Source organism: Lycium ferocissimum, unplaced genomic scaffold (assembly GCF_029784015.1).
Source record: "Lycium ferocissimum isolate CSIRO_LF1 unplaced genomic scaffold, AGI_CSIRO_Lferr_CH_V1 ctg97, whole genome shotgun sequence".
NCBI classification, from domain to species: Eukaryota; Viridiplantae; Streptophyta; class Magnoliopsida; order Solanales; family Solanaceae; genus Lycium; species Lycium ferocissimum.
Window position 1 is genome coordinate 26,876 of NW_026727848.1, and position 62,062 is coordinate 88,937.

Sequence of the window (62,062 nt, forward strand, 5' to 3'; positions counted from 1 at the left end):
TTGCTTGTTATTGTTGTGGTTGGAACGATTACACTAAGATTCTATTTCTATTCATTAAGATTAATACACGTCTGATATCATCTGAATATACAAAAAATATTTTTATTTTAAACCTATAAATATTATTAATGACAAATTAAATGAAATACTAATTAATCTAATATTATCTCAACAAAATATTTTAAAATTAGATGTTGGTTGATGGTGGTGATGGCTAATGTTGGTGGTTGTAGGTGCAACCAAGGTAATAGTTGGTGATGGTTTTGGCTGGTAGTGGTGGTTGTGACTTGTAAGTAGTAGCTAGTTGATGGTGCCTAATAGTAATGGTTAATTAATGGTGGTAGTTGGTGGCGGCGGACTATAATTGTGATGGATGATAGTGATAGTTAATGGTAGTGGTGATTGATTGTTGTTGCAGTAATGGTGGTTGGTAGTGATGATTGTAAATGGTGCTTAGCAGCGGTGATGGTTGTGGTTGAAGATGGTGATCGTGGGTGATGGTGATGGTGATGTGGTGGCAGTTGATTAAGATTAAGACGTCTGAATTTGAATACATAAATGGATATTAAGATTTGAACACTGAATTATAGTATAGGCTATTTGTTTTCTAAACATCTGAATATATTGGATTTGTCTTTATTGATAATTAAAAATATAAAAGTCAAACAAACTAAAATATAATTGCTCTGATATTTATAAAATATTAAAAATATAAACGTTGTGTGGTGATCTGTAGTAGTTATGACTAATGGTGGTGGTTGTGGTGCTAAAATGCAGTAATAGTTGGTGGTGATAGCTACTAATTGTGGTGGATGATGGTGATAGAGACAATGGTAGTGACGACTGATAATTATAGTGGATGATTGTGATAATTTAATTAATAGTATGGTGACCGTTAACAGTGGTTGACGACATATCACAGTTACTGATGATGGTGATTGTCAGTAACAAATAATAGTGATGATTGTAAGTGATTGCTAGTAGCAGTGATGGCTAACTTGGTAATGACGACGGTAGTAATTGAGATTGTGATTGTGGATGGTATAAATGGTGATTAGTGGCAATTGATAGTGATGGTTGGTGATAATGATAACTGTAGGTACCAATGCAAGTAGATCTAGTAGAGGTGACATGTATTTACTGTCGAAATCTTTGAATGGATGGCATATTGGACATAAAGTGCTCTTTATTAAAGGCAATTTCATATTCAGAACTCGAATTTCGATGAACCTTTAGTTAAGAATGATTGAAAATTTATTACCCCACCACAACCTTTATTTTATGACTCTAGTCGGTACGTAACACATGGATTTCTTCAATCTTAGTTAGATTAGTAGTGCCAAGTGGGAAACGAATAAATACAATAAGTATATATTTAGATACAATCACACAAGATATATGTAAATTGGCATACAGGAACGCCACATGCATTAACATTAAAAAGGGAAAAGATCATGACTTCCACTTCTTTATTACTTTTAATAATTTCATAATCCGAAACTAATGAGTTACATCTCAATCACATCAAGATGTATCAGTATTTATAACAACAACGTGTTCATTCAAAATTTCAAATTACAAAATGCTCGAGTCAATTTAGCATATATCTAAAAGAGCTTCACGATGGCTGGAGGCCGCATCACTCTCAATCCTCCTTATTCCTTTCGATTCGAATTATATTTATTTTACAAAATAATCTAAAGACAAAACTATAATAAAATGGCATCTAAATGAGTTCATGAACTCTTAGTAGTAGGTCCTAGAGGACTTAACCGCTTCACATCATACTTGATTGCATGTCTCAATCTTACATTTGCCTGCACATCCTTTGCAATTAGAATTTATAAAATTGCCCTAGTGATGTTTAGGGTTAGGTCCTCGAGGACTTAACCGTTTCACATCGTACTTTATTGCATGCTTCAATCTCTCCTTTATAATTTCTCGGGCATTTTTCATCATCGTTGTCTCCCTTCTCCTCTGCGAAGATGCCTTGAGCGGACGGCTTTCGTAGAGAGGACATGAAAGCAAGATAAGAATAAAGCATAACCAAAACCTAATTGTACTAGCCATTTTTGGAGATGGGGTTAGGAGAAAATTAACCTTGTTAAGAGCTCTAAGGTAATTGCCTGAAATGTAAACGATGTTTGGGTTTATATAGACCCGTTCCTAAATTTTAATATATTTAATTAAGGAGAGGCATCAAGTAGGACAGGTATTTATGCGGCGTGAAGAATACCACTTAATTAGGTAATGAACTTTAAGAAGAAATAACAACTCAAATTAGTTATTTTATTACTTCTATAGTTCTGTTTAAGACATTTGATTCCACACACAAAAAAAAAGTGAATATTCATGCACCTTTTTTTTTTTGTTTTTTGTGTGACATACTTTGGTTCCGCCTATTGAGTTTCTTGAAGCAAGGTCACATGTCCATTAATCGTACGATGAACCAATGCATCTTTATATTTGTGATTATATTGCCAAAGGACATATTACATAGAATTGCCCACAGTACCCCTCAGTTAAAGGTTGTTGTGCAGTGGCGGAGCCAGAATTCTTATCAAGGGGTGTCAAAATATGGAAAAGTAGACATGACTAAAATTAAGGCATTCAACAAATAGTATATCTACATAAAAAAAAAAACTATCTACTACTCAAGGCCAATTGACACACCTTGGATACACGTGGCTCTTCCGTCCTTTAGGGAATAGGTGAAATTTCTCCATTTTTAATCAGACGTCTTTGGTTCGAGACTTTCCTGTTATGAGTCCTATACGGCACGATTCTAAACTGATCAGGTTGAGTATCAGATGGTTACAAAAAATAAAAATAAAAATAAACACAGTTAATTCAAGTCATTATTAAGACTCCTTGGAGTTTAGCAGCTGCATCGTGGATATTGGCTAGCTTGACAATATAATGGAACTACATAAATTAGTACATCTATGACATTCATGAAAGGTTCTGAAAGGTCAATCTTCGTAACTTAGCTCCCTTTCTTCATGACCAATTTAATTTATTTGGTATCGAGTTATAAATTGCTTTGCTAAGCCTAAATTCCTTTAGAAATATTTGGCGGTTCTGTTTTGTTTCTGTTACATAAAATGATAAAGGTATGCTTCCCAGCCAATTGCTTAACATTAAGAGCATCCAATCTAAAACCTTAAGATAATAGGTGGAGTGACTCAGAACATTGCACAACGGATGAAGGATAAGTATATTTCTCTAACATCCTCCTACACGTATAATAACTCGGTTATCGGATTTACATGTGAAGTAGAGGGAGACTGATTAGACTCAACAAGGCTAATGAGTATCCTCATGAAGCAATGTAGCTCAGTGGGCTACTTAATTGTAGAGAAGCTCTATATGCGTAGTTGAGAGAGAATGATATAAGGAGACAAAGTAGTTGTGCAAGTAGACTCGCCAAAGTCTGGCTCAAATACTTTTAAATGAGATGGACATACTTCAATATTCTAATATTAGATCAGAGAAATGTCTTGAATTCTAGTTTCACCGCTCACGACTCACATGCTATGACATGATGACAAGGTGAAAAGAGGTATCTATCTCACTTCTACTAAAACAAACTCATTGTAAATTCAAAAGCAAAAATGAGCCACATCAGTTTAATTTGGCCTTTAATTTTTTCATGTCATTCGTTTTGAAACAGACTACTTGCCTCGGACTCTTTAAAGTCCTTTGAAGAGAGGAGTTATTCTCAGGGCTGTTTTGTGCTCTAGTGAATCAAAATACTAATGTCCAATATTAAGTTTCCTCAGTGGAAACTCACATACTACTTTTATTTTTCGTAACAAAACGTCCTTTTTCTTCCCATTATTTTGTTTTTATTCTTATGATGCCCCTTCGTCTGGTTGCTGACTGGTATATTGAAGAATCAGAATATAATCTCGTCAACTTTATGAGTCAGCATTCTCCTAATATATAATATTATTCTGCAAAGCTTAGAGTACATACTTTTCTTGGATTAAGTTGATGACATCCGTTATTGCATATATATATATATATATATATATATATATATATATATATATTAAAATTGTATATGTATCATTCAAATCCAAAGAATTTTAATTTGTTCCATAAGAGCGTATAAGTATAATATTTTCAACCAATAAAATATCTTTAACTCGTGATATTAGTTGAATTATGTGACCATCTCATTTAAAAGCTAGATTATTAGAGAAAGTATATTTTTGTTAACTTAATTATTTTTTCAACACACTCCTCACGAGTTGCTGTGAATCTCTTTATGAGTCGAGCACATGATTTTTTTTATTTTTTTTTAAAAGAATGGATAGCGGCAACACTCGAGTGCATGACTTCTACTCTGATTATGTTATGTTAAATTACGTGATTATCTCATCTAAAAATTTAAGTATATTAAAAAGTGCATTTTTATTTACTTAATTATATCATTTCGATATAAAAGTGCATTAATTGTGGCCTTTGGGACTACTGGATTGTCTCGGCGAATTTTTGTAAGAAAAGAAAACTGGAAAACAACCTCTTCCTTCTGGACTCCACAAAATTAGTTCCACTATGTTTAATAAACAATTGTTTACTATTTTCTAAAGGGAAAATGATCCAACAACAAATCGAAAAAGTGTTAATTTGGTATCAATATATTTTAGTCAACCTTAGTGCCTACCATAGGTCCACACAGTCCCCCACGACGATGAATGTTATATGGAATAATTTAGAAGAATTTTTTTAAATAAAAAATGAATATTTGTGTCTGACAAGTCAGTAAACTATTAGCTTCTTCCTGTATACTTTGGATTGACACTATCTTATCCACTGAACTAGCTAAAAGCTATTGGTTCATATCAAAGCACTAAAAAAAAAAATCAGGAAACGAACAATGTGGATATCATTTGTTAGTTCAGATATAATTGAACTTTTGATAGATTCGAACAATGAGATCAATGCAGTCAATTATGATTCTCTTAAAATTTGATTAGCTTCCTTCCGTTTGTGTCGTTTATTTTCGTAGGTCATTTGTGGCATACGGAAAGGGCTCGTGCATAGACAAGTATATACTATATCATGAATTTTGTCACAGCCTTACTAAGTAGACCGAACCATCGATCAGTCAATCTAATTAAACTGCAAATAAATTAAGAAAACACTTTCAATGGGATCCAGTTTTATATATTAAATCCCCACTCCCCTTCAGCAAAAAAGAAATATAACACACTTTTTGTTACTTTTTTGCCTAGGTAATTAATGGATAGGATTTGACTTTATAATGTGGTACTAGATGATATCCTTAATATATGTGTGTGTTGACAATTCTGGATTAGGGAAAAGATAAAGTGCAACAACGTGGGAGTACCGAGCAAAGAAATGATGAGACTTGGGTTTTTTGGGGCATTATTTAGTGAAGGACAAAGCTAAGTTCATTCCCTAATTTCTTCATAATGTGCAACTAATGATTTCTTTTACATGTGTTTATGATTATCTAAACATAAATTAGTATAAACAGTAACCAACACGTGTTACCTAATGCGACATTTGTGAAGGAAATTAAAGGTCGAAAATTTAGCAATACTGTTTCTTGTTAAGAACTCGAGATAAACTACAAGAATAACATTGTACTAGTAGAATTTTATATTTCGAATACTTCCATCAACTATTATGCCCATGGAGCGAACCGTGATCTAGTTAATCTTTTAGAGGTTTGGCCTTGTGAACTTAGAATGAGAGCAATCCGAAAAGAAATGACTTTAAATCCTACTCGAATTGTTTGGCATTTATAAATGGAATAAATCGTTTTATCTGCTATTGGTAGCTTTGAGCATAGGGTACGCTATAAGGAATGAAGTAAATTACGTATTAAAATTATACTAGAGAAATAAGGTAGCTCGACTGAGAATAAAGTCAAGAAACGAAATTATTTCTCTAATAAACCCTTATAATAACAGGGCCAAGGCTAGCTATTTTAAAGTGATATGATCATGTTGCCTTGCAAATAAACCTTTTCTAGTTAAAGTGATACTCAGGAAAAAAAAGTCAAGAACAAATCTACTTTTGGTACAAAACTTTAAGATGAACATTATCATCTTTCAGAATATATGGTGTTAAATCATCAATAGTAGAATAGATTAGATGCGAAAGTATGCCTGCATTCATGGGAATGACTGAAATCCTTTTGTCTTGCGATTTTTTCCCTTAATTTCAAACCAAAACATAAGCCGTAATAAGCGGCTATCTTTTTATCAGCACTCTACGTCTTTTTTGCGAATCATAACAATATTTATAATTGTATATATTTTTTTAATTTTTAATTTAGTTAATCGTTAAAATAGTAGCTCTTTAATAGTTTCGTGATTATGGAAAACTCCACTTAAATAAGGGTTAAGGGTAAAATTGAAGGGAAAAAAAATACGACTTATTTATAAGGGTTAAGGGTAAAATTGAAGGAAAAAAATACTACTTATTTTGAAACGGATGGTATAACGTTTAGAATTTTCATGGATATCAATGCATGAGTCTATTTGAAGCTCATCTCCTAACTCCTAAGTTGTCAAATCCAACATGCCAATTCCCAAATCCTTAATTTATTTTTCTTCCTTTGAAGATTATTGGGCATATATAGCCAATTTGTCTATTGTGCATATATAGCCAATTGTCTTTCTACATTATATAGACTTCCACTAGTAGTTTTCAGTAAAGTAAGATTCAGTTGACATTATAATCAATTACTACTCTATTATGATGATGACAATGCATAAGAAAATGGATCAACTTCATGATGTGGTTGCCTATCTACTTAATTCCGTCATATGGTAATTTATGCGCAATTACGTAGTAAAACTAAGATTTTGGTAGCACTAATAGCTAACATTTTTTAATTAATTATCATTTTGACTTCTAAAAGGTTTTTTTTAATCCATGTATATCCAATTTTCGTCACTTGGAAATCCTACAAAGGAAACCTAGTCATCCACCTGCCCACGCCCAAAAAGAAATAAAGTAAATCCAAGTTGGTAACTATTATAGTGCAGAGAGGATTTGCAAGTTTGGTAAGCCTTTAATTAAAGTCAGTCAAAAGTTATAAATTTATCACCCTCGACTTATAGTTTTCCATCTTATAAACATTTTAAGTTTGGTCATTCTTTTCACTAGAATGTATACATATGTGACCCCTTAAATATGCTTATTCTATTTAGATATCTGAACTAAAAATTGTACATATTGAATACTTGAACTCAAGTATTGCGTCTATTGAAGACACACGGTTGTACATGACACAATAATAAAAGTATATCCAGTGTAATTCCATTAATGGAATCTGGGGAGTGTATGCAGTCTTACCCCTACTTTGTGAAGGTAGAGAAATTATTTCTGATAGACCTTTGGCTCAAGTAAAGCATATCAAAATAAAAATAAAAAATGAAGGAGATAAAGTAGTGAAGAAACCGTATAGAAAATAATAAGGAAAAAACAGTCGCAACAACCAATAGTACGATAACCGAAGCAAAGAAAACTACATTCTCTAGTAAAATCGAAGAATAAAATAATAGGAGAGCACTGTAATAATACTGATCAAGGAAACTAGACCACACTCGACTAACTGCTAACTTTCTACCCTAGTCTCAACTTTCACATCCTCCTGTCTAGGGTCATATCCTCGGTAAGTCTCATGTGTGTCATGTCCTTTCTAATCACCTCTCCACCCCCTTACTGGGGCATCTCTGCATCTCCTCTTCACATGCCCAAATATCTCAGTCTCGCCTCTGTCATCTTGTCCACCACGGAGACCACTCCCACCTTATCCCAAATATCTTCATTCCTAATCATATCTCTCTTAGTATGATCCACGTAGCTACATGCACATAAAAATTTGTGTAGAATTCCCCTAGTCTGAGGCTATGAGGGGCGTACATTAGGGGTGCTCAAATGAGATCGAAAAACCGATCCGAACCGGTAAATCAAGTCAAACCGACTTAATAAACCGAAAACCAGCTTGGTTTGACTTGATTGGTTTTAAATTTTAAAAAATTGATAACATTTGGTTTGGTTTGGTGTTAAACCAAAAATACCCGAACCAAAATCGAACCAAACCGATAGATACATATATATATATATATATATAATTTGGCTCATTCCAAGTCCAATACAAATTCAAATAATTAGAAAGAAAAGTGTAGCCCATTTAAGTTTAAGATAAAATAAACAGAAATTTGATAAAGGTAAAATAGAATTTATGCCTTATTCAGTTTTACGGTTCCTTCATTTACATGTCATCTGAATCACTACTGATAAGCTAGCATTTTATCCGTAACAAATTAAAGGGAAGAAAATGACAATTGAAATTTAAAAAGATTTGATAGTTGACTTTGTCTTTCTGTTTATCATTTTCCGTTTTAACTTCTGTGCTTTCTTCTTAAAGCTTCATAAACACGATGAGTCTAGATAACAAAATTCCCGAGGGCGCATAATATCAAAAGGCTATATGTAGGAGGAACTAGAATCATTAAACGTAGATATTATGTTTCTGTAATTCCTATACCCAAGTCATAGGCCTATACCTAAATAAAGTTAATGAATTAATTAAGAAGATTCTTAGATTTGAATGGATCACGGTCAAAGCCGTATTTAGTTACCATTTGATTCAAAGGTTCTTTGTATTAATACATTCTTAAAATCTGGAAAAAAAATCGCAAAAACCGAACCAAACCGACAAAACCGAAACCGATAGAATTTATATTATGATGGTTTGGTTTATTTGAATATTAGAAAAAACCGACTTAATTGATTTGATTTAGTTTTAACCAAAAATCGAGTCAAACCGGACCATGAACACCCCTAGCGTACATGATTAATTTTAAAATACCTGAAATGTATATTATGCAATTAAAAAATACGCGGCGTTTAATGTAATCTAAATAAAGAGAAAAATGATGAAGTGCACGATAACACAAACGCGTAGAGTAAATCTAGCAAAAATGTAATAATTTGCCACGTCATCCAACATCAACCAACGGCTTGTCAGTATGCCACGTGTCAAACAAACACCTATGTTCATCGATGTCATACATTTGACTGGCGCGTGTACCTACAATTTTGTTATCTAAAAAATATATCTCTATATATATATATATATAAAATCAAATGTTAATATTATTATTATATCATAAATTTATCACCCTCGACTTATAGTTTTCCATCTTATAACCATTTTATGTTTGGTCATTCTTTTCACTAGGATGTATACATATGTGACCCCCTTAAATTTGCTTATTCTATTTAGATATTTGAATTAAAAATTATACAAATTGAATATTTGAACTCAAGTATTGCGGCTATTGAAGACACACGGTTGTACATGACACATGCGTCTATTGAAGACACACGGTTATACATGATACAACAATAAAAACATATCCAGTGGAATTTGGGGAGTGTATGCAGTCTTATCCCTACCCACGTGAAGGTAGATAAGTTGTTTCTGATAGACTTTTGGCTCAAGTAAAGCATATCAAAATAAAAAGTGAAGGAGATAAAGTAGTGAAGAAAGCGTATAGAAAATAATAAGGAAAAAGACAGTAGCAACAACTAATACTACGATAATCCAAGCAAAGAAAAATACATGTACAAGTAAAATCAAAGAATAAAATAATAGGAGAGCACTGTAATAATACTGATAAGGGGAACTAGACCACACACGACTACCTGCTAACTTTCTACCCTAATCTCAACTTCCATATCCTCCTATTTAGGGTCATATCCTCGGTAAGCTGCATGTGTGTCATCTCAATCTCTCCTCCGTCATCTTATCCGCTACGGAGGCCACTCCCACTTTATCCCGAATATCTTCGTTCATAATCATATCTGTCCTAGTGTGATCCATGTAGCTACATGCATATAAAAGTTCGTGTAGAATTCCCCTAGCCTAAGGCTATGAGGGGAGTACATGATTTTAATTTTAAAATACATGAAATGTATATATTCAATTAAAAAAAAAGGGGGTGTTTAATGTAATTTAAAAAAAAAAATGGTGAAGCACGCGATGTCACAAACGCGTAGAGTAAATCTAGCAAAAATGTAATACATTTGCCACGTCATCCAACATCCAACCAACACCTTGTCAGTATGTCACGTGTCAAACAAACACCTATGTTCATCGATGTCATACATTTGACTGGCGCGTGTACCTACAATTTTGTTGTCCAAAAAATATATCTCTATATATATATAAAATCAAATGTTAATATTATTATTATATCATTTTGAAAAATAAAAATTTCAGATCCAAAAAAAAAAATTACTCTCTCTTCTCTCTGTCAATGGCTTCTTTGCTAAAATCCCAATTTCCAAAACCCTAATTTTTCCCCCAATTTTACTTCTCTTCAACTTTTTTTTAATTTTCCTTTTCTTTTTTCTTGAATTTTTCTCTTTCACTATTTCAAATCACAAAAAAAAAAAAAAAAAAATGGGTTTCAATTTTTCATTTCTGTTTCTAAAAACCCTAATTCCCAAATTCACAACCCTAATTTGATTCGGTTTTTTCGGGTTTGTGTTTAGATCCTTCAACTTTTTTTTTTTTGAGGATAAAAAAAAGTTGGTTTCTTTACGGTGTTCGATTTGCCTAAAAATTGAAAATTTTGGGTTTCCAATTTTACTTTCTTTCTGTTTTTGGAAACCCTAGTTCTCAATTACTTTCTTTCTTTTTTTTTCCCAATTGATCCTTCAATTTTTCTTTTGTAATTAAATTTTCTCTTTCAGTATTTTGGGGGAAAATTTGGGTTTTAATCGAGCTAGGGTTTCCAATTTTTTCTGTTTTTAGAAACCCTAGTTCCTAATTTGGTTGGGTTCGGGTTTCGGGTTTTGTTTGGGGTTAGGGTTTTTTCATTTCCTTGATTAAGGTGTGAATTCTTGATTACATGTATGGCTTCAGATATTAACAATTTGAATTCTAAGGAGAAGCTTCGTTGGGGTAAAGTTTATACCCGAAGAACCCGTAAAATTCAAAAGAAGGATGGTAACGACGACGTTTCGAATCCGATTTCACAAACCCTAGGGGCAGAAAAGGCGGTACAACCCGAAGAGCGAAGGGTACAACACCAGCAGGATGAGGCAGCACCTCAAAAACAGGATCTTTTGACCTCGGGAAATGTGCCCGGTGGCGAGGGGTATACCGGAGAGGTGGTCCCGGAAGGCGGTAGCGGGACGCGGCCTAATAGTGGAGGAGGATCACCTAGAGGTAATGCTGAGGTGGCTAATAATAGGTTTGTTAGACCTGTTATTTCTAGAGTTGATGAAGATAGGGTTAGGATTAGTTTAACTGGGACGAGGCCCGGAGATGAGATTAGAAATTTTAGAAGGACGCTTGAGATCGAGCTCCATCACGTTAGGAGTTTCGTGAAGAAGCTCGAAGCGAAGGAGCTTGAGCTGACGTCGCTTAATAGTGGTGATAATGATGGTGTCATTATGTCTCGTAGGTATCCGCAATATATAGATAGCGACAACGTGATTAATAGTAGGTCTTTAACGCGAGGGAATTCAGAGATAGGCTCAGTATTCCGACCACCTAGTCTTGCAATTAGCGACAATGTGATTAATAGTAGGTCTTTAATGCGAGTGAATTCAGAGATAGGCTCAGTGGGGATGCATATTCAACCAAGACCATTCCGTCCACCTAGTCTTGCAGGTAGCGACAATGTGATTAGTAGCAGGTCTTTAATGCGAGTGAATTCAGAGGTAGGCTCAGGAGGGCCGCATATTCAACCAAGACCATTCTGTCCACCTAGTCTTGCAGTTAGCGACAATGTGATGAATAGTAGGTTGTTAATGCGAGTGAATTCGGACGTAGGCTCAGTGGGGCGGCATATTCAAATTCAACCAAGACAGTTTCGTCCACCGGGTCTTTCAGTTGTTGTGAACAACCATGCGGTTGGTGACTTTGTGGAGAGGGAGAAAAGGACACCAAAGGCAAATCCGTATTACAAGAACTCCGAGTTCCTTCTTGGGAAAGACAGATTACCTTCTGAAAGCAATAAAAAATTGAAGACCCACGGAAGTGGGAAGAAGCACGTTGAGAAGTATAGAAAACAATTGTTTAGAAGTTGTGGTGACTTGCTTCAAAGGTTAATGAAACATAAGCATGGTTGGGTGTTTAATGAGCCGGTAAATGTTAAAGCTCTTGGTCTGCATGATTATCATGATATCATTAAGCATCCTATGGATTTGGGCACTATTAAGACTAGGCTATCTCAGAATTGGTACAAGTCTCTGGAGGAATTCGCGGAGGATATAAGACTTGTTTTTAGCAATGCCATGACTTATAACCCTAAAGGGCAAGATGTTCATGTAATGGCTGAGGAGTTATCACAGATTTTCGAAGAGAGGTGGGCTGTTATAGAGGCCAAGTATAATCCGGGGCCCACTTCTAGAAAGTTCCATCATCATCTTCCCTTTGTCCATGAGCCTTATCATGCACTTACTCATGCTTCTCAAGCAAGGACTTTAGAAAGGTCTGAGTCAACTAAGAAACCCTCAAAATATTCACATGTTGGTAGGCCACCAAAATATTCACGTGTTGGTAGGCCACCAGTTCCGAAGAAACCTAAAGCAAAGGATCCGAATAAGAGGGAGATGACGTTTGAAGAAAAGCAGAAACTTAGTGCGAATCTTGAGAATTTACCTCCAGAAAAGCTTGAGGCAATTGTTCAGATCATTAAGAAGAGGAGCTCAGCAGTTAATCAGATTAACGAGGAGATTGAAGTAGACATAGACAGTGTTGATGTAGAAACTCTGTGGGAGCTGGATAGGTTTGCGACAAATTACAAAAAGAGTTTGAGCAAGTACAAGAGGAAAGCTGAACTTGATCTTCAAGCCACAGCAAGTGCTACTCGGAGTGCCCCCATTACAGTGAGTTTCTATGCCCATATTTCTCGCTTCGTTTCTCTACCCTTTCCAAATACTCCCTCTCAAAATACTTGTCGTGTTTTTCATTTACGCATCCCTTAAGCATTAATAAGGGTAGCATTTTGACTATTTTACCCTCTTAAAATATTTCACCATGTGATCTCCCCCCAATTAATATTTGCTCTATATATGCGCCGACTCCATCAATAATGTACCACCTCTTAAATGCTGCTAATCTCAACCCCAATGGGGTTAGGTGTTAAAGATTTGAAGAATTAATTGCACTAGTTATTTGCATTTTTCAAGCATCATCATTAAATGTTTAAAAGCACAAGGCAGAACTACTGTTTTTTTATATGTGAACTCATAAAGCCCATTGATGTATAATTAATACAAAGGATAAAATGGAAAAAAAAACTACTTAATATTATCTTGGTTTCTTAAAATGACAAGTGCTTTGAGACAGATATTTTTTAATAAAGAGTATTTTGAGACGGAGGGAGTACCTGGTTATCTAGTGTGGATCAGGGTTTCTTAGTTTTTACATTTTATTGTAGAGTTCTGGCCCAATGGTTGCTGATGGACTGAAAGAAAGTAGAACTGGTAAGTCCTTTTCTATGAGGAATCATTGTCTTGAGATATAGACATTACATGGAAAATATTTATCATACCTCGTGTTTCCTTTGTTTTATGAGTAGGTGAAATGCATACTAGTGATCCTTCTACCAATGTAGAAGGTGGGAGGCAGGCGGATAATGCAAGCAGTTCCAGCAGCTCAACCAGTTCTACTAGTGATTCAGGATCTTCCTCTAGTGGTAATAACCATTCAGTCAGCTAATAAAAAAGAATTACGATTCATTTTGTTTAACTGTAGTTTTATTTGCTTATGTTTGCAGATTCTGATAGCGACAGTTCCTCTACAAATGGATCTGATGCAGGGCATTGACCTTGGATGTGAAAGGGTATTTGACGTAACTCAAGCTAGTGTTCGGATTACATGCAATATGCTTTCGAGAATGTTTCCAGTTTTTAACTATTTTCAGAAAGATGGTTGAGGACTAAGAAATAGTAAAAAGAATGGATTATCCAAAGACTTTGAAATGGATTACCTAAAGAGATTATGGATGTTGTGCTATCATGCTTTTATAGTATTTTGCCATGACTTTTATACTACTTTGAATTGATTGTCCTTGTGCCGAGGGTCTATCGGAAACAGCCTCTTTACCTCCCAAGGTAGAGGTAAGGTCTGCGTACATTCTACCCTCCCCAGGCCCCACTTTGTGAGATTTTACTGGGTATTATGGATATTGTGCTGATAGTAGTGTAGAGTTGCGTCTAGCATGGATCATCTGGCTAAGGATGAACACTTGTGGCCTTTGAATTTGGTTAAGTAGAAGTTTTCAAAAAATAGTTCATGGATTACAATTTTTGGCATGGGACAGTATTTGTAAAATTTGGAAGGAAATGGTGTCTTGAATTAGGCATTTTCCAGATGCATGAATCTGTCACTATAACGTCTGGAGCAACAATTCATCTTTACTTGATCCCAAAAAATAATCCATCTTTATCAAGTAAATATTATTCTCCCTCCGTCCCAATTTATGTGAAGAAGTTTGCTTGGGCACGAAAATGGAAGACTTTTGAAATTTGTGATCTAGAATTAGCCATAGAAATTTTTGTGGCTATAAATCCTCTCATTAAGGGTAAAACGAGAAGTTTAAAGTTAAGGTGTTACTAAATATAGAAACATGTCATTCTTTTTAGGACTGAATATGTTTAGTCTGTTGGGGATGGGTCTGCGCCCAGGGGCTCTTTTTAGCTAAGTTGCTGTAATGCTGTCCGATTCAACCAACTTCAGCTGTTACTGGGTGTCCTAGAATACGGTGCGGATCTCAGAGGTCTGATCCTTAGTCCCGATCTAAGTTTTAAGATTCGAATATGTTTAGGCTTGGGATGGGGTCTGCCTCTGTGCCTCTTCGCATCTGTGCATGCATACGGGTGCTGGGATTCGGCTCAAAATAATTCAAATATCTAAAATAGAGTTATAAAAATATGCCCAGCTATGTTGCTCGGACTCTCCAAAAATTATGCCGTACCCGTGTCGGATTCTCCAAAAGTGCACTAATAATTTTGAAGAGTCCGAGCAACATAGATGCCCAGAATATAGTGGACTATTAAGGAAAAGAACGCACAAATTTTTGAGAGCAAAGTTTGAACCTATAATTATTATTAAGTACAGATGCATCTCCTTACTATTTTTTGGTGTAACATGGCTATTGCAAATGATATAGAGGTGTAACATGGCAATTGCAATAGCCCTAGCTTTTGTTTTGGTTTTAGAAATCATTGTCCATCTCAAATTCTCTATCGATTTTGGTCTACCCAAAATCGTTTGACCAAATCGGGTACGGTTCCCACACCCACGTCGTGTCGACACGGATGCAGCACCGAAAGTGAAGAGTCCGAGTAATTAGCTTTTCAGCACTTGACAAAAAAGATGTATAAAATCTATTTTTTTCATTTTAATTGCCAAATCCTAAACTTAATTACACTTTGTATAACGAAGGAAAATCCTTAATGATGGAAATATATATCATATAATATTCTTTGTCATAAATAGTGTGTTAAAGTATCAAAATATTTGGTCAAAATCTCTAGACCCATTATTGGTGATCTTAGATATTCTATTTTTATAAAGATGATTAGTCATTATATTACCAAAAAATGAAGATATAGTAGTTATAGAGGGGTAATTTTACAAAGATCATACTGTTATAAAGATTGTTGTTTCTGTTATAGGTAAAAAGTTGTTATAGAGGTAAAATATAACATAAAAAATCGGTTTCGAGAAAAATTGGTTGTTATAGCTTTGTGTTGTTATATGAGGATGTTTTTATAGAGAGGTCTGCTTGAATATTTTTCACTGTAGCAATATAGAAAAAGAAAGAAGTGTAAAGTTAGTAATAGTTATCTTTTTCGGTAAGTTGTGTTATATTAGAAGAATCATTTTTTTTGGGGGAAGATTGTTCTTTAATGATTCTTCTAATATAACTCAACTTACTGAAAAAGATATTAGAAGAATTAAAGAACAATATAGAAGAATCATTAAAGAACAATCTTCCAAAAAAAAAAAAAATGATTCTTCTAATATAACACAACTTACTGAAAAAGATATTAGAAGAACTAAAGAACAATCTTCCGGAAAAAAAATGCGAAAATAAAGGTGACAAGGAAAATAAAGAGTTGAAGTCAGAACATTAAAAATAGAGCTTTCAGAGTGGAATTTCTTGTTAGAATTTCTAATTTTATTAGTTTTAGCAAAACATAGTCTTGTTAGTTTTTGGAGATATTTTCATTTTGATTTCGAAACCACCTCTGTTTTCGAAATGGAGCACCAGTGTTTTGTTTTGGCCAAAAGCTTTTGAAACCAAACGGCTGGACTACTTTGTAGGTCTTTTGTATTAACTCGACTCTTGACGAAAAGAGCCGACTTGGACCAAAAATAATGAGTTGAAGTCACAGATCAAACTTGGGAGTCTAACCTACTTTTCCTTGTATTTCAAACATGATCAACCGCGACATGTTGATTGGGCTTCTTTCCTATCAATTTGAAATTTGGTTAGTAGAGGTTACAGAGTATATAACCCCTAAGTTTTGGGTTTTGAGGGGAGGGGGATAGTTGCTTGATAATGCGAATAGTCAAAGAAGCAAGAGGAACGAAGCCTGTATTTTTTATTTTTTTACTGTAGCAATATAGAAAAAGAAAGAAGTGTAAAGTTAGTAATAGTTATCTTTTTCAGTAAGTTGTGTTATATTAGAAGAATCATTTTTTTCCGGAAGATTGTTCTGTAATGATTCTTCTATGATTCTTCTAATATAGAAGAATCAGTAAAGAACAATCTTCCGAAAAAAAAATGATTCTTCTAATATAACACAACTTACTGAAAAAGATATTAGAAAAATTAAAGAACAATCTTGCGGAAAAAAAAAAGTTTTAAAAATAAAGGTGACAAGGAAAATAAAGAGTTGAAGTCATAACATTAAAAATAGAGCTTTCAGAGTGGAATTTCTTGTTAGAAGGGTACGACCTTTTTTTTTTTTTTTGCGCTCTCATCGCACTTAATGACAGAAAGCATAGAACTTAATTATGGAAAATCAACTTGTGACTTTATTTCTTTACCTGAATTAGTATTAATGTTCTGACTGCTGCCCGATAGTAATCCATTTTTTCATCTGATAACTTCTCTAGTGTACTGTATGCTCCTTGAGTGTTTGGTTGTTGTGAACTCCGGTATTTCCAATTTTAACATATAAGAAAAGCCAAGGACTTGGACTATTTCCAGAAATATCTTGGTTATAGGATTTTTATCATTATCATTCAGTTTCTTCCCTCCCCCTCCTCCGTCCATCTCTGAAGTGCTCTTTTCTAGTTTTGCAGGAAATCTTTTTCAGACATGAGGCGTGGTTCTTTGAATGATACTGGAGGGCATAAACAGATCTTTCATTTGTACCATCATTTAATTAGTTGATCTATACATATACAAGGTGGTTGCTGTTTTGGAACTGAAATTCTAAATCAGATTGGTTACGGTGGTAATGGGAGAAATGTAGCACCTGTAAATAGCCTAGATTTGCTCGACTAGTTTGCGCGAGAAAAAATGTTGTGCTATTCATTTCATTACAGGCATGGTTATGTGAGGTCCTGCAACTTCCTGGGTGTACAAAGAACAAGTGCAGCTTATGATAGGATAACATGTATTGTATAGTGTAAACCATAAAGTGAAAATAACCGTAGACAGTGTACATATGTACCCTTTTTTTGTTCTGTTTTTGTGCATCATTCTTGGTAGATAGTTTGTATGTCACATTTACTTTTGAGTAGGTAGATCAGGGTTGATGAGATTTTGGGTTTTCATAAAATAATTACTTTTCTAGGTGTTATTTGGGCTCTCATATTCACTCAGTTTACTTGAAGAGTTTCTTTTGATGCCTCGGTTTATTGTCTGTTGGCAATGCTTATCGTCAGGACAGGTATGATTTTGCATGTCGTCTCTCGCATGATGAAATATATAACTGCTGCATCGTCGTTATTTCTTAGAATCGTGTCTCTTATGAGTCACTAAACTGTATGTCTAATTTTGCATAAACTATATGAATACTAATTCGTATTGAAAATGCTCTTTAGTGTATTTAGATCTTCCATTGAGAATGTACGTTGGTGTATGTAGTTCGTATCTTCACAGACAAGGTGGGGTTGTAAAGAAACTGAATTGGAAACTGTAGTCTAACTTTCCAGCCTGGATAAACGAAGAGATTAGGATTAAATTAATGATCGAACATAAACTTTGGTGGGCTTGCATCAACAAATGAAAAGAAGAGATTTCGATTTTCTTGTTGATGAGCCAACATCTGAACACCTGATTTGACCAATGATCCCATATAACAAAATCAACTAATTTAGAGAAATGACAATGATAGTGCTGTAGTGGAACTATATATTGGATATAAAGGCAAATGCAAGGTCACAAGTTTGCCCATGTTGTATATATCCTAAACTCTGCTTTATAGCAACACTACTGCCTAAAAGAACCCAAAAATGGCGACTCTGGAAAAAATGAGATGGTAATATTTCTTTGGGAAAATTTCAGAGACCTCTCTTTGTGTTTTGCTTCGTTTCACTGACCTCCCCTCACGTTTGCAATATTACGGCTACCTCCCCTATTTTAACTTTTTTTATAACAACTATTTTATTCTATTTATCACTAATAAAAAAAAATAGTATATATGGACTGATTTGCCCTGCCAAAGATAAAGTTCTTTTGATTAAATCTTATTTTATCAATATCTCCTTGAAAAAGTTATTTCCCAGGAATATTAAAATGGAATACCATGGTTTATTCTCCTGTTCCCAGTGTTTTACCTTTTTTCTTCTTCATCAACCATGTTTTGACTTTTTGAAACTAAATTTTGTATATTAAAAATATAAATGCATGACGTATTGCCAGCAATTTATGTCATTCTCTATCCCTGTTCATCCGCTTTCATTTTTGCTTCAAAAAAGAAAAATGGTAAAGCTCCATTCTGATTCTTTTTCTCCATTGTGATAGCTCAACTATTTGTTTGAGAAAATAAGACAAATTAAAGTGCAAAAATCTAAAAGGCTTTATTATTATAGATTTGTGTAATTAACGATATGAGCATGAATTAGCTTTCAGCTAGCTTGTGTAGTGTCAACAAATAGGTTTAGATGTAGTTCACACAAACCGAGTTTCTTATCGAGTATTGGTGCAACTAAAAATTCACATTTATTTAATCAGGTATTGAAAGGATTCCTTGTTGTTCTCTCCTTCTTGCACATCATTACATAGTCGTGTATTGTAATGTGATTGTATAAGTGGAATTTGATTAATTTTAGCATCTGTGGAATCTGATTTCTCTCCAATGTAGATTTTATATTGTAGAAGTAAGATTTGATTATAATGTTGGGAACAGACAAATAACCCATTGTATTCCTTTTAATATTCCTAGGAAATGACTTTTTCAAGGAGATATTGATAAAATAAAATTTAACCGAAAGAGCATGTTGTTAGGGAGGGCAAATAAGTCCATATATACTATTTTTTTATTAGTAATAAATAGAATAAAATAGATGTTACATAAAAGTTAAAATAGGAGGTAAACATAAAGCCGTAATATTCCTTTTAAACTTTTTCAAGGAAATATTGATAAAATAGGTAACCAAAAGAGCATCAAACGAGAAAAGCAAAACGTGAGGAGGTCACTCTTCTAAATTTTCCCTATTTCTTTTGGTTCTCGTTGGCGAACTTGATTCCCTTCTCTATGGAGGATTTCAGCTCAGGTAGCAGAGCTTCGAGTCCTTTCTTCTCGTAGTCTGAAACATAAACTTCAGAAACATAAAAACGAAGAATAGACTAACCGAGTTCAGGAGTAACAGAACAAGAAGATATTGTTGTATAGCACGACATGATAACGAAAAACATTGTTCATAGCTTCTTTGGATTACTTGCCAAAGACAGAGTAAATAGCTTCTACAATGGAAACCCCACTAGTTAGTTCATAAGAGCAAAATATTAACTTTAGCAACCCCTTAACAACAGCCAAGTTCAACAAGGTATCTAGATTTCGTACAAGCTTAGTTAAGATTCAATCATTCATCAAGAAATGGAAGACTAACTAGTAATGTTTAGCACTGAAAACTCTGTTTGACAGTTTTAGACGTGTCAAAACTCACAGATCAAATACTTGAACTTAATTTGCTCTTAGAACATCCACATGATGAGAAAGGGGTTATTAGATTATTCAGATACTTCAAATAATGACATTGTGGATCCTCCCATACAGACACCAACAAGAGTTAAGGAGACTCCCAAAAGGTCAACCACAAATATGCACATACATCTTTGAAGGGTTAGTGGAGGATTATTACCTTGGATGCAAAGAAAGGTAATTCTGTGATATTTGACTACACAAAAGAACACTCAACGACATCTGGAACCCCCATTCAAGCCCTTCAAGCAAGCATCAGCAAAGATAGCCCCAGTATAGCTGCAGAAGTAACACTAGTTGTTCAGACTAAGTTATCAAAGAGGTAAGGTACACTACTAAGTTGGTCAAAGTAACAAAATGAACGTTTCAGGTTCTTTATGTTGTATCTCCAACTCTCCTAACAGTTTTGTAGGTGTAGTGAAGTCTCATCAATATTGTATGCACGAAAATTTCATATTCAAGTTAAACAAAATCGCGAGTGTGTAAACTGGACACCATGCATAGTGTAATATTTAGGAATATTTCCATTTGAAGTCGTATGACAAAACATGCAAAAGTAGGCTGGACTAAAGTAGGTTTGGACTTTCAAGTTAACATCATGACGCATACTAGAATTATGAGAATATTTCAAAACATAGCCTAGTATTGGAGCATCTGTAGTGCAAAGTCTGATGATTTAGTTCCAGCCAGCAGTAGGCAGTAAAGCAAGTACTCTCACCAAAATCTCAAAATATTCTTGCCAACGTCCAACTCCGAGAAATTTAGAAAACTCTCAAAAACTAAGATAAAGAGCATAACTAGAAACATACGCCACTGAGAGGGTGGCTGAACCCTTTCCAGGTTTAGCCTCCACAACCTCTGTGCCACCCTCCTTGGTTCGCTTGATGAGTGCCACGGTTTCTTCATCTGACAAAATTTGCCTTCGGAGTGGCCTATTTTATTCATTTCGAGATACAAGGAAAAACTCAGAAAAGTTACCAGGTGTAATTCACTTATAATAGCTTGAAGAAATGAGAATTTACTTGGGACAATAGTGGGAGGATAGTTATTCCAGCATGACGACCAACCACTGGAACATTGACCTCTTGAATAAAGTGCCAAAAACATGACAACCAATCTAACAGAAAATTTGTAACAGAAGCAATTCGAAAGCAGGAAGTATAGTTTGAGGCATACCGGAGACATTGACTTTAGCTTTTCCAGCATAGAAAGTTCGGAACCACATCAAGTGTGTTGACTCCAGAGAGTCTCTTTTCATCATAGCTCCCAGCCTTCTTGAACACCTCAGTGGCAGTTGGCACAGTGGAGTTCACAGGGTGGCTGATCATATTGACAAGGGCCTTTTACGGGTTGCGGTAAGAGGAGAATGAGTAATTGCTACTCCAATAACTAAACTCATATTTTAAGCCAATTACAAGAGGTCATGCACAAGGACACTTACATGAGGGCAATAATTTGCGATAGCTGTGCATATGATTTAACAATTGCCAGCATTAATGTTGAACAGATCATCACGGATCATACCCGGTTTTTGGGGCACACCAGCAGGAATGATGATCACATCACATCCTTCCAGAGCCTGCCCTAGCTGATCTTCTCCTGCAAACCCAGCAACCTTTAAAGTCCAGTAAAACGTCTATGGTCAAGGAAGTGAAGAGAAGACCAAAAAGGTTTTGTCTCTGTATGGAATTCAATCTAAGAAATGACACTGGGTCCATAAAATGATCAAATAAATTAAAGATTTAAGTCTTTCTTTTTCTTCTGATGAAAAAAAAAAAAACGATTCATACTCTCATAACTCAAGTTGGATAACTTTCAAATAACTCAAAGGAAAATCTTTCGGCAATTTCATTTATTGAGAGGTCTTTGAGAGGACAACTAAACACAAAGTAAAAAATAACAATAACAGTTTACTAACAAAAGTAATAAAATGCATAGATAATTTTCAGGTGCTCTGAAATAATTGTTGAATTGCATGACCACCTCATCCATAGGGCAATTCAATTTGATATCAAAGAAGGCAACCTTCGAGCAACGTAGAAGAAGATTTGAGCTTTTATAGGTGACCAAAGTTCGAATCTTGAAACCAGCATCTTCAATGAGGAGTAAAGACTGTCTATATTTTCCTTCCCCTTCCCCTAGCCCTCCCGGCCTTGGGAGCCTTCTAACATTGGAGTCCTCCATTTATCAAAGTAGACAGATGCTAGATTTTTCACAAAAAAAAAAAAAAAAGGAAGACTAAAGCGCAATTTAATATGATATCATCATAGACAAGAAATCTATTATCACCAATCAAAAAAATATTTCACAAACGCGAAGGTTTATTGCAGATCTTAAGTAAACAAACAGAAGTAACTAAAACAGGCCAACACAATTCAACAAATTACAAAAGTTACTGATGCATCACAGGACTTGAAATTCTAGGGCCTGCGAGAGTGGAACACTCGTGTGCCACACAGACAAAACCAGCGAGTTCAGTAGGAGTACAATCAGAACAAATTACATACACAAAAAAAAAAAAAAAAAAAAAAAACTGAATGATTTAACTAACCATCTGAAAGTCCATTTACTTCAATCAATCACTTACATCTCATTCCTAAACAAGTTAAAATTGATTGTATGAACCTTCTATATTCATTCCGCTTGATTCGAGCTCATTTCATTCACATATATACATACTTATAAAAAATGACAATTACAAAAGGAAACTACAATTCAAGTCCTCTGAAAGCATTGTCGAATTGCATGACCACGTCATCTGTAAGCACAAATTCAATATAACATGTAAACAGACAGAAGGCAGCCTTCGAGCAACGGAGAAGAAACTGAGATTTTATAAGTTACATAGACAATAGACAATAGACCTATCATCCATCAACAAAATATTTTGAAGGTGTGTTGCAAACCTAAAGTGTTTAATAGAAGTCACTGAAACAGGTCAACACAATTCAACAAATTATAAAAGTTAATCGATCAACTACATCTCAATCCTAAACGAGTTAAAATTGACTATATGAATATTCTACAACTACGTCTCAATCCTAAACAAGTTAAAATTGAATATATGAATCTTCTATATCCAATCAGCTCTATTCAAGTTCATTTCATTCACATATATATATACACATTGAAAATGACAATTAACTAAAGGAAACGAGAATGATAAAATAGAAAGTAACCTGAGATCTAGTATTGATATGGCTAACATCAGCTGCTAAAGAAGTGAAGCTGACACTACTACTTACTAAGTTTTCTTCATTTTTATTGTTTCTAGCTCAATGTTTGGTATCTGATTTTGAATTTGATAGATTCAGATTCACGCCGAAAAATTCACCTCATAAGTAAGTATTTTCTATTAAAGACGATTCTATTCTTAAAATTCAAAATCAAAATCTCTAGTTAAAAGTAAAAATGTACTTATCATCCTATCACAACTTTCGATGATGAAGATTCTGGTTTGCTTTTGGGTTCGATGTTGGTACAGGAAAAGAAAAAACAAAAATGGACGACAATTTCTTTTTATAATTTGAATAGAAGAAAATGATGTTGTAAAGTTATCTTGTGTCTTATTTTCAATACTTTACATGTAAAAATAAAGATGTCTTGAAAAATGTGACATAACTAAGACAAAAATTATAATGGACCACAAAATTAATTGCCCCGAAAAAAAAAATATAAAAATAATTTTCGAGCTTGAAATTTTAGCTCTTTTTGTCCTAAATATGACACATTTTTCTTTTAGTAATCTGTTCGGATAAAAAAGACACATATTCTTCTCAAAAACTGTTTAATCTTAATATCCCTATTTGAATTTGTTACAAGTTAATTCTCTGAGACATGATCTACTTTTTGCGTATATATTTAGTTTACATATTAAAAATATTGTAATTTTTGTAACGCTTGTACCTAATCAAATTCATATAAAAATGGACCGAATGGATCACTAGTCACCACACTCATTGGACATTATATATTCCATAACTCTTTTATATTATGTCTATCAACACGTATTCAGTCATGTATATTGCCATTGCTGGCTTTTTTGCTTTAGTTCTAAAAAGCTTGAATCCCAATTTATGTGATACACTTTCCTTTTTAGTCTGTCGCAAAAAGAATGATACATTTCTTTATTTAGAAATAATTTAACTTGAAACTTCTTTTTCCTTTTACCCTTAATGAAATGATTTACAGCCACCCAATACATTTCTTTATTTAGAAATAATTTAACTTGAATATTCTCCTTTTACCCTTAATAAAATGATTTACAGTCACGCAAATATCTATCATTTCTTTTAGACCATAAGTTTCAAAAGTCTTCCCTTCTTTTTAAACTCCGCGTCTAGTTCAGACTATATCACATAAATTGGGACGAGGGAGTACTTTCTTACTCACAAGAGGAAGAGAGTTTAGCTTGAAGAAGTAGTAGGCCGGCAATAAGTTATATAAGCTTATCTCCACAATAACAAAAATGTGTACATACTTAGGACTTTCTTGGCAAAAAAAGACAAATCCTTCGGAAAAAGGGTCAAATGTGCTCATCTACATCAAAACTGAGAGTAATATAACCAGAGTGTCAAGAAAAAAACTTGTTTTTGCCCCTCAACTCTCCAAACAGAGTTCCAACTTGAGGGTATTTTGAACCATAGTTAAAAATCGAAGAGTAAATATAGACCTTTTTTTCTTGAGCAATTTGGATGCGTGAAATCCACATATTCCACGTCGGAGTTCCGTTAAAGGCAAGAGAAAATATGAGCTAATTTGCTAACGCTAAAAATATGAATAGACGATAATGCAACTGATGATAAGATTAAGCAATTTCGAATAAATAGTAGACTCAAACATTTCACTATAACAATCATGTTTTCTATAGAACCAATTGAAAAAAAATATGTCGTCTATAACATTTCACTGTAACAGTCATGTTTTCTATAGAATCAATTTTTCATGTATGTGTATAGTATATAGTGAAATGTTATAGACGACGGTTGTCGTAGAGAAGTTTGACTATATATCAACAAACTTGCATTCTTTTCCTAATCTCTTTAGATGATGTTTGACAAGGAGATGGAGTAGCTGGTCATGAGTTTCCTTATCTGGTTGGAAACATCTTTACAATCCAATGGATTCAACTTCAAGTACAGAGAAATACTTCAACACAGCAGGCGCAAAATGAAAATCTTTATCTCTGCATTTCTAGTACTATTGTTGCATATCATGTTCAATATTGGTAATTGTCCTTTAAAATGATACGAGCATGGCATGACGGGCTAAGGCTTTCTAATAAAATAAGATTTATATTGCCATCTTGAAAACATCCATAGGCTTATAGCAAAGACAAAAACTACCTGTAATGATGCCCTAAAAGTTGGAACATTAACCATATAAAATCATTTTACAGGCTAGAAAACTCATCAGAAGAATCGATCAACTGAGAGGATGTTCATATAGCAGCATTGTAATGAAAATACAATAGGATAAGAACAATTTTAGCATTGCATAATGCATACCAAAAAACACATCTTATTGCACATTCAACCATTACTAGCACCAAACATCCTATAAACTACGATATATGTGTTCTCACTTCGTGCAATAAAATTCTAGAAATTACAAATTTCATACTTATCTACAATGGCCTACTGATAATTTGGAGGGGGCATATCTCTTCCAGGCATGTTTTGATTCTGCTGAGGGTTTCCACCAGAAGTATTTGGAGCGTAGTTCTGATTTGGAGGCGGCATATTTGGGTTCTGATAAGGGTTTCCACCAGATGTATTTGAAGCATAATTCTGGTTTGGCCCTGGACCTGTTTGGTAAGGCATGCCTCCATTGTTTGGTCCACCATTGTACTGATTGGACGGATTGTTTGGCGCTCCACCATAGTTATTGGGAGGCGGTCCACCGTAGTTATTGGGAGGCGGTCCACCGTAGCTATTGGGAGGCGGTCCACCATAGTTGTGCTGTGGACCTCCCATGTTGTGCTGCTGCGGTCCTCCCATGTTAGGTGGCCCTCCCATGCCAGGCTGGTGCATCCCGCCCATGTTGGGTTGCCCTCCCATGTTAGGCTGCTGCATCCCACCCATGTTGGGGGGTGGCGCGTTCCTCATATTGGGAGGTGGTCCACCACCCATGTTGGATCCAGGGTTCTGCATCTCTCTCCTCCTCTCAAAATTTCTGGACCTGTCAAAGTTACGAGGTCGGTCATTGCGTCTGTTTCTCTCATTAGCTCGGGCATTGTTTCGCACCCACTCCTCATGGTATTTTGGGTCATACGGTACAGCCTGCCCATTGATAAAAGGTTCTCCTGCAACATGCACCACAACAGTCATAAACTACTGGTGTAAAAGAAGAGAACATGATTATATCCACAATAGGCAAGATAGACATGTATGATGTATGAAAGACTCTTCATGCAATTGCCAACAATGAGCAGAAGATTGGTGATTTTAAGTGTGATGCTACCAGTCTACCAGAAGACTTAATAAGAGCCTGAATGCAACATAAGCTTGTAGCAGAAATAATAACCTTTGATGAGTACATATCGAGTTTGTCTCAATTTTCTCATAAATTGTTCTTGTGGTCATTACTTGCGACATAAATTATCATATGTATTAAATCATAAATGACTTTACTGTTCAGAGTCGAGCATCTCATATTTCAACTGCATATTTCCAATAATCCCCTTGTCTCAATTATGTGCCATTTTCTATCTTGGGACATTCATGACATACTTCAAATACACTACTTTATGTAACTTCCACAAATTTCAAGAATTCAACTTCATCTAACAAATACTACATTTTCCCAATCAAAGTTTTGCTACTATTGTAGTATTTCCTTTAGCTAGTACTCTAACTCTCCACTAAGATCATGAATATACAAGTCAAATTGAGTAATTGACAATTTTCAAATCTCCACGCCAATCAGACTATGTTACAGAAAATAAGATCACCCAAAAGGCATATATGTATATGGACTGGATACGAAAGCAAATACACAGCAGATTGGAAGCTAATTCAGCCAGAAATACACAATTGAAAAAAGAAATCACGCCAAAGTCTATAGGCCAGGAATGACAAGCGTTTTTTATTATAATAAAATCATATTATTATTTCACAATTGTGACAACAAATACTAGTCACTACCTACCTCCATAATCTTTATTCTTAACATCCAGGTACGAATCAGGAAGCACCCATCTAACCCTGGGCAATTCTGCACATGGATGAAAGAACGAATGTTTAGTTTCACCTGTTCACCTTCAAGAAATACTTAGAGATAAGATCAGAACATAACCAAAAAAGATAAAAGAGAGGCTAAAAATGCATCACCTTTTAGCTTGTAGGAAAGTTCTTCGGATACAAGAGCTCCAAATGCATAGTAATGTCTCGTGGAGACAGAGTAGATCTTCATTCTTGCTTCTTCCTCGCTGCAAGATAAATTAATCACATAAATCATCCACAATAATTAAATAAACTTCTTTGGAAGTATTTTACATGCCCAAGGACACACACAAACTGGGCATAACCCATCAGCAAGTAACCCACTTTTATTTAACAGGCAGATTGCTTAAACTATTTAGAGCAAACAACGACAACTAAGCCTCTATTCCAAGCTAGTTGTGATTGGCTATATGAATCCTTAATATCCATTCTGCCCCAATTGGACCTGCTTCATACGAACCCTCAATGATTTGTCTCCTAAAACTAATTAAAGATTCTCAAGTTCTCTATATTTTCTACAGACACAAAAATTCATGTCCTTTTCCTTCTCTTATTACTTCCATTTCTGGCAAATTAAACATTATAATAAGTTGGCGGCCGTGTAGTCCAACACGCAGTCCAATCAAATGATTGGGGTTGCCAATATATCTCGTGGTAAAAAGATGTATTTGTTCTGGGTTATATCAAGGTTTAGTCTTCAGTTCAAATTTCATTAACTCCATGCTTGAAACTAAAAAAAAAAAGGATGGGAAAGGGGTCACCCAAAGCTGTGGAGATTAGGTTGAAGATTAAAAAAAGATATATGTATATAATAAAGAGAATCAATTCAAATTCATATTTGAACATGGGATTATCAACTATCTAAAGGATTCATATTGCCGACACAAACTAGCTGGAGACTGAGGGGTAGCGGCTTGATTGTTGATTAAATTCTCTAAATTATCTCCAGACATACACAAATTCATATCCTTTTCCCTCTCTTATTATTTCCACTTCTGACCAATTAAACATTACAATAAATTCGCAGCCCGCATAGGTTGCAACATATACAGGATTCATATTGCCAACACAAACTAGCTAGAGATTGAGGCATAGTAGCTTAATTAATCAATTAAATGAAGTTAAAGAAGAAACAAATGTAGCGCATTTCAATTCGAACCTTCCAATAATCGTAGCAAGAGTTTTAATGTAGCTATCTAAAGGATTCATATTGCCCACACAAACTACCTAGAGCTTGAGGGTAGTAGCTTCATTGAGGCATAGCAGCTTAATTAATCAATTAAATAAGGAAAATTTTCAAAACATACAGCCCAACATAAAATATTACGCCAGGTAGCCCAATATACAATATTATACAGCACTATACCTGGGGGAAAAGCATAATACATAATGTATTAATCTTGTATAAAAGTATCTAATAGTGTAGTCAAAATATGGGCTAAAACGTATAAATAGCGTAATTTCCCTTAATTAATCCATTAAACGACGTAAATAAGAAACAACATAATGCACAGCATTTCCATTCGGAAAAAAAAAATAAGGTAAACACAAACTTTATAAAACAATACGTAACACAAACACAAACTAGCTAAACATTAAGGCATAATAAATTAATTGATTGATAATAATCATATCTAGGGTTTTGATGTAACTATCAATAATCTCATCTCGGGTCGGGTCAAAACAAATATTATACAATACAATAGGTTATGAAACAATACGTAACACAAAAATCCAAACAAGCTAGAAATCGAGGCATAATAGCTTATAATTGATTGCTCAAATGATGTTACGAACCTTCCGACAATCGTAGCTAGGGTTTTGATGTAACTATCAATCTCGGGTCGGGTCAAAACAAATATGATACAATACAATAAGTTATGAAACAATACGTACCAAAACATCCAAACAAGCTTTAATTGATTGATTGATTAACTGATGTTACGAACCTTCCAATAATCGTAGCTAAAAGGTTTTGATGTAACTATCAATAATCTCATCTCGGGTCGGGTCGGGTCAAAACAAATATGATACAATACAATAGGTTATGAAACAATACGTAACAAAACATCCAAACAAGCTAGAGAGATTGAGGCATAATATGATGCTAACGAACCTTCCAACAATGGTAGCTAGGGTTTTAATGTAGCTATCAATAACCTCATCTCGGGTCGGGTCGGGTCGGGTAGGGTCAAAACAAATATGATACAATACAATAAGTTATGAAACAATACGTAACAAAACATCCAAACAAGCTTTAATTGATTGATTGATTAACTGATGTTAACGAACCTTCCAATAATGGTAGCTAGGGTTTTGATGTAACTATCAATAATCTCATCTCGGGTCGGGTCACCTTCGGGTTTATCCATCACAACAAGCCAGTGTTCAAAATCACATCCGTCAAGCAGTATCGTCTCCTTAGGCGGACGGTTAGACCAGTTCGGGTTCGGGTCACTCAACGACGACGATGTTTGGCGCGTCGCAAAACCACGCGCCGCCGAAGCCGTAGCTGTTGAAGGAGTGAAACCACGCGCGGCGGCGATGAGTGGGCGGAGACGGAGGAGAGAGAAGGAAGGCGGTGGTGGTGTAGAGAGAGAAAGGGTAGAGCGAGAGAGAATTGTGAATAGTGAACGGGTCAAGTATCGAGTCGCCATTTCTGCAAAAACCCTAAAGGAGAAAGGGAGTGAGGGTTTATCAAATAGCAACAGATATTTATAGCTGCAAAAAAAAATGGAAGTTAAATTTACATATATGGCCTCTATCCATATGTATATTTACTATTCGGCCAAATACGCCATCCAACTATCGTTCGGGTCACTCATCAATGCTTTATTTACGCATCAAACTATAGAAAACCCATTTATACCGCAGAACCATGTAAAAGCTCATTTATGCCACTCATCAATAGTTTGACTCATTTACGCGCTTATTATCAAAATGATCATCGATATCATATTTCATTAAACCTGCTTTACAATATCATATATGACAGGCCTTCAACTAGATTATGGCGGTGTGGTAAGGAGTAGAAAGTTTTTTATTAATTTGGTATTTAAAATTGGTTGGTTTAATTAAGTGAACGACCTCTAATCGAGTCACTGGTCATATCCGTATTATAAAACTGCTAATGAAAAATGATGAATGAGTCATTTTGGCAGCAATAAAAGGAGATAAATAAGTCAAACTATTGAAGAGATAACAGACAGCCCATTTCCTATAATAGCATAAACGAGCCATTTCCTATAGTTCGATGGCACAAATGAAGCCAAATTATTGATTTAGTGACATAAATGGCTACCCTTAATGGCATATTTGCCTTTTTATTTACTATTTTGTATATTCATTAGTAGTACAATAATTTTGGAAACGGAAAAGGGCCAAATATACCTCTGTACTATTGGAAAAGGGTCAAATATACCATTCGTTATACTTTGGGGTCAAATATACCTCTGCCGTTATACTTTGGGCCAAATATACTCCTCATCCGTTAAAGTTGTTCAAGATGGACATCCGATCCTACATGGTCGCCACACCTTGACGCAGCGATACCACGCAGAGTTGTCACCACCAACACCCCTCCCCATTTTACCCCTCCCCTCTATTTATTCTTCCATAACTAATATTTCCCACTGATAAGGAAGATAGCGTTGGGGTGGGGGTCTACGATGTGATACTAAAGTATGACCGGGGGAGATACATGCTAACTATGGATTTAGTGAACCATTATGTACAAAATTTCAAGTTCCAGATCTTATACTACCATCGATCGACGAGCGGAACCTAAATTCCCCTTCACCACCATTCCCGCCATCACGATCATCTCTATATTATTCAAACAAAACATTGTTCTGAATCCAACAGTTATATTCCATTATGTTTGGGAAAACAAAATTCAACAGAATGTTATTCTGTAGTATTCTGAATTCAACAGGTAATTGAATATCATTTCCTGATACAAAACCATATTCCAAACTTCAAAAACTAACACGGGTGTGTTTTTTGCTTCATTTTCTAAATTCATCTTAACAATTAGTACTACTTATTATTCAATAAAAATATTCACTGATAAAGACTATGTACAGAGTAATGAATAAATCACTTTCGGTTTAATTTATAACAAAGCAGACAAGTATGGGTATGGTTTCAATGATGGAGGTTAAAACAGTAATATGAAATGAAGAGAGTAAAGCAAAATTAGATGCCTGTAGATGTTGAGATTGTTTTGATAATTGGGATTGTGGTGGTGGGGGCGGGAATTGAGAGAAGGGAGAATGAAGTAATGGTGGCAATGATGGTGGAGGGGAAAGAAATTTTAGTGATGGAAAAACAAATAGAGCGGAGGGGTGTTGAGGTGGCACGCCACGTGGTATTCACCTCATCAAATATATGACAGGCACGTAGGATCGGATGTCCATCTTCGACAACTTTAACGGATGAGAGGTATATTTGGCCCTAAAGTATAACGACAGGAGCATATTTAACTCCAAAGTATAACGAAGGGTATATTTGACCCTTTTCCAATAGTACAGGGGTATATTTGGCCCTTTTCCGTTTTGGAAATTATACGAGTGTAAAATTTCTATGTATGTAATTTTCAATATATTATATTTATTTAGAAATGTTAAAAAAATTAATGCGTAAACCAAAATTTAAATATTTGATTTTCTAAAATGTAGTCAAAATTACTCTCTTTTGTCTCAATTTACATGGTATAATTTCATTTTTAGTCCATCCCACAAATAATGTTACATTTCTATATTCATAAATAATTTAACTCTAAAATTCTCATTTTACCCTTAATTGAAAAAAATAGACATATAAACACCCCCAGAACTCCCCTTTTTGCTCCCTTGATGACTCGAACTCACAACGCCTGTGGCTTATTTTAAGTCATAAGCTTTTTCTTAAAAAGAAGAATGTTTTTCTTCAAATTCGTGCTCAATTAGATAGTGTCATGTAATCAATACTTCACTTTCCCGTGTTGGGTCGTGCATCTTCAATCTTTTTAACACGTAACTCACTAATTTCCATCGTTTAATTCTTTGAAACCTAAAATTTTAATCAAATGTTAAAGCAGACATTGGTATATCCATTAGTTCTCTGAGAAATTAAGAGAGAAGAAATTGAAAAAACAAGAAAAGGAAAATTTATAGTGCATAGTAAACAACTCAAAAGTGATTGTCCTCCTCCTCCTCTTCTCATTTTGCCTTTACCTGAGAATATTTGTACCTTAAAACATAGATGTTTATCTCTTGGCCAAATGTATAAGAAGTGGATAGGATGATTAATTTACTCACTTCTGTGCACATGTAGCTAGTTTAGTAAGATGCATATTGTACAGGGTTGTACTAGTCATCAATTGCACTCTCTTAAGTGCTATTCTTTGATAAGATTTTCATCACATTTTCAAAAAAAAAAAAAAAAAAAAAAAAAAGATATCTTTATTCTTGATATTCAGATAGTACAATCATTAAGCTCCCAATATGTTCCTTTTTCTACTATGGAATCCTCATATGAAACAACAGAAATTGTACAGTACAAAAGGTCATGGCAAATATGTCAATAGCCAAAGCTTGATATCATTCTCACTTTGTTTCGTTCTTCTTCTTTACTGTCGCTTGAATGAAGACACCTCTTTAAACTAAAAAACTGATCATGAAAATACCTCGCGCGGTTGTCAAATGATCTCACCCTTTTCTTTAGTAAGTGCTGATTTGTGTTTCAGCAATTGCTAATTGACTACTTACAGTTGGTCAAACATCGGTGCTATAACGTAAGGGAAAACGACGATGCAACATCCTTTGCAGCCATCTCCTACGTGGCTCTGGGTTTAAACAAACGAAACACTCTCTTTCTTCTGGATCCCTTACGATATCCAAAGCATCTAAATACATCGCACTTGATTGTGGAATATCCTCCATCTCATTCAAGCACTTCACAACAGAAGCCATAGAGAGATCGGGAGTACTAACAGCCACACTAGTCTTAATATCCATGCTAGGTTTTGTTGACACTCGTTCATTTGTGAGTTCAACGAGTTTACCCACACAAGCCCTTACCTCAGTCATCCATGGTTCTGCAATAGGACGGGACTTCACAGCAGGTTGCTGAGGAAGTTTAGAAAATAGAGGCATTGATGTGTGCCCCCCACCATAGTTACCTTCTGACGTAGTGCATGTTGGACGTTCAATATCATCTAATCCCATCGGCAACAAGTCATCATGTGCATCAATTGACTGTTCATAAGATGCTTGACCTAGTTCTTGATCAAACTTCCAAGGGTTAATACTGACTTTTCGGTCTATGCTACCGCCGATATAGCTGAAAACTGTTGGTGAGTTTTCCTTTTTGACTTTCTTAAATACCGGACATATTCCTTCACTTATATGACGAAGCAAATGAGTCGTTCCACTTCGGGTTGAAGAAGTGAAAATTTTATGGCAATGATTGCACTTGCATTTGTCACAAGTTCCATCCTCCTTTATTAGCTTCGTAAAGTGTTGCCAAACTCTAGATCTTAATCTTCCTTCTCTTTTTCGTTTCTCACCTGTGCTTCCTTCAGTCAGAGTGGTTATATCCACAATACCCTCAGGAATAGCATCTGCCGCCTAAATAATAGCAACCAGTTTAAAAATATGAATCAGTGAAGGAAATCCAATCCAGCTGATGCACGTTAAACTTTTAACATGAAATCACACAAGGCGGTATATTCAAAAACTAAGTGTACGTACAACTTTGAGCTATTTATATGTCTCAATAACACCACTGTATGTCGATAATAACATACAACAGCATACCCAGTGGTATGTGGATAACATGTACAAATTCATAAAACGAAATATCATCAACAACGGGTCATTATCTTTTGCAAAAACGAGCCTCAAGGAAGATCCTATGATTTAACACCATATACAAGAAACAGAAGCTGCAGACATATTTTAAAGTGGATACATGATAGCATAAACCATATGGTCAACCATTGCCTTTTTGAGAATGCATCGCATAATACCTTGTCAAGCACTAAATACACTTTTAATCTGTTTGGACAAGCTCCCAAAATTTGTATTTCAAAAAGTGCTTCTCGAAAAATTACTTTTGGAGAATAGCATTTCGTGTTTTGCTAATCAATTTGGAAAACACTTTTGCCAATATTAGAGCAATAATTTATAATTGGCCAAGTTTCAAACGTGTTTCTAGGAAAAAACTACTCTTTTATCTTCTAAAAAACAGTTTCTACTACTACTCAAAAGCACTATTTTTTTCCCTAAAAGTTTGGCCAAACACCTCAACTTTCAAACGTAAGCACCTTTCTGAAAAAAAAATTAAGTACTTTTAGCTTCCCAAAAGCTTGGCCAAACAGGCTATATAATCGGGTACTTCAAAAAGTTAGGCTTGAAGTTTTGTCTAAGCAAAGATCAAGCTTGACAAATCACTAGTTGCAACACCTTGCTTTCTTTCGTACTTCTCAGAGATAAACATTCTTGTAAATTTACTACTACTCAGAGATAAGCATTCTTGTAAATCTACTACATTAGTCTTTGTCAGTAATGCTATCGATTTATAGACTGATTGATGACATCTAAATAGTGCTAATATCATAACTGCTTCAGTATATATTAATCCCACGGTTCAGCAAGATGGCAATCCTAAAGAAACGTACCATTATCAAATGTGTACTGTAGTAGCTTCTTAGAAGAAATACTTGGTATCTAAGGTTTTTAACGTTCCATTTCAAAGCTTATTTAGTTACTCTGGAGGTGAAAACTTCCTGGTAGAGTGCGCTTTACCCATATTAGTCTATCTGGCTCGAATACGGATTACTCTGGCCAGTGTGTGTCGGATACCGGATAGTTAAACAAAAAAAGAGATCTTTTCACTCCCCTTTATCATTTTCCCTGCTACAACAAAGTGGCCATTCAAACTAAATTTTTTTAATCTATGCGTTTTTTAAATCAATGCCCGATAGGCTCATAATATAATCTCAAATCCATCAGTGTAATCTCCAAAACCAGCTGAATTCTACTTTAAACCTTAGCTTCATGAATTCTATCCGGCACGAGTACTGAATAGTGATTAGTCTGGCCAGTTGGTTACAGATACCCGATGGTTAAAACAAAACAAAAAAACACTCCTTTCTCATTTCCCCTGCTATGACAGTGACCATTCGAACTTTTTCTTAATCAATGCCTGAATAAGCTCAAAATATAATAGTAACAAAATTCATCACTGGAAACTCCAAAACTATCTGAATTTCTACTTTAAGCTAAATTTTCATGAATCATCCGTGTTCTAATTCAATTTCTATCAGCAAAAGACAACGACACAGATGAATTAAACAAACTCAAGAGATACATTTTAAGCATAAAAACAACTTTTTTCCTTTAAACATCGACTCAAGCACAGAGCATTACTAGCTGATTCATTACATACATTATATACAGAACTTACTCCTCTTCAAAAAACGCTCATTCGTTTCCTTCTCTTTCACAATAGCTTTTGCTCAAATAGTATATTTGTATTAATGAATTTATTAAATATGTACAAATATTAGTTTTAGTGACCGTTTCGCCATGAATATTTTTTATTTTTTTTATTTTTTTTTTACTTTTTATTCATGTTTGGCAATAAAATTCCGGAATTGAAAAACACCGTTTTCACTTTTTTCACTCCAAATCACTCACAATAATTCAAAAACAACTTCAATTTCCAAATACTATTTTCACTTTGAAAACAAAAACTACTTTTTTTCAATTTTCATGGCCAAACGGACCGTTAGAACCTAGTTATTATCACTTGAAGTCATCATTCTAAAATACAGAACTCAAAAATTCCAAATAAAATAAAAAAATTCATAAAGTTAGAAATATTGGCTGTGCAGTAAATATTGGATACTTACCGGTGAAGCGATCGGTAAATCGACGGGAGTAAATTGAAGGCGGCGCTGGTCAACGGGGCTGGTCAACGGCGAGTTGTTAGGGTTTGGTGATGCCATAGAGAAAGAAGGAAGTTAGAAGCAAAAAAGGAAGTGAATTTTGGGTGTGGAGACCCTAGTAGAAATGGAGAACGGGCCTAAATGGGCTCGGAGATGGGACAAACGAGTTCATATTTGGGCCTGAAAGCAAATTCGGGCTTGAAGTTCGTGTTCTTACTGGCCCGACGATTGGAAACGGGCTCAAATGGGCTCGGAGAGCAAAATGAGTTCAAGTTTGGGCCTGAAATCTAATTCGGGCTTGAAGTTCTTCATGCTGGTAAACTCGTTGCTTAACATTCTTCATGCAAATTTATCTCAATACATGTAGGGAGTCGTTTGGTAGCTGGTTTGGAGGTGAGTTATGCAGATATTAAATTATACATAAGTAATACCATATTTGATAGTTGGTTAGGAGTTAAGTTATTCATATATAAAAGCGGTGTTTAGTTTGGTTGGTTACTTAACTTTCAAAATATATCAATCCTACGTTATAATTTTCTCCCCTATTTTTCCTTCCCCTACCCACTATAGGGGTGTTCATGGGTCGGTTTGGGTCGATTTTGGGTTAACACCAAAACCAAACCAATTTAGTTGGTTTTAAAATTATTAAAACCAAACCAAACCAAATATAATACATATCCATCGGTTTGGGTTGGTTTTTCAGTTTTTAAGAAAATTAACGGTATTTATCTCTTTCATGTTTTTCCCTACAATTAGGAGAGAATTTTCTATCATTTTCCAACTTATAATCCATTATTACCCTTTTATTGTGTTAGCTATAGTTTCTTGCATTATGTAGAACATGTCTTAGGATTTATGATTTAAATTAAGTAAATAAAGTTTATAAGAAATACAAAAAATAAATTTAGGTAAATCTGATATAGTTGTTTCTTTGAATAAATAAGTTTGAATTCATGGATTTCTTTTTTAAAATCGACTTAAGGTATAAAGTTCATTAGCCTATTAGAGATAAAACAAACTTTTGCTTAAAAATTATATAAATTATTTAAAAGTATTTATAAAAATTAATATATTGTGTATATATAATTATAAAAATTATGTATAAAATTTGTCGGTTCGGTTTAGTTTTTTCTTCGGTTTGCTTTTAGTAAAACCAAAACCAAACCAAATATTATAGGTTTTCAAAAATTCAAAACCAAACTAAACCTAACCCAAGTAAATATCGATTTATTCAATCGGTTTAGTTTTGGTTTTCGGTTACCGTGAACACCCCTAACCCTATGTAATAAAAAAAAAATCTATGAATTATTTTATGTAGACTGAAAGGTGTAATAACTAAACTCTGCATAACTCATACCTGCATAAAATAATACGTATATTCTTTCATAACTAATCCTTGTATTAATAATACTTGCATAATTCTAAAGGCTACCAAATTAAACGACCTCGTATTTGCCTATACTAAAAAAGGTTAAATAGGCATTTGGATGAGTATTATATTGAAATTGCACGGTGTTTGTCAAAGTAAAAGTTGTACGCGGATACGAACTTCACCTGAAATAAAGTTTGTAAAGTTGAAATTCGTGAGTAAGAATTATTCACCTTATATGTACAATTAACTCAATATTTCACTTACTTTCCTTCCTCGTAATGAATGGCATCATCTATATTGTTACCAAGGAAAGAACAAGCAAGCGTGATAATAACAGTACTTTAATTAAATTACGAAGGTCACTTTTGAAGACTCGTCGACTATTTCAAATATAATACTCAACTAATTAAGTACTGGACAAAAGAGTACCTAAAAAAAGGAATGAAGAATATATTTAGAATTAGAAGTGAAAGAAGAGACATGCAAGTAGTTTGCAAAATGGCTTCTTGAGACAGCAAGTACATGAAAGAATGGCATAAATGGAGCAACTTAGATGTGATGCTGTTCCATATTTTTTGGTTAAATGATCTTCCATCATACAACGTTATTATAGCAGCTGATCAGATGCTACATTAGCAATGAGTTATATTGTCTTTTATTAGACGAGAGGATGCATCCTCTACCTCCAACCTGAAAGTTGCGTATGTTGAAAAAAATCTGTAGGCATTTGGAGTAAAAGTACTTAGATATGAACTTTACTTGGACTCTGTTATTTAAGAAGTGTTAGAACAATAGATCATGCAAGGAAAGAAGCGTGCATTACGCTACCACAGGGCGAAAAAAGGGTTTGGAGGAGGTAAACAGACCCAACCATAACATTACATCAATTAAACTAGGAATGTAACTTTAGAAGACTCATTCAAAATTAATTTAAGTCTAATTACGTACTCAATTGGGTGCGACATGACAAATGAGTACGGAGAAAAGGGAGGGAGAAGATATTTAGAAATCAAAAGTGAACGAAGAGATCATGCAATTAGTTTTGCAAAAGGCTTCTTCAGACAGCAACTACATGAAAGATTTAAATAGACCAACTCAGATGTGATGATATTCCACATTTTTTGTTAGAGAAACCTCCAATATACAACTTTATGGCTGATCAGATGCTACAGAAGTACTGAGTTATGCTTTTCATTCGAGTTTTATGAAATTACACAATAGAATATTATAGTTTATTTGGCCAAGATTTTAGAGTTTATTTTTAAAAGTGATTTTCGAAAAAATATTTCTAGAGAATAGCAATTTGTGTTTGGTTGATCAATTAAAATAATACTGTTTGCTAGTATTAAAGCAGCAATTTGGACCTGACCAAGATTTCAAAAGTGCTTCCATTAAAAAAATAAAAAATTAGCTTTCGAAGAACAACTTATGCTACTATTTATTAACACTTATTTTTGCTTAAAAGCTTGATCAAACACCTTTACTCTCTAAAATAAACACTTTTTTGAAGGGAAAAAAAACATTTTTGACTTCTGAGAAATTTGACGAAACGAGCTATTAGTCATCGAGATGACAACTAATTGCTCTTATTTTCATATGATAACACCTCCTTGTCCATCTTAGAATATGAAATTTGATAGACAGATTTTGGTAATTTTTTAAGTCTACACTCAGAAAAATGAATCAGGGATCTCGGATTTGAGTCTTGGGTATGAAAAATTCTTGATAAGAGCAATTCTTGGTAAGAGCACTTTCCTCATAAATGAACCTTGCACGGCACAAATTCGAATACAATCATACTCCAATATTAGTACCAGATACCTGGTGGGGACCATTAACTAAGGTCACAAGCCCAAGCCCCAGGTATACTCCCACTAGTTCAGCTATAACTTTCAAATATCAATGGATTCATATTCACATACATACATCTTATGGGTTACCGCTCCTGTTGCTAGTGGCCCCATATATAGTACTCGAGAACAAGTTGGTCGCATAAGAGTTTTTTATGTAGTTGGGTGAATTTAAATGGAACGGGTTTAAAAGTGAAATCGGGTTATGTTGGGAATTTCCGTTAAGACAGAGGTATATTTGAAAACTTTCATGACGGAGGGGTATTTTTGACCCACATTTATAATGGAGGATATTGTTAGCTCTTTTTCCAACGTAGAGGGGCATTTTTTACCCTTTTTCCCTATTTTTAAGTTACACCCCGCATAGCCACTTTTCACAATATACAACATTATACAACTAGAGTAGATAATGTATCAACCTTGTATAAAAGTGTATAATAATGTATAGAGTTTATAATAATGTATAAGAGGTATTTATATCCAAGAAAATTCTATTGTATGCACTAATATGCAACATTTTTTCGATTGTATTATCACTTCTGTTATATCTAAGGTACCCCAACCTGATAGAATCATATTTAAAGGCTTTTGAAGTGATTATAAATTGGGTCATTTCGGATAATGTTACAAACATGGGCTATTTCGAGTAATTATTTTTTCTAAATAGTCATAGAGGATTATTAAAAGAAAACTAGATGAGTAAAGCCCGTGCTAGCACGGGCCCAACATTGTAAACTCTTGAAGATTTTGTGGGGTTCATTACAACAATCATTTGTCGTATGAAATGTTAGTCACAAATTTGAGTTTGGCTCAGCTATGAGCATACACATCACTGCCATTTCTTGATGCGGAGTTCATACAAAAGTTATAAGGAAGCTAGAAGATACCATTTGGATAAAGATATATACACTAAATTCTGTACTCTTTTGCTTTCATCTAACAAAACTGAAAGCTCATATGTTTGTAGTCCTCTCGATCGCGATAAGAAAATATTAAAATCTTCCTAATCTACTTGGAAAGGACATGGCGAGCATCTGGTTGATCCTCAATGTTCCTTCTGCTGGAATGTACATTTTCCATTCTCTGCAATCAACAAACGATTTTAGGACGCAGGAGTAATATTGACCATCCACAGGTATAGTGAGATGATATCCCTCTACCTTTAACCAAAAATCTTGACTTCAAACCCTGAGAACGAATAAATTCATGTAATTTCCGCCTTTAATGAGTCATACGCCGTGGAAATGTGGATTAGGATGCAAGGCATGTGCCATATCCGGGCATTTAATATAAAATATTACCAATGAACCAAGAATAAACTTCGGTCAAGCTACCAGAATGTAAAAGGTATAATTACCGATAAGCCTTTGTCAATTTACCATGAAACACCAAGTTACATGCACTCACTAAAATAAACTCTGAAAAAGAAACTAAAATTGGCTCTGAAATTATTCGTGGCCAGACTTCAGCAAGGCAAGAATAAAAACCTGTTCAGCCAAGTATCAGAATTCTTTGTGTTGATTGTTGAAACTTAGAAAAACACAATTGAAATAATGTATTGTATGTAATATCATTCAGAAAGACCATAGGCTACAGTATAAAAGCATATGCAAGTTGTGGTTACTTGGTCTGCGAAATTCCACATTTGTCTAAAAATGCAGTCTTTTCCTCCTAGAGAATAGAGGTTAGATGTGGTACATTCTGTATAAATATGTGAAAGTGAAATCACATTATTTCAGGACTTTTACGATTGGCTTTCCTATTTTATTATCAGAACTTCAGATCATTGTACAATCAATTAAATTTTAATAAGAACTTGACTAATTATTGCTAGTACATAGATGAAAGAACATACTTATTGAGTCATATTTTAGTTTTAACTCAATAAATTTTCTCCAGTGTGAACCATAACAATAGCATAACTGATATAGACTTTATTTACTTGAATAGTTTTTAACTTTTTTACACCTAAGAATTTACACAATAAAGTCACCTAAAAAATAAGTTACTCCATGGAACGGTTTGCAATAAGTAGGATTAATAACCAGAAAAGTAAGATAGATAACCTCTTACAACAGGTTAAAACACTGATAAATGCATGTAAGTTAATTTTGTTACCTACTATTTCTCTTATATTTGGTCATTATTGTCCAGATATCTTTTTTCCCGGTACAAATTATATCGGGAAAGCATGAAGAGGGGAAGATTTCCATTCAAGTTTTTAAGACCATAAGGGGAGGACCCTAGGAGCATATTTCAAGATCTTCAAACACCTTTAAGAGAGATGGATATTGCCTTAGATAATTCTCCTCCATTTCTATTGGAATTCTTAACTCAGAGCTAAAATCTGGTCTATACCAATGTGGTGAACACATCTCAGAGCAAATCAAGAACATGTCCCTTGAGTCAGCAACTGTGCCACAGTCAAATCCAAAAATACCCAAAAGCTCTTCGAAGCACTTCATAAATTCAAACACAAAAAAAAATAAAAAAAATCTTCCTCTTTATTATTTTTACTTTGTTTAAACCTCCTATTGAACAAATCAATTTCCCCTTTCACCACCCAAAGGATTCCAAGCAACAAAATCAAGAAGGATTTTCGAGGAAACCATGGAACAATTACTTGTCAATTACCAAAAATAACAAAAGGTTCATGGCAGCTTTCAATTGTTCACTTTCATTAGGCCTTGCTATTTTTTTTATTTTTTATTTTGGGATCATTCTATAGCAAGGAAAGTGGGTTATGGGCAGAGCTTCTAGTTGCCATTAGCCTAGCAGGATCAAGAGAAGCAACTTTCAAATTTGCAAATGTTAAGACACATGGGACATTATATATATAAAGAATACTGTTCTGGTTTGCTATTCTCGAACACTAACTTCTAGACCAAATGAATTATGCAACTTCAAAAAGAGAGATAACCCAACACCCTGGCAAGAAAATATGTTGGCTACAACATGTAAAACATAATACTTTATGTATTTTCTTAGAAATCTACCTTTGGAGTTCCTCAACCTCTTTTCGACATTTCCTATGCCCATGAAAAATGCTCTGCGATTACGTACCCGTGACCTGTAATCCAAAGTAAGAAAAGAATAACTCAATTTATGTACATAAATCTTTTCCTAATTATGGAACTTCAATATATTGATTAAGGATAGATGTGAAAGTGTAACAGCATGAGAATTATTGCAACGGATAAAAAAAAAGCGCAAAATTCCCATCTCGAAGTTAAGCAAAATATTCTTATAAGCTGCATGTAAATACCTCCTTCTCACTGTATGGTATCCTATTGACTGGAGGCGCATGCGAATCCGATAAAGTTGCTAGCTCATCTATCTAGACCGACATAAGCAACAAATTATTATTTGATAAGATTTTAAATAACATTGCACTTAATATGATACCAATAGAAATAAGTCATAGCACATACAACAGCAACAACATTCCTACTGATAAAACACATTCGAAATCCATAATATATCCTCCGAAATTACAGCCTATTTAAGTTATAACAGTTTCTTAAACAACATCACAGAAAAGGAAATGCCAATTTACACTTTTCCCATGTACCTGAAAAGACAAACATTTACAAAATAACACTTTAGATTAGGTACTTTAAACTCACCACTACAAATAGCATCCTACTTCAAGTAAGATGCTTTAAATTCAATACTACAAATTGTAAATCACAATAGATAACCAACTGTAAACGAAAGTCGTTGATACATTGAACAAAAGATTTGTTTTTCCCCTTTCTCTTGTGCACTTTGAGCTGCATTTGCTCGGATTTTTAGGAACAAAGATTAGCATTCTTACTACAGCAGTTGAAATGGCCTCCCATGTTTCATCAATAATCTATTAACAGTTCAATAATACTGATGAAAAAAATGAACTTTATATAATTTTTAGTGCTGAGTAAATTGAGATATCATTACCAATGGTTCCGACAAAACGAATAATGCATCTAAATTCATTAACACTGAACATTAATTTTGGCTTAAAAAATTATCCTACAATAAACCATTACCGGTTTCAAAATATTGTCCTACAATAACGAAACGGGGGTGTAGTAAGTCGAGAAAAAGAAGGAATTTTTTGTCCCAACCTAGAATCCCGGCTTAGCTATTACGCTCTTCAAACGGCCATTATTTATGAATCCTTGTGATAATAAATCCCGCGTATCTCCTCTGCAGACAAAACAAAGCACCTCACAAGTTCTAAATGCACAGAAAATTGGTGTCTTTGTTGCCAATAGTGGCATAGTCATGACTATAAAAAGTTTGCTAGCATCACAAAATTCATTTGCAGCTCTAATGGTTCCTTCCCTCAGAAAATATTACTTCACTAATTTCAAGCTGCCTGATAAGTCAAGGTAGATTTCTTCATGTGCTTTTCATTGGGATGAAGCAATTACCAAGACTTGAAATAGAATTTACCGCAGTCTTTCATTTTTGAATCTTGAGAACCTTACAAATGATGAATACCTAATAATAGTCTAATACATTTATGAACCCCTTACCTAATCAACTTTTGCCTTTGGGAAGCTATAAGTCAGTCAAATTTGTCGATGATCAACGATTTTTTATTTATTTATAGAGCTCTTTGATAGAAAAATTCAAGATACTTAATATCAGAAGTATATGTAATACACAATTAACATAGAAGAAATCATTACATTGAAAATAGAAAAGAGAAGAGCATATTATTTTACCTCATCATAAAAAGAGTTACTTTGTTGACAGTTTTCTCACGTTATGTTGTTGTCATCTTGCAACCATTTCCTCGTAAATAACATGCCAATGTGCCCCGGACCAGTTGGAACCTTCCACACCTTTCATATGCTATAAATATCAAAATTTCAATAAATGAAATATCGCGACCATTAATGTTAAAATTAATGCAACTTGAAAAAACACTTTTAACTTAATGGGGAAGCAAAAGGTTCATTCTCTTACCTCTTAATATGAGTTGTCTGCAGTTCACTATCAAGCAGAACATTTGTCTGGACGACAACAAAACATATACTATCACCTCGGTGCTGCATATATCATGGGGCGAGTCATGGGTCCATCTTATTCATTAACGTATAATAACCTAATTATAGAAGCACATACCGCCGGGAAAAACAAAATTTATACAATGAAAATAGAGAGGCTAGCATGGAGTTTAGATATCAAAGTAATGTATTTAATCATCATTAGATTGAGAAACACATTAGAAGGATTGTAGATACACATTTCTACTGACCTAAATATCAAATAAAAAGAAGAAATTATCGATGATATTAATCATGTATACCTTAGTGTTCAAATAGATTGTCCAGACAAAGAGATAGAAAGAAATATTTTTGCTAATGATAATTCCTGACCAAATAACATTAGTAATTGTAGCATGACCAGAATTTAGGGCATCATGAAAGAGTTATCCATATTCACTTTCTTGACGAAAAACTCCCTTTTTAGATACAAATAAATTTCCAAATAGGTTCCCATTAAAGAATACGCTGCATAACATGTTTCAAATAAATTATATTTGTGTTATCAAAAGTTCTGGCCTTGCAAAAGGAAAGATATTTATGTTAAAACACTTATGGAAAAATAAAACTATTTGGTTGTTTCAGGCATATCGTCAAACACGTTAACTGCACAAAGTTCTTCCATTTTAATTAGATTTTTTGGTCAAGATGGCAACTCAATGTGCTTATGCTCTTATCCTAGCATGGTCAGTAGACCTTGTCTCCATAGTTGGAACAAAAAGATGAAAGAATTGGAAAGATTCTTCTGGAATTATGTTGAGAAAAGCGAAATATCTCTTTTGCCCTTAAGCTAAATGCGGATTTGCCCTTGATACTAAGCTAGCATGGTCGATGATCCTGATTCTCACCCATGCTTCTATTATAGTAGGACTAGATATGCGTAGCTCGTGCAGAGCACGGGCCCAACATTTTCTATCCTCGGATATTGCATTTTGATTCGTATAAATAGGATATTTTTGTGCCACAATTTTAGGTTTTGAATGAGAAAAAAAAGTTAGGTTTTGACTCATTTTATAAAAATAGTTTGTGTGTCACAATATGATAGTAATTTTCCGTGGATCATCATAACTTCTGATGGGTGAGCAAAAACTTACCTTGCCAAAAGTCCTTGAGGATTGTCCGGACTTTAGTACAAATTATGTCATAAATTTAAAAATGACTTATAATTATAATTAAAAAAAAAAGACTCACAAGTTTTGGTGGATCTCGAATACGAATGGTTGGCAAAAAACTTGCCGTATATATAAGCAAAATTCGACGGATTGTCATAAGTTACGATGGATTGGTAAACCTCTCCCTATATGCGGGATTTTTATTATAAAATTTGTCGTTCATTAAACCAAATAACTATGAGTATTCAAAAGTAATAAAGCACATTTTTTTTCAAATATTATAAAGTTCAAGAAATGAATAATTTTATATTTCAAGATTCATTTATTGCAACAAGATCGAAGGTAGCAACGCGATGTGGAAATTAAATTATGTAAAAACAGTGAACGAATGTTAAGAATTCCTTATTTAGTTTTGATATATTTTGATAATAACCTGTTTCGAAAAGAATATTTGTCATGACACACAATTATTTGCCAGAACTCTTGAGATCCAACTTCATTTTATTAAGGTCAGAAGGAACACCTAGGTCATCGATACTAATTCGTTGTTAGTTTCAAACTATGTAATTCTGAATAAAAGAATCTATAATTATAGCAGTATGCAATTTATTAAGAAAAAGAATAATAATCATAATTAATGTCAAAACCATTGAATCTAACAAACCTATGCTCTGAAAAATGGAAATAAAAGCACTACGCGTCATTAGTACATGGAACGAATGATGAAACGGGAAGTTAAGTCCGTCGAAAATCAGAATTATTTCCCAGCGATTGTGTTTTTAGCTTGAACATACCCTTTGAGAAAGATAATTTTAAGAAAATAATTATTACTTTTTTTTATGATACTAGATGTTGATGCCCGTGCGAATAGGCCTAATATGAGCTAACAACAAACATAATATTAGTATGACTACATTTTCGTTCTAAGAAGTATGTACGGAAATTATTTGGTTTCATTTCATCTCAAAGTTTTTGTTCGTTGAAATCTTTACATTCTATTTGGTCCTAACCAAAACTTTAGTAGTATAATTTAATAAAAGTAACATAACTTATTATTTTTTAATTATGAGAACATTTATTTCTTAAGTTGTAAAGCACTAAAAATCTAACATTCTATCGTTTTTACCATCGCTTAATGCTATAAATTTATTAGGTTTGCAAATATATATATTTGCTTCTTAGATTGAATTGTATTTTATACAACAAATAATAGTAGTCAGACATTATTCTCTCAAGATCAATCATTTTTATTTACCATTCACAAATAAAAATTAGAAAGTTCAGCGCATAATTCAAATGCGTAATTTATCTCGACAGATAGCAAAAAAGTTGTTAGCATGATACAATATTTGCTTCTATTCTTCTTTCATAATTACAATGATATAATAAGTACTTTTATCATTTATATCAATTTAGTGAAAATATTATCGTGTAGTCTCACATCATAAATGTATTATCTTTAAAATTTAATTTAAATTCTGCTAAAGTTTATGTTAAATAGTTACACATCAAATTAATTTTTTGACCCATATATTTTTCTTTTATTTCTTTTTTTTTTTTTTTTTTTTTTTTTTTTTTGCAATTGTCTCCTATCTTTTAAACTATTAGGGAATTTGTCTATTACAAATTAGAAACTTTATCCTAATAAAATATTTGGATCCTATCATTGTAAAAATATTGAAGCACACTACCAATCATTTCAATTTTTCATATTACTATCATGGGCCTAATTCATTATATTTTTCACAAATTGTTGAAAGAAAAAATTCCATCTTTCAAAATAAATATGTTGTACCGTTTATAAGGTATTAGGTTTGTAGGATATATTTTTTTAATGAAACATTTATTAAGTCATATAAAAGTAAATTGATTCCTCATTTGCTCTAGAAGTTGATCAAATTGACATAAAAAATTGACCTTAAAATAAAATTTGATAAGCAAATATTTGAAATTGGTAAATTAGTGAGGTGATTCTTGTCATTAACATGATTGAGATGTTGGATAGGGTATAATACGATTTTCTTCATTATAGCTCACTATTGAATTTAGTCTTAAAAAAGGGAATTTATCTATTACAAATTAAAAACTTAAAAAATAGAAGAAATTGCACGAATTGTCCTTCAAATGGGCTGGTATTTAATTTTTGCCTTTAGCAATTAATTTTAGGAATAATTTCAATAATATACAATCTAGCATAAAATATTACATCCTTGTAGTTATATTTTTAATTTACATCTATATAGCCAACTTCTTTTACAATAATGTTTATATACACGATATACAACATTATACACTTACTGTAAATAATGTGTCGATCTTATATAAAAGTGTATAATAATGTATAAAAGGGTCATTAAGAATTACATGGATATTGCTTGATTTTTTAATATGAGGTCCATGCTTTTTTTTTTTTTTTTACATGAGTTGGAGGACGGACGACGATCCTCCTCCAAACTCATGTTTCTATAATAGTAGAAATATAAATGATTATATATTTTGGACTAAATTTAAAAAATTAAAAATATCCAATAATATGGTGAGGAGGAAGAATGTATACGTATAAAAACAAATTTAAACTATGAACGATGTTCATAAATATGATTATATGAGCAATGGGCAAGTAAATTGGAAAAAGTTGTCGGCCATAATCATAATAATAAATGACCCCACATGAAATCAATGCGGCTATATCAAAGGGCTAAAAAGTCAATACAGTCAAAAACTAATAAAACATGTACAACAATCAATTTATTTGGAGTAATTACCTAAATACCCTAAAAATTTATCCCTCTTCTATAATAGTATAAAGTATAAATATAAAAAAATTATACTTTATAGAAGAGAGGAGTTAAATGCCAGATCGCGTCTGACCATGAACTCCCTCAATGGTCAACTGAAATTAAAAGATGGGGTCCATATTTATTAAAAAGAAAAAAAAATGAATAGGGAACCAAGAAAGGATTGAACATGAAATAGCAAAAGCAATTGCGGCCCACATTTATATTTATATTTTTTATATTTATACTTTATAATATAAATGACGGTCCTGGCATGAACTCTCTCTTCTATAAAGTAGGGCTGGGCATAAATAACGAAAATTAAAAAATCGAATCGAACCGAACTTAAAAAAAATCGAAACTAAAGAAAAACGGGCAACTAGTGGTTCGGTGTACGCTTGTCCACCTTCAAAAACCTAAACCGAAATAAATAACCGAAGTTTGATAAAACCAAAACCGTTAATCGAACACACACCGAAATTTAATACATTACCTAAAAAATTAAAATAGTATTTTTAAGCTCAAAAAAACTTAATATAGTCCTCTTTTTTTTTGTATCCCTAATTTTTAATGAGAAAATATATCCTTAATAAAGGAAGGTAAGCTAGGGATATATATATATATATAGTTATTCTTACCGTATGTATATTTATATTATATCACAGAATGGTTTTCTATTCTTTGTATCACCATTTGTTTGATTTTAATTTCAATTTATCGCTTTATGTCTTATTGCTTTTGAGAATATGAATTAGTATAAATGGAATTTATATCATATAAAAAAACGAATTAAAAAAAATCGAAACCGAACTTGGCAAAAAATCGAAAGAACGAAATTAACATTTGATTCGGTATTCGGTGTCTAACTTTAAAAAACTAAAACTAAAATAGCCAAATCGAGGTTTGATAAAATCGAACCGAAGAATCGAACACCCACCCCTACTGTAAACTATAAAAATTGAGACGGAGGGAGTAGGAGTAAAATCTTATAAACTGAAAATGCTAACTGCCCTGTACTTCTATTTATATCAGTACAAACATCTAGCTCTCTGCTTTCAAAATCTGGCAGTATATCACTGTCAGTACCAAACTTTTAAAGATCAAACATCGATGTACAGACTTCTAAACTCCATCTAAACTTTGACAACCTCTCTTTGTTTCCAATTCTCTGCTATGAACAATCTTAAAGATTCACACAACAATCTCCCATTAGAACCTTAAAGATCCAATCTTTAACATTAAGTCTTGATCTTTTTTCATTTTTCCAAGTACCCCTTTACCTCAAATTGCCTTTACGAACAATCTCTAAAGATTCTCTGCTATGAACAACCTTAAAGATTCACACAATATCCATTAGAACCTTAAAGATCCAATCTTTAACATTAAATCTTGATCTTTTTTCATTTTTCCAAGTACCCCTTTACCTCAAATTGCCTTTAAACCCAAAAATCTCTATTTCTTTCCCATTCTTTGCTATGAACAACCTTAAAGATTCACACAATATCCATTAGAACCTTAAAGATCCAACCTTTAACATTAAATCTTGATTCTTTTTCATTTTCTCAACAACCCCTTTACCTCAAAATGCCTACAAACCCAAAAGTTTTCACTGCCAGATCATACTACTACAACTCTAGGAGATCAACAATTTTAACACTATGTTTTATAATCGGTTTTACTGGGTTTATATTCGGGTTTACTGCAATTTCAAAGCGGGTTTTAGGAGGGTATAACTGTAAATATGCTGAACCAAGATCTGTTTCAGTTGCTTGGGATAGAAGAACTGTAAGTAGTAGTAGTACTTTATTTATAATAGTGCAAAACCTAATTTAGCTAGACATTATATGAACCTTCATTAGGGGAAATTACGCTCTATGTCTACTGGGAGAAAATATTTACGCCACGTAGCCCATATTTTGAGTTTGTTATCCGGTTGAGCCCATATTTGTGTATAAGCACCTTTTATACACTATTATACAATGTTGATACATTATGTATAATCTTTCCCCAGGTATAATGTTGTATAATATTTGTATATTGGGCTAAGTGGCGTAATATTTTATGTTGGGTTGTATATTTGCTTACCAAATTTTGGTTTTGTACGACTTTGAATTGTTCTTCCAACAGAGTATAGGAAGTGGAGGAGGAGCCATGGTGGAAAAAGAAAGTGGGCTTACTGATGGAGAGTATAAGAGGCATAAAGTTATGGGTTTTGTTGGAATTCAAACCGGGTTCGGGTCGGTTGCTCGAAGGAGGTCATTGAGAAGGACTTGGTTTCCATCTGATCACAATGGGCTTCAAAAGTATTGCCTTTTTTTTAATATGTAAATGTAAATATTCTTAGATCTCACTTATCAGCATGATATACCTGATCCATGCATAAAATCATGAAAAATGGATATAATTTTTTGATTGCTACTCCCTCCGTCCCAATTTATGTGATATAGTTTGACAGGACATGGAGTTTAAGAAATAAAGGAAGGCTTTTGAATCTTGTGGTCTAAAATAAGCTAAAGATATTTGTGTGGTTATAGATCATCTCGTTAAGCGTAAAATGTAAAGTTTAAAGTTAAATTATTGTCAAATAAGGAAATGTATTCTTTTTTGGGATAGACTAAAAAGGAAAATGTATCACATAAATTGGGACAGAGGGAGTAATTAGTATTGGCAATAGGTCTGAAAAAGTATCTAAAATTATCAAATTTAGATATTTGTACCCTGTCGAAGCAAGGAATCATGACATGGATGTTTGGAATAGATTCCTTAATTCATACTCCATTTCTGTAGAGGATATTTTGTAAGATTTTAGTTTCAGATATTTTTTTTATAATTGTGGTATCCCGGCCAGCTTGCGCGTACACCTTGACTAACTCCTCGGGTACATGCTACCTCTCACTAGCACAAGTATCGGGTAACTCTATCCACCTAGGCTTGGACAGACGGAAAGATTTTAGTTTCAGATTTTAAATTGCTCTTGGATCTGAATAGTTTGAATTGAGCTGTAGTTGATTGAGTGATACTCCCTCTGCCCCGTTGTAATTGTCGCTTTAGCTTAAAGTTGTCATTCTAGGAATTCAAGACTAAATTTGACAGTTGTTTCCAACTATACCCTTAACGTTAAAGAAGTAGTCTAGTTCTTTTTAATACTGCTCAATTCTCAATAAGCATCTAATAAATAGGTGTAACTTAGTGAACTATACCTTGTATTTATTGTTTTTCTTAATGGACGTGATATTTCAAATGGGACGGAGGGAGTTGGTTTTAACTCTCTATCTCTAGTCCAACTTTAGTTGTGAGAGCTAAATGTAGCTTCATTTCTTTTTGAAAACAATAAGGCATGTTCTTGAGTTTATGTAGCTTAAGGGAGAAAGACGCAGTAAGAATATTTACAGTAAGTGGTTGATATTGCTGTTATATAAATGAAAAGTACATTTTTTTGCCTATCAGCAAGATATGATGGGAGTACTTACTACATAGTTTCTTGTCTTTCTAACCATAATGAGAATCTATTTCAAATAATTCCACGTTCGCTGAATCATTTGTCACATGTGGGCTATTTGAGCAGAATTGATTTAAATGCTGATCCCATCTAGTTTGGATTGAGGTGTAGTTGATTGATTGATTGATAGTATATTTTAACTCTCTCCACTCTAGCTGTTATGAGAGCCTACGGTAGCTTCATTTTCTTTTTGAAAACAAAAAGGCAGGTTCGTTGAATTTATATAGCTTTCGGACGAAGTTGCAGTAGGAATATTTACAGCATGTGGATTGATACTGTTGTTACAAAAATGAAAAGTACATATTAAATAATGTTTGAATATCAGAAAGATATGGTGGGAGTACTTACTACATAGTCTGTTGTCTTTCTAACCATAATGAAAATCTATTTCAAATGATTTCATGTTCTCTGAATCATTTGTCAAAGGCTGACTGTTTCATCTGACTGTGTCCTGAAACTTGACCAGCAAGAACTCATGGGGAATTGACCAATATGTTGTAGATTATTAGCTTATAGAAAACTGAAAATGGAATGGAACGGCACATAATGTTTATTGTAGAGTCCTTAAGTATAAGGACACAAGAGAAGGAAAGAACTTACTGGCTGGAAGAAGTTGGGTTAGTTAATCTGTCAGGCACATTTAGGCAGAAAGTTTTTTTTTTTTTTTTTTTTTCAAAAAAAGAAACTAATAGCCTGTTTAGCCAAGCTTTTAGGAAGTCAGAAGTGCTTACTTTAGAAAATTAAAGTATTTGGCCAAGCATTTAGGAAAAAATAAGTTCTCTGGAGTAGCAGCAAAATTTGTTTTTCAGAAGCTAAAAAAAAGTGTACTTATTTATTCCCAAAAGCACTTTGGGAACATTGGCCAAGCACAAAGTATGCTCTAATATTAGCAAAAGTGTTTTTCAAATTGATTAGCCAAACACAAACTTCTCTTTGCTAAAAGTACTTTTCCAAAAAAAAAAAAACGCTTCTCAACAAAAAACACTTTTTAAAGTAAGCAAATTTTGGTAGCATGACTGATTGAATTCCAGATATAATTTCTCAAGAAGTTTTCATAACACATTCCCTTATTCAGCTCTTCCTTCTTGAGTTTCTTTGAAAATTTCATTAGCCTTTTTTTTTTTTTTGGCAATAACCATGCCTATATATGTGTATTAGCAGTTGATCCGCGAATTACTTTTATATGTTGTTGCACTACACCGTATTTGTGAATTTTGGTTGACCATATTTTGCTGAACCAGCTGAATGAATACTGCAGGTTAGAAGAAGCGACTGGCTTGGCTTTTAGATTTGTTATTGGTAGAACAAGTGATAAATCTAAGATGTCAGCGCTTAAGAAAGAGGTAGCAGAATATGATGATTTTGTACTATTAGACATTGAAGAAGAGTACAGTAAGCTCCCATACAAAACGTTAGTTCTGACATTTATTATTCATTAGTTTCTTCTGTTTGTGGGCTACACTTACCCCAAGATGCTTTTTGCAGCTTAGCGTTTTTCAAGGCTGCCTATGCACTTTATGATTCCGAGTTCTATGTTAAAGCTGATGATGACATATATTTACGGCCAGGTAGCTAGAATTGTGAAGTTTTGTTGTTCTTATTGTTCTTTAATCGAGGTCTGTGTGTTATTATGAACTCATGTTGCTTTGATATTCCATGAACAGATCGCCTTTCATTGCTCTTGGCCAAAGAGCGGTCTCACTCACAAACTTACCTTGGTTGCATGAAAAAGGGTCCAGTTTTCACCGACCCCAAACTCAAATGGTTAGTCTGATAGGAGTTTCTGATATGCTGATATAATTGGCAAGATAATTTTGTCTAGTTTATTAGTCTAAACATGTGAAGAGCATTTCAAGTTGAATATCCTAAATATTACTAGCAGGACTGTTAAAATGGGAGTTCAAACATGATTCGCTTAATAGAACTTATTTGGTACTGGAAGTCATTAGGATTGCAACTTACTCCCTGTATTTCCTTTGTTAGAAGTGATTCCTGCCTCCCAATTCGACATATAAAATGCACAAATAATAATAACAAAAATGATGTCCCTAAAAAAAGATGCCCAAACTCGTTCCCAAAATTGTACTTCTGAAGTTCTGATTCTCGTTTTAGGTATTCTTCCCTCTTATCTATTTATTTATTTTGAGAACACAATGATCACTAGCAAAAAAAATGGCATTGATAGATGCTTGATCAATACTTAATATGACTAATTGTGAACAAAAAGTCGTGTTATCTGTTATCACGTTTATTATGTTTTTATCTTCAGTATTGTCTAGCAAAAAAAATGGCATTGATAGATGCTTGATCAATACTTAATATGACTAATTGTGAACAAAAAGTCGTGTTATCTGTTATCACGTTTATTATGTTTTTATCTTCAGTATTGTCTTATTGAATCTGTACAACTGCTACAGGTATGAACCACTTTCATCTATTCTAGGGAAGGAGTATTTTCTGCATGCTTATGGTCCTATTTATGCTCTTTCCGCTGATGTTGTTGCAAGTTTGGTTGCCCTGAGGAACAACAGGCTAGTGTGCTTTATTTAAATATTTCTGTCATTCATCTGTTTTGAAGAAAAGTGTTTTGAAAGACCTACAAATCCTTGGTATCAATGCAGACTTAGCTAATGATAGGGCACAATGGAAGAAAAAGATCCATGTAGGTGATATCTACTAGTTAAGGATAGGTTTTAGACTTGTTAGAGAACTTCTATTATTATGTGAGACTTCTTGTTGTAAGCTCGCCCTGCAGGTAACATGAAATTTCAAGTTGCCGTAGTTTGAATTCTATCTGACCAGAAGGCAACAGTCGGTGTATACAAAGTTTTTAAAGATGGAACTAATGGAGTAGCTTGTTTCATCTAAGCTAAGGTTACTAATCAGAAGTCAATCATAGTTAAAATATACGGAAATAAGAGGATGTGTTGGCAACTTCTTTGACATGATGAGATGATTTTTCTGTAAAACTAAAATTATCAAAGAATATTGGGTACTTAGAAGATTGAAAAACTAGAGATAACACGAGATCATTATGGTAAAAAGCTTGATATATCCTTTCACATTACGGTCTTTAAAAATCATTTCACATCACAGTGTTTCTGGGATTCATTTCTTTATTTTATTGAGCCTTTCGTGTTCTGCTTTTTTGTAGTCAAAGGAGTGATAGCTCATTAGTTTTCTACTTTACCTGTGAATTCTCAGTTTCCGAATGTTTAGCAATGAGGATGTTACCATTGGAGCGTGGATGCTTGCGATGAATGTCAATCATGAGAACAATAAGCAACTATGTGAACCAGAGTGTACAGCTTCATCTATTGCTGTGTGGGATATTCCAAAGTGTTCAGGTCTGTCCTTTAATCTTTCATTAAGTTCACCATTAGCATAAGCCCCCGTGCTGTTTAGTTTGCGTTGGAACAAATAGCAAATAATGCTTTTGCTTTGGTGCATCCTTGAGAGCAAATGACAAAAATGGTCTCTTATGTTTGGGAGTAGGTTCAAATAAGTCCCTAAAGTATTCTATCGACAGTTTTAGTACTTTAAGTTTGCCAAAAGTGAGCACTTTTAGTCTCCGTCACATATTTAACAAATTATGTAAGTTACATTTGATGAGAACTGTGGAAGAAAAGATTAAACCATAAACGCCAAGTCATCAAATCCTAGAGCTGCAACACAATAAATTGTACTAGACACTAAAAAGTAGACGAAACATAGCAGAAATTGCACATCAAAAAGTTGTATCAAACTTTAGAAATAGAGAAAAAATAGCAGAAATTGCAAAAACTATACCTCCAAATGTAAGTTCTTCCTAATTATTTTTTTTGCAGAGTTCCCGTTAAATCTAACAGATAGAGTTTGTTAAATATTTTAACGGAAACTGAAAGTGCTCTCTTTTGGTAAACTTAAAGGACCAAAACTGTTCATAGCATACTTTAGGGGTAATTTTGAACCTATCTCCAAACATAAGGGACCATTTTTGTCATTTTCTCCATCCTTGATGACGAAATTTAAACATTCAGCAATGCAGATGAAAAATTGTTTGATTTTGTCTATTTCCTACACGTGATAGACATATTATTGTAAAGAATATCCAACATGTACTATTAGTTTATGGGATATATTACTGATGGTGGAAGTAACAATCTTATAATGTGATTATGTTCCAAGGCTAACAGAAACATTGCCCATTTGTTTCTTGTAGCATATACACTTGGTTTCTTGATTGTTGATCTCTGTGTTCTGCTTTCCCATTGACAATATTTCTCCTTGTACTTGCCGACATTCTGATAATGATGTTTCATTCATTTTATCCTTTAGGTCTGTGTAATCCAGAGAAGAAAATGTTAACACTTCATGCAAACGACGTCTGCTCAAAGAGTCCCACTCTACCATCAGAAGATGATTAATGGGCTTGATCAATTTTGACTGCTGGATTTTAGTCTTCCCTGGAAGATCATTTGTGTATTTTGTAGGCCACTTATGAGATATGGTTGTAAAATAGATATATTTTTTTCCATTGATTGATGTTGCACAAAACTTAAATGGAATGACATGAACAATTATTGATGATTCATATAGCTGAACCCGACTTGCTGGGGATCGAGGTGTAGTTATTGTTGTTGTACTGATGTTGCACAAACCGATGAGAACTTTGATAGTAAATGGAATTTTTTCTATTTGCAACTGTCTGTGTTTGGTTTGTGAGCATGAGATTGCCTTACTTCAGTTGTGTGAATTAACTGCAATTATGTGAGTTCTTAACCAAAAATAACAATGCCATATAGTTTCACTATATCCCCCAGTGGATCTACAATGTAAGTTATAGCTTCAAGTGAGCTCAATAGCTTTAATCTAAGACACTATTTATAATATTTGACTGCCAGTTAGTATTGTAGTATTAATTTGAGCTTGTTGTAGGAATTCATAGTGGGATTACATTGGATATGTTGTTTTTGTTGTAGGAATGCATAAGCTTCAAATTCTGGATCTGTCTCTGACAGTATCCTACATTAAGTATCTAAGATGGTCGTTTAACACTATACTCATTGCATGATGACTTAGTACATTTCATGGTATTAACCAGCAAAATCAGGTTGGTGAGCTATTATAAATGTTACAATGAACATCATTACCGATATATACCGCCCTAGGCAGATTTCACATTGACAAAACAAGAAAATAAAATAAAAATACTAGATATATAAAGAAAGCAAATCTTAGATCCTAGTGACACATTTTAATGAAGCTAGTGGCTGAGTACAGTTCACATCCAAACATTTGATGAGGAACGTGATTATAATATGAAAAGTGTATATATTTTTTTTTTATTCCGCTCCCCTTTGATCCTCCTTATTGGAGCTATTGCTCCTTTGGTGACTCGAACTTCCAACCCTGATGTTGTATTTGGGGTTGGGGGAGACACATTTTAACCATAGTGTACTCAATTTTTGTATATGTACATCGAACAAATTGATTCGCAAATAGAAGTGCTAATGCTACAAAACCATGCTAGAAAGATGTACATGCATCTCCAACAGATCCAAAATATACCAAGACTCAACGGGATAACAACATAGCATAACTAACATTACTACATATTTATATTTGGTAGCTATAGTCTAAAATAATTACATTCCATAGCTAATAATTATATGTTAAATACAACTTATAGCTATATATATACAAGGTAAAATACCTCATCATCACATTATTCACTTCCAACCCAATCCTCCCATCTCTCTCTCTCTCCCCTCTCCCCCCCCTTGCCGCCGCGCCACCACGACCTTTTGGAGCTATCTTGGCCGGATCCTCGACCGGATATATACATCGATCTTCACCGATGGCCTCTCGTCCTTCTCCGGCGAACTTTGACGGCGGACTTTCATCCCCGGGGATATAAATCGATCTTGATTGGCCTTCCATCCTTCTCGGCGAACTTTGACGGTCGGTCAAATCTTTGTCGAATTTGACCAGGGAGTGTTGGATGCAGGGTCAAATTCCGATACTGGATCTGAAAAATCACATTTCTTTTTCAGTGTATTCATTAATTTTTTAGCATACAATTCATTGTATTCATTAATTTTTTCAATGTATTTGTTGTATATTTACCGTGTATACAATATTTTTCACTTGTATTTGTTAATTTTTTGGTGTATCTATATACAATATTTTTCACTTCGAACAACATATGAAAATGTGATGTATTTGTGTAATTATTGGTGTATATGTATTGCTTGTTGTATTCATGAATAAAATAAGCCAATTTATGAATGTATAATTATTTCATGAATATAGTGGGAAAAAAAAATTATTTTAAGAATGATAACAAAAATTGAATGCGAAAAAAAAAATGAATACAAAGAAACAAAAACAGATCGAGCTGTAAATAAGCAAAATGTTGCTATGCCAAATTTTTAACCCTTAAAATGTAGTCATTTATGAAATTTTCCCTTTCTCAATTCATAATATGGGACTGAACCATTCATCCTATGGTAGTGCTGGGTTATTGGGCCTCCAACTTTGATTATTGGGCCGGAAAAACAAGCACTATTTTCTTTGAGAAGGATTACACATAGCTCAATGTCACTGCAAGTCTACCCTATCGCTGTTTTATAACTTTTCTAAGTACTAATAACAGGGTTTGAAGTTGTATATTGTGAATGATTTTTGCACCATCAATGTAATTTAACCTATTAGAATAGGGAACTTAAAATTTCTGGGTTACCAATGTGTGCTTATTAAATAGAAGTACTCGCAAATACAATTTTAAGTGATCTATTTGTCCGTTTTACTTCTTTATTTTTTAATCCCTCAGTGAAAATTCTGACTCCGTCACTAATGAAAACCTAGGTGGACCAAAATATGAAGTTAAGTACATTCATAAGTGTTTAACTTTTACACATTATAGTATAATAAAATTTGCATCGCATCAGGTCACCTAAGAGAATTACAGGTTACTATTCACAATAAGTGAAACCGGTAACATGAAGTATAATACCAGTAAAAATAAAAAATAAAAAAAAGGAATACGTGAGCCGCAGGGGCGGATCTACCTTTAGAGTTAGAATTAGACAAAATTCAATAATTTTGACACAAATCTTGTGTTTCCGTTAAAATTTTACTTATTAAATATGCACAAAATGTGGGCTTTAACTAGCTCGAGGGGGTACGCTCCCGGGGTTGTGAAAAATTTACAGTGTATATACAAGGTCAATTTTTTATTTATTTTTATGTATATATAGTAGATGTTGAACCACTTTGGCTTCTTCGTGTATTTACTTCTTTATATTTTTGAACCCCCTAGGTGAAAATTCTGGTTCCGCCACTGTATATGCATATATAAATAACGGAAAAGGGCCAAAATTACCCCTGAACTTTGGAAAATAGTTTATTTATACCCTTCGTTATACTATTGGGCCAATTGTGCCCTTACCGTTATACTATTAAGGCCAATTGTGCCTTTACCGCTATGCTATGGGCCAAATATGCCCTTAAGTTACACGGTCTGCCACGTGACACAATCACAATGGCCCAACTCATTTCCCCCTACAGTTACACCCAGATTAAATTATCACCGGATTCGACCTGTCACTTTATTTCACCCAACCCATTTTCGTTATAATCTCTGCTTTGTACATTTTCCAAAATGTAATTGCAAATTATCTCTAAAAATTTGTGCAGTTTCCGAAACTGTATTTCCCTATCCCTGAAGTAATTCTTCAATAGCATACCAACAAGCCACCATTTTTTCATGGATCCAAGAAAATACAGGGCGTCTTTTTTGTGCTTCAAATATTCAAAGTTAATAAATCAATATGTTTATCTTCCAATCGACCCATTCTACTGAGACTGAATGCAACATAAATGTTGCAAATTGAAGTCTGCAGCTTCCTATAGCAAAATCTAAAGCGCCCATTTCTCTAACAACTTCACATGAAAAAAATGTTACTTTATTTGAAATTTGAAGTTTGTTTAAGAATTTGAAGTTTGTTTAAGTTCTCAAAAGAATTTGGACTACAACTTGAAATATTGAAGTTCATTTCACAAGTCTTTTTACTGGTAAATGTAATTCATTGTGAACATCATACACAATATAATAGAAAAGGAAAAAGTTGTTCATTTCTACTCTCCGTTTTGAACATTATAACAAGACAACAAAAAATCCTTTAATAATGCACTAGTCTTGCTAAAAATCATGTAACAAAAAATCTTGAAATAACTAAAATGGGTTGGGTGAAATAAATTGACGGGTCGGATCCCGTGATAATTTAATCTGGGTGTAATTATAGGGGGAAATGAGTTGGGCCATTGTGATTGTGTCGCGTGCATCACAGAACTTAAGCAGATATTTGGCCCATAAGATATAGCAGAAGACAATTGGTCCAATAAGATGACTGAAGCAAGATAATCGGGCTACCAATAAGATAACGTAAGCGTATAAATAAACTATTTCCCAAAAGTTTAGGAGTAATTTTGACCCTTTTCCGTATAAATAATCTCCCGAACGGCTCAACCTAATTGCTATCTTGTCCTAGGAACTTAGAACCGATATACTTAAAATCTGGAGGAAATAACAGATAACTTGTATACAGGTTATATGCTTTTGTATCCTTTGATGTACATGCCATTATTCCAGGTGCATATGTCAAACACAAAATTCTAAATTTATGTACAATTGTTTTAGGTGAGAACTGAATCCAAAGGGGTCTTTTCTAAACAACAACAGAATGGCCAATGGCAGGTATCCAGTGAAGAACATGGACCGTAAAAGCACTTAGGTACAAAATTTTCACAGCCAAAGACATGAGGAAGTCAGGAGAAAAACTCTCTTTCTTAAGTAACTTTTTAATTACCCTGATTTCTGATGATCAATTTTTCTTTTATTTTATGTTGTCAGATTTTTCTAAACACAAAAGGAATCCAATGAACTGACAACTCAGATTAATACCATATGGTATATCATTAACTAATTCTCCTTTATATTTCATCATGTGGTTTTTGCCATAGCTATAAATTCTGTAGTAATATATATTACTGAGGATACAGGACAGGGTTCTCACTAGCCTGGTTAATTAATTAGTAACCAATGGGAGATTTCTAAAACTTGAATCTTTGGAATGGGATCAATGCCTTCCAGGGAAAAATATATATTTTTTCAAATAATAACGGTGTACGAACTAGCTTACGTGCACTTTATATTATTTCGTCTGCTACCAGCTCCCATATTTGCACTTCATAAGGTTTTTATTTATTTTTTTATTTTTTATTTTTTTATATGCATATATATTGTAGGCGTTGAACTCACTTGCTAAAAAATCATGCCTCTGTACTGTCAACCAATATAGATATCGGGTAACCGACCAAGACATAGACAGATGAAAAGAAATCATCTTTATATTTCTTTTTATTTTGTTAAGGGTTTGAACGTGATTCTCCCATAATTTTCTTATACTCTAGGCTGCACTCTTGGATGCTCATATATTTGTCCAGCATTATTTATTGGTTATTAAATATGAGATTGCATATGTCCCTTCGGGAACATCCGATATATATATATATATATAAGATTATATATATGTATATCAGACTTTTTGATTCATTCAAAGTTTAGATTTCCGTTAACTTCTCAAATTTTATCAGTATTGTACGTGATAATTTTGGAAGTCGAGTATAAATCCCTGATGCCATGTTTTTAAGAAGTTTACACAAACAATTTTTTTGCATCTCTCATCCTTTCACTAGGGCGGAGCTCGGAGACTATATATATATATTTATACTCATAGAAGTAATAAATTTTGAATCTTCAATTTTTTATAAATTTATTTTCTTATATTTTTTAATTTCTTTAGTGAAAATTATGATTCACAACGGCTACACATGACAATCATTGACAATATTTTTAAAGACGAATATGATGAATTGCATGGACATATGAAAAGAGTACGTAAGATAAAACAAAAAACAAATAAAGAAATAAAAAAGATGAGTTTAAGTACTTTATGAATTTCAATTTGCTATGTTTTCTGTGAATGAAAAGGAGCCAATCAACAAGTTTGTTCAGAGGAAAATCTGACA

At 33.8% G+C, this 62,062-nt stretch overlaps 4 protein-coding genes and 1 long non-coding RNA gene across 9 annotated transcripts; 2 read left to right on the forward strand and 3 right to left on the reverse strand.

Moving 5' to 3' along the window:
* Positions 1-10,266: 10,266 nt before the first annotated feature.
* LOC132046171 (transcription factor GTE4-like) lies at positions 10,267-17,838 on the forward strand. The gene is made up of 5 exons (XM_059436729.1): positions 10,267-12,900; positions 13,455-13,500; positions 13,596-13,712; positions 13,794-13,859; positions 17,336-17,838. Exons 1-4 carry the CDS (start codon positions 10,918-10,920, stop codon positions 13,841-13,843), a joined length of 2,196 nt encoding a protein of 731 aa, XP_059292712.1. The 5' UTR covers positions 10,267-10,917; the 3' UTR covers positions 13,844-13,859; positions 17,336-17,838.
* Positions 17,839-20,767: 2,929 nt separating this feature from the next.
* On the reverse strand, positions 20,768-22,675 carry LOC132046168 (uncharacterized). Of its 3 annotated transcripts, XR_009412636.1 has the most exons (3): positions 21,626-22,675; positions 21,361-21,504; positions 20,768-21,116 (listed from the first exon to the last, which is right to left on the reverse strand). It is a non-coding gene; the product is annotated as an uncharacterized LOC132046168 (long non-coding RNA). The 3 variants fall into 3 exon arrangements; XR_009412637.1 differs by lacking the exon at positions 21,626-22,675 and having other exon boundaries at positions 21,361-21,538; XR_009412638.1 differs by lacking the exons at positions 21,361-21,504; positions 21,626-22,675 and adding an exon at positions 21,207-21,269.
* A 2,981-nt stretch (positions 22,676-25,656) lies between these two features.
* On the reverse strand, positions 25,657-30,103 carry LOC132046177 (multiple organellar RNA editing factor 8, chloroplastic/mitochondrial). The gene is made up of 4 exons (XM_059436742.1): positions 29,700-30,103; positions 27,516-27,613; positions 27,334-27,399; positions 25,657-26,488 (listed from the first exon to the last, which is right to left on the reverse strand). Exons 1-4 carry the CDS (start codon positions 30,062-30,064, stop codon positions 25,821-25,823), a joined length of 1,197 nt encoding a protein of 398 aa, XP_059292725.1. The 5' UTR covers positions 30,065-30,103; the 3' UTR covers positions 25,657-25,820.
* Positions 30,104-32,829: 2,726 nt separating this feature from the next.
* LOC132046159 (uncharacterized) lies at positions 32,830-36,671 on the reverse strand. The gene is made up of 2 exons (XM_059436718.1): positions 36,307-36,671; positions 32,830-34,018 (listed from the first exon to the last, which is right to left on the reverse strand). Exons 1-2 carry the CDS (start codon positions 36,400-36,402, stop codon positions 33,164-33,166), a joined length of 951 nt encoding a protein of 316 aa, XP_059292701.1. The 5' UTR covers positions 36,403-36,671; the 3' UTR covers positions 32,830-33,163.
* A 13,297-nt stretch (positions 36,672-49,968) lies between these two features.
* Positions 49,969-56,671, forward strand: LOC132046157 (probable beta-1,3-galactosyltransferase 14). Of its 3 annotated transcripts, none has more exons than XR_009412634.1 (8): positions 49,969-50,274; positions 50,617-50,792; positions 53,247-53,399; positions 53,474-53,556; positions 53,653-53,752; positions 54,406-54,519; positions 55,143-55,335; positions 56,306-56,671. XR_009412634.1 is itself a non-coding variant. In XM_059436715.1 (8 exons), exons 1-8 carry the CDS (start codon positions 50,074-50,076, stop codon positions 56,392-56,394), a joined length of 1,059 nt encoding a protein of 352 aa, XP_059292698.1. In that variant the 5' UTR covers positions 49,969-50,073; the 3' UTR covers positions 56,395-56,671. The 3 variants fall into 3 exon arrangements, 2 of the variants coding, with proteins under 2 accessions (XP_059292698.1, XP_059292699.1); XM_059436715.1 differs by having other exon boundaries at positions 55,193-55,335; XM_059436716.1 differs by lacking the exon at positions 54,406-54,519 and having other exon boundaries at positions 55,193-55,335.
* Positions 56,672-62,062: the final 5,391 nt, after the last annotated feature.

Bases quoted from the DNA above. Each gene is read 5' to 3' on its own strand.
- LOC132046171 (XM_059436729.1), top strand. From the start codon at position 10,918: ATGGCTTCAGATATTAACAATTTGAATTCTAAGGAGAAGCTTCGTTGG. The intron at 12,901-13,454 runs GTGAGTTTCTAT...ATTTTATTGTAG, and splicing joins CTCGGAGTGCCCCCATTACA to AGTTCTGGCCCAATGGTTGC. The intron at 13,713-13,793 runs GTAATAACCATT...TTATGTTTGCAG, and splicing joins TTCAGGATCTTCCTCTAGTG to ATTCTGATAGCGACAGTTCC.
- LOC132046177 (XM_059436742.1), bottom strand. From the start codon at position 30,064: ATGGCGACTCGATACTTGACCCGTTCACTATTCACAATTCTCTCTCGC. The intron at 27,614-29,699 runs GTTCGTTAACAT...TTTATCTTGCAG, and splicing joins CTAGCTACCATTATTGGAAG to CGAGGAAGAAGCAAGAATGA. The intron at 26,489-27,333 runs GTAGGTAGTGAC...TGCATGTTGCAG, and splicing joins TAAGAATAAAGATTATGGAG to GAGAACCTTTTATCAATGGG.
- LOC132046159 (XM_059436718.1), bottom strand. From the start codon at position 36,402: ATGGCATCACCAAACCCTAACAACTCGCCGTTGACCAGCCCCGTTGAC. The intron at 34,019-36,306 runs GTAAGTATCCAA...GCTATTATTTAG, and splicing joins ATTTACCGATCGCTTCACCG to GCGGCAGATGCTATTCCTGA.
- LOC132046157 (XM_059436715.1), top strand. From the start codon at position 50,074: ATGCCTACAAACCCAAAAGTTTTCACTGCCAGATCATACTACTACAAC. The intron at 50,793-53,246 runs GTATTGCCTTTT...TGAATACTGCAG, and splicing joins GATCACAATGGGCTTCAAAA to GTTAGAAGAAGCGACTGGCT. The intron at 54,520-55,192 runs GCTAGTGTGCTT...GTGAATTCTCAG, and splicing joins GTTGCCCTGAGGAACAACAG to TTTCCGAATGTTTAGCAATG.